At 50.8% G+C, this 70499-nt stretch overlaps 1 protein-coding gene across 2 annotated transcripts; it reads right to left on the reverse strand.

Moving 5' to 3' along the window:
• Window positions 1-2781: 2781 nt before the first annotated feature.
• On the reverse strand, window positions 2782-57162 carry Nfam1 (NFAT activating protein with ITAM motif 1). 2 transcript variants are annotated; one of them, XM_045153229.1, is made up of 6 exons: window positions 57042-57162; window positions 32669-32992; window positions 28567-28679; window positions 23963-24061; window positions 5756-5842; window positions 2782-3720 (listed from the first exon to the last, which is right to left on the reverse strand). In XM_045153229.1, the coding sequence occupies exons 1-6, from the start codon at window positions 57157-57159 to the stop codon at window positions 3664-3666; spliced, it is 798 nt and encodes a 265-aa protein (XP_045009164.1). In that variant the 5' UTR covers window positions 57160-57162; the 3' UTR covers window positions 2782-3663. The 2 variants fall into 2 exon arrangements, with proteins under 2 accessions (XP_045009164.1, XP_045009163.1); XM_045153228.1 differs by having other exon boundaries at window positions 2782-3723.
• Window positions 57163-70499: the final 13337 nt, after the last annotated feature.

Genomic DNA, 70499 nt, shown 5'->3' on the forward strand with positions numbered 1-70499 from the left:
AACAAAACAAAAAAAAGCCTCACGCTGACACCAATGATGTCTCCAATGGGGGGAGTCTAGATTCAGGGAAGGCTGGATTGACGACTCTTAGCTTGGCTGGGCTGAGGCAATGGCCCACCTCTCCTGGACGTGCTTCCTGCCAAGAGAACTATTGAACCACATAAAAATCCATCCCTGAAGTCCCAGAGGCATCCTTAGACTGGAGCACGGCCTTTAAATTAGATGCAGAGGAAGGAAAAAAGAAGGCAGATTTTTTTTCTTTGCCTGGAACTCGGTTTCAGGTTAGTGAGAACTGGTGGCCAAAGAGCCACTGCTGTGCCTGGCCTAGGTCACCTGCTAAAGTCCTGTGACATCAGCTGAGGGGTACCCCAGCCCCACGGAGGGCAGGATGGGTGATAACAGGCACATGTTCCCATGGCAACTCTGCTGCACAGAAGCCTCTGGAATTTTCTGCGGGAGTGGGAGGGTGTCGTGGCTCCTTACCCAGATTCTGAGTCTGGTCTCCAGGGTTGACTTTCCCATGCAAAGGCTGGGAGGAATCAGAGCCAAGGGAGGGGGAGGCAGGTGCCATCAACTTCTAGCCATTTACCACCTCTGGGAGAGGCTGGGGGCGCAGGGTGGGGGGAGCCTGAGAGTGTCAGAACGCTGAAATGTTTCATATCTGAAGAGGCTGGCACATGGCAAGACCTTGGAGGGAGGGCAGGCAAGGTGAACAGCTGGGAAATCCTCCCAGGCAGGAACAGAGCTGACAGAAGGACACATTGCTAAGACCCTGGGCCACCAGTCTGCCCTTCTGGGGCTCTGGGGTGGAACCTTGCAGGAGCTGCCCAAGGCTATAATTTGCCCTGAGGCCCCTACTGCTACCTCTACTCACCCCTGGGAATGCTCCCATCAGCCCTCCTTGAAGGTCCAAGGCACCCCCTATGCTTGCTTTATTCACCTCCCTAAGCACCCGTCCACCTCAGCCCTTTGGGGGGGTGCCCTCTTAGGCCCAGAGCCACCTCCTCTCCTGCTTGCTTGCCTCAGCACCTCCCCAGCTGGGGCAGCTGCTCCCTTCTTCCAAGGAGTCCTGCCCCCTCTTTTCCAGTGGACCCCTCCCACTGGCTCAGCAGCCAGCTCTTCTGAAGAATGAATCTCAAGGAAACATACCCGCTGGGGCTCAGCACGACCAGAGCAGTTCCCCATCTGTCTTCCCGGAGACACACTGCGAGGTCGGGATTGTTGCTGGAAACTGAGATTCACTTACGCGGGTGGGCAGTGACTTAACTCAGACCCTAGTTGCCACTGAGAGGTGAGGCTGGGATCTAAGGGCGGTCCGCGGCCACCCTGCCTGCCTCTCCTCTTCTTCAGGGCCTGCCTCCCTCCGAGGAGCTCACATTGAAGGGCTCGGTGCGCCTCCTTCCTCCTTCCTAGCTGCCACCTGTACCTTTCCATCAGCACACCTCTGTAGGCTCTCAGTCCTGGGCCAGGAACTGGATATGCAATCTTCTTTGCTGCCCATGGCTGGGAGACCCAAAACAGCTCTCCCCCATCCTGTCTCGTGTTGAAGCCCCTCTTAGGGCTTTACCCTTCCTTGACCTGCATCTGCCCCCTCCTCTGCTCCTTCCCTGCCTTGATCCTTGACCAAGGGATCATAGGAGCCCTTGGCACCCACTCCTCCCAGCCTTGCCCCATACAGGTTTGGCCAACCACTTTGGCAATGTCTGTGTCTCTCAGAGGGGTGACAGGTCAATTCCCATGGAGCTCCTAGGCCACAGGGAAGCCTGGGATTTTAGTCCCAATGAAGCGGGCTGGGGCCAGGGAGGGTTTTGCATGGAGGAGGAGGGACAAGAGAAAGTCGGTTACCAGGATCCCTAGGCGACTGCTCTGGGGGAGGAGGCAGTGGGACAGGGCACAGGGTGATATCTCTACCAGGCTCCTCTGAAAAGGACTGGAAGACCCCGAGCACCAGCCAGAGAGCCAGAGGCTGCAGACAGAGAGGCCCAAGCGATGGAGAAGCAGCAGCAGCAGCAGCCGGTGTCCTGGCCCTCACCTCAGGCCACTGGATCCGGAGGCCTGGAAAGCAACTCTATACCAGGCAACTTCCCTCCTTCAACAGGCCTGGGGCTCATTAAGCCAGCCTCCAGAAGCTCAGGCCCTCCACGTGACCTGTGAGCCTGCTAGAAGCCCCGGCCAGCTGGCTGTACAGAGGCTGGGTCCCAAAACCAAGCTGGGTGGCCACTGGGTGTCCCCTACTACTAGAGGGCCTGGGGACTTGTTGAGGTCAGTCTGTGCCGCCCCCCCCCCCCCCACCCCGCTTTTCCATTCTCTCGGAAGCAGAATGTGGTGTCTGGAGGCTGGTGGCCCAGTGCTGCTTGGGGCCAGGCTGGCTCAGTCTGCAGCGTGTCTCCTCCAGCTCCCCTGGGTGCTCTGGGGGTTGGGTATGACGATGTCTCGGGAACCTGTGAAGCAGCCCGGGGAGTGGAGAGGGAAGAGTGTCCTGTCCATTTCACAGATGCACGGGAGAGGCCGGCAAAGAAGAGCAGGAGCAGAGCCCCGGGGAGGGACGGCGCCCCTGAGCCCCCTTCTGTCCCGGAGATGGTTTTCCCGTTGCCCGGCTGCCGGGAGGGTGAGATGAGGGATCCCTCGAATGAGCACTCGGAGGAGCAGAAAGACTCAGGGCTGGACACTGGGGAGCTTCCGTCCATTCAACCCGAGCACAGAGACCCCTTCCACCCATGCCGGCATGGCCCCGAGCCACACAGCTGGACCGCTGTGAAAAGCGGGCAGCAGGATGGGCGCTGGGCGCAGTGGCCTCAACCCACTGAAGGGCCCAATGGGCCCAAAGCAGATAAAGACAGCTGGATAAAGTCGCCGATGGTGGGCCGGGGCTGGCCGGGCAGAGGGTCTGGAGGCCTACAGAGCGCAGGATGGCAAGCAGTTAGCACAGTGTGCTCCCACCCAGACTGATGGGACACCAGCTAGGGGCTTCTTGTTGGAGGAGGGGAGGGCTTCATTCCTCATGTGAGTCAGCTCTGCACCCCAAACAGGCTAGAGCCCCCTTTCCTACCTGGGTGTAAAGGACCCTCCCTGGTCTAGGTCCCCAGTCTGACCATCACCACTTGCCACATCCTTGGTCTCTATATTTGGCCCTGGGCCCAGCCACCCTCTGTGCCCTCGTTCTTGCCTCTCCCCTTCCCTCACCACTCTCCTGGCCCACCCGGCATGTGGACACCTTGTGCCTTCCTTTGGGCTGGTTAGGTAGGGAAGTAAGGTGGCTCAGTGCTTAGGCACGGCACTAAGGGCCCAGTCTGCTTGTGAACCAAGTACAGGCTGGAGCCAAGAGAGCTATAAACACGGTTCTGCGGGCTGAAGAGGGCCCCAGGAAAAGGGTGATGGTGTCCAGGCAAGCTCTGAAGGACCACACAGCAGTTTACCCACAGGCAAAGGGAAGAAGGGCCCGCCTGGCACAGGGAACAGCAGGCAAAGGCCCAGAGACGCGAAACATTCAGGTTGAGATGCTGTCCACCGGGAGCCAGCGAGGCCAAAGCAAAGAGGACCTTGAAGGTGAGGGTAAGGCCACGTCTTGGGGGCCTTACTCCTGGTCCAGATCAGGTCCTTCAGCAGGAAGGGTGGTCCCAGGCTTCTGATGCAGGGCAAGACTCTCGGTCTATAGAGTTCCTCCTAGAGATTTTCATAGACCATGTTAAATTCGTTGTCATCCTCAAACCTATGTGGTTTCTTCTGGGAGACACAGGAGTGAGGGAGGGGAAGAAAGAGAGAGGAGAAAGAAACATTAGGTAGGCAAAGAATGAATGTGAACCATTTCCTTTTTGTTTGTTTTGTTTTGTTTTTGAGACAGAGTCTCGCTCTGCAGCACTTGGTGGCCTTGAACTCACTATGTAAACCAGGTTAATTTAGAACTCTGGGCAACACTGCAGCCTCAGACTCCACCCAGAGTCCTGGAGTTATAGGCATGCGCCACCACACTTGGCTCTGAACTTACACTAACTTAGAGGTACTGGAGGCAGGCCGATTTCTGCGTAGCTTTGGCAGGAGGTCTGGCCTCTGTCCTAAGCCTACCTGGCCAGCCTTAATTGTGGCCATGCCACACCACTGCTGCTCTCCATGCTCCAGCTACAGCAGCCTCCCCTCGTCTGCTCGGGACTCCCTCTATTCTCTCCCCTTGGTCTGGAATGCTCCTCTCTCTACCTACACCCAGTTCTCTGAGTACCCCTGCTCACCTTGTTGGGCTCATCATAGCATCCCAGGGGGCCTTCCGGACTCCCAGCCCCAGTCTGGTCCCTCCCCAGGGGCCTGTTCCTCAAGATAGAACTGCAGGGCTGGAGAGATGGCTTAGCGGTTAAGCGCTTGCCTGTGAAGCCTAAGGACCCCGGTTCGAGGCTCAACTCCCCAGGACCCACGTTAGCCAGATACACAAGGTGGCGCACGCGTCTGGAATTTGTTTGCAGTGGCTGAAGGCCCTGGCACGCCCATTCTCTCTCCCTCTCTCTATCTGCCTCTTTCTCTGTCTGTCGCTCTCAAATAAATAAATAAAAATATTTTTAAAAAAAGATAGAACTGAAAATGTCTCTGCATATCCTTGAGGTTGTAACCTGTTTCTACACAGCAAGGCTCCCAGAGGGCAGGTATATGCTTAACTCTCTTCTTGTCTAGCATCCCAGGGCCTGGCACAAAGTGGGCACTGCCCAAGAAGGCCCTGACATCCTCAAGGTTCCAGAGTGGGAGAGTCTGCTTCCAGTCAGGGATTAGTTCATGGCTTTGAGACCAGGAGATTCGGCACAGTCCTGGCCTGGGCTGAGGGAGGCCAAGCAACCAGCCCCTGCACTCGCTGAGGCTCCCCACCCACCGTGTGGGGCTCCTGCACGTTACTGGCTTGACAGTCCTGCATTTTGTAGCACTCAAAGCTCGTATTCTTTTGAATTCTGGGGCAACTGGTGCTGCAGGAAATCATTGCTCGTCTACTTTACAGATGAGCAAGCTGAGGTCTAATAGAGAAAGTATGACTTATTTCTTTTCAATATTTTATTTCTTTATTTGAGAGAGAGAAAGAGAAAATGGGTACACCAGGGCCTCCAGCCACTGCAAATGAAGTCTAGACACATGTACCCTCTGTGCATGTGGCTTATGTGGGTCCTGGGAAATTGAACTGGGGTCCTTAGGGTTCGCAGGCAAATGCCTTAACCACTAAGCCATTTCCCCAGCCCAAAAGTATGATTTAATAATAAGCCCGAGGCCTTATCATGATAACAGTCTTGAGCGGGGCAGTCCAAGATGATACCAGCTCACCATCAGCTTTGCCTTTTAGCCAGCGCCTGCCTGGGATGACCTGGAAACCTCACCCCTCACCTGACTGGCCAGAGCTGATGGTGTGCGGTGCCCACTATTGGTAATTATACCGCCACACTGAGTGGGGGCCTGAGCACCCCTTTAAGTACAATAGTCTGTCCTCACAAGAAACCCAAGATGTGGGGACTCTTTTAGCTCCTCAGGTTGCAAACCAAGAAATCTGGGCACAGTGAGGTTAGGGACTTTGGGCCAAGGCTGCCCAGCTGCCGGGAGATCAAAGCCCAGAGTTCAGTCCTTTATCACCCCAAGGCCAGCTGCCCCCCCCCCCACTGCGGGTGGGAGAAGGGCTGCATCTAATAGCAGGTGGCTCATTTCTGTTGTGTATTAACATCCCGTGGTACAGATGATGAGACTGTCAGAAGAAAGAAGAGGAGCCAGGCTTGGTGACCCCAGGCCTGGGACATACCTTGGGGGGAAGGTCTTGGCTAGAGAGCTGGCTGCCAGCTGTGGTCTCGATCTGGTCATAGACTTCGGTCTCTCGGTGCTGCAGGGCCTTCAGGAGACAGGAGTCCAGAGTCAGAGACAAGACACGCAGAGGGGCAGAGAGCCCCCAGGCCCTCTGCCTGTTCCTAACCCTGCTGCACTGCGGGCGCCAAGAAGGAGGGCAAGCCCTGCCGGCCATCACCGTGTCCTGGATGGCCACGCTACCACACCTTTGTACCCACCAGTCAGTCCCTCTTTGAGTCACCTCATCATTATATAGGGTCTACTCCTTCCTGCCCCTTAACGCCTCCCTCAAGGCCCACCAACAGAGCGCTTACTTAGCCCTCTAGGTTCTGTCCAGATCCCATTTGGCTGCCAAAAGGAAGACCCTGGGCCACTCCCCCAATTGCTGCCTCTCTTAGACCCCTAAGACCCCCAAGCACCTGATAGCCCCCTACATGACACCCTCCTGCTGGCATCTGCCCCCACTCCCCGTTTCAAAGGCCCTGCCCCTGCAAGAATTGCCTACTACCCATTCTGGGGTCACAGGTAACCTAGGAACCCTGTAGGGTGTGTTCCTCATCATCAGGCCTGTGCCCTGCTGGGGGGTTCCGGAGTTCGGTCCCAGATCTCAGTGTCCCCCTTCCCTGACCTCAGCTTGTCCTTTTCTATTTCATGTCCTCAGCCACTCCTCCCTGGCCATCCAGGCTCCAGTTACTCCCCAACATACACCAGTGAAAATCCATGCTCCCACTGTCTGCCATGGCCTCAGACCCACAGAGCCCAGGCCTCCCCCAGGGCAACTCTTCAGTCCTGGCCTCCATGGCTCCCAGCCCCAGCTCACTTCCAAGGCACAGCCCTACCATCTCTAGTGGGCCTGGGTACTCTTGGGGGGCAGGGGCCATGCCTGGTGTGTCTCTGAGTTCCTGAAACTATATAGCTAGGCTTGGCATAATGAAAGTGACATCAAGTGGTTAGGGGACATCTCCCTCACATGGGTGTGCCCTGGGGCCACATTCACTATTGGGCTTAGATTCTAGATGGTACAAAGAATCTGGCTTTGAATCAAACAAGACAAGTTTCATTGGTTTTGTTGTTGTCGTCGTTGTTTGTTTGTTTTTGAGGTACAGTCTCACTCTAGTCCAGGCTGACCTGGAATTCACTATGTAGTCTCAGGGTGGCCTTGAACTCAGGGCAATCCTCCTAGCTCTGCCTCCCAAGTGCTGGGATTAAATGTGTGCGCCACCACGCCTGGCTTCGTTTCATCTCTTGGCTGTGACATCTGCAGCCATGGGCAACACTTAACCTCTATGTGCCTCAGTTTCCCCATCTCCAAACTGGGAATAGTCATAACTATCTTGCAGGCTCCATCCATGAATATATGCAATATTGTACGTCAAGGGCCTGGCACAGGGTTAGGAAAACAGTAGGTGCTCAATAAGCAGCTCTTCAATGATCAAGGAAGACAAAATGCTCCCCCCCCACCCCACCAGCAACGCCAACCAGAACCCAGCCTCGGAGTCTGCTGGGCTCTCAAGCAGAGCACACAACAGCTTAAGCAGGAGGCAGAAGCCTTCCCTTCCCCAGCGTACTTGTCATATGGATGCAGGCTTGTTGCCAAGGAGGCGGTTTCCCTGGCAACAGTCAAGCAGGGGTTGCTGAGGCAGGCTGGAGAGACAGGTGGTGCTCATAGGCAGGAGGAGGATGGGGAGGCGGCAGGGGAGGAGGGAGGGAGGTGCCCAAAGGCAGCCGCGCATGAAAACCCATGCCATGAACCATTTGGCACCTGGGAGACCCTAACTTCAAGGGCATCAGACACAGGGGTGGTGGCGCTGCCTCAGGGACTGTTCACAGTGTCCGTGAGTCAGAAAGCGGGTTGGGTTTTGAGAGAGGTCTTCCAAACTGCCTCCTTTCAAAGGGTCAGAAACTTTCAAGATCTGGGATAACCTATGCGGAGACATCTTTGGGTCTGCCCAGACCACTGGCCTCCTCCTACCGCACAGGATGGGAACTCCTTCTCCGCCGCCCTGTGGCCCACACACCCTCTCCACCCAGGCCTGGACCTTTGGCAATCTGACAGTTCAAATGGCCCCTTTGAGCTGGGTGACTCAGTTCACTGAAAACAGCAACAGTCTCCTTGCCTCAGCTGTCTCAGCTAGCTGAGAGGCAGATCTGGGGCCCACAGGTGGCTTCCGCTCCCTCATCTGGGCTTCCTAGTAAGTGTGAGCCCAGAGAGAGACCAAGGTTATTAGAGCCAGAGAGGGGCACCCTGAACCGATGGGAGGGTGTCGCTGGTGCTTCAGGCAGGGCGGGGACAGCCGCCACCTAGCAGCTGGGGAGGATGGCCTTTGACAAGTCCAGCCCCACTGGCTGCATTTGCACTCGGGGTGAGCCTGCAGCCCAGGCTGTGAAATGCTGGGTGAAGCTTCCTCAGCAGGGCACCTTTAAGTCCTGCCCTCCTGCCTTCTTGGGTGATGGGCATGAGGACTGCCTCCTTCAAGATGGCTCTGTGGGGCACACTGAGTTGGCTGCTCCGGGCTATGCTGGACAGTGGATTTTGCCTACTCTGGTCCTCTAGGGGAGCGGGCAGTGGTGCTGATTTGAATGGTCGCTAGCCTGGAGGTGCAGGTGTTAAGTCAGCGTCCAGGCCAGCCTCCAAGTAGGCATAGGGCAGTGCAGAACTGGCTGTCCCGGGCCTGGATCTGGTCTGACAGTACTGGGCACCGAAGTCATGGGGTAAATTTGAGGGCATAGTTAGGAAGGAGCAGTACTCAGTGGAGAAAGAACATCCCCGGAACTAGGCTGAGGACATGGCACGTCTAAAGTGACCGTAGAAGTGGGGAGGTGGCGCCGGGCAAGGACTTCCAGCATCGCATCTGAGTTCTGTCAGGAAGGTTGGTTCAGGGACAACCGCAGGGAGGGACTGGGGGCTGAGAGCAAGAACGGGGTTGCTGGGCAAGGCGGAGGCAGGGACCAAAGCTTGGGGAGCTGTGGGTGTTCCTGGTGAAACGGAATGCAGACCACAGGGCCGACGCCTCACGTTGCCACAGTGTCCCCTCAGCCCTGGACAGGGCCTGATGGAACCCTGGACTCCCTGGGAGGTGAGAGCACCCACTGTGTGCTGTGCATTGAGAGAGTGGGGTGAGGAATAGGTTGAGACAATAGTCACTTAAGCAAAAGGTGACTGTGATGGTTATGAAGAGAGAGAGGGGAAAAGGGAGGCTGTCATTTTAAAGATTTTTTAAAAATACGTTTTAGCCAGGCATGGTGGTGCATGCCTTTAATCCCAGCACTTGGGAGGCAGAGGTAGGAGAATCGTCATGAGTTTGAGGCCATCCTGGGATTACAGAGAGAATTCCAGGTCAACCTGGGCTAGAGTGAAACTCTACCTTGAAAAAAAAAAATATATATATATATATAAATACACACACACACATATATATTTGCAAGGGGAGAGAGGAAGAGAGAGAGAGAATGGACATGCCAGGGCCTCTAGCCACTGCAAACGAACTCAAGATATATATGCCACTTTGTGCATCTGGCTTTACATGGTGGGTACTGGGTTGTTAGGCTACACAGGCAAGTGCCTTAACTGCTGAGCCAAGTCTCCAGCCCCGAGGCTGTCATTGTAAGAGAGAGGTCTGGAAAGGTCTGCCTGACAGCAAGCTGAAGGGGAAGGAAGCAGCCAGGGGAAGGACCTGCAGGGAGGGGCTGCGGTGGCAGGGCGGGGTGGAGAGGTGGGAGAGACAGAGAGAGCTTAGAGGCTGTGAATTAGGCTCTGACTTTGACTTTGGGGTGGAAGCCTTCAAAGTGATGCTTTCATGAATTGCTTCCCCAAAACGGGAGGGGGGATGCACTACTGTAATCCCAGCACTCAGGAGGTGGAGGCAGGAGGATCAGAAATGTGAGGTCATCCTTGGCTGACTGTATAGCAAGTTCGAGGCTAACCTGGATGGAAAAGGACTAAAGATACCAGTCAATGGGCTATGTAACCTCATTTGCAGAGCCTCCCCATATGCCTTTGCTTTGGGCCCTCCCAATAATCTTGCTGTGAGGACAGCTTGCTGTGAGGGCAGCGGGAAGTGCCCTACACTTCCTTCAGTGAGGGAAGACCTGTGCCCAGTCTGAGGGCTCACCCAGGCATCCTTGGCTCCTTCCTCATCTTCTGTAACAGGGAATTCTCTAGTAAGATTTCTGCTTAGCTGATGCCCAGGTCACCAAAGCACTGAGCAGAGGGAGATCTGCTGAAGCTTTAATGGGATTGTTCTGTCTGCTGCCAGGTGAGAGACACACCGGGGGTGAGGATCGAACAGTCTTGCTGGAGGCAAGCCAAGTGCAGTGCTGGGGCCAGAGACAGGAGAGGCTGGAGTAGGAGAGACAGATTCTGGAGACACCTGAAACGAGGTCTGCTGACGGGTGGATGTGGGCGGTGACAGAATACCTTCAAAGTGTCCTGGGAGGACAGAGCCATCGCCTCCTGGGGTGCGGGTGTGGGAAGAAGCACGGAGACTGGAATCTAGGGAGCTGAGGAGATGTTCAGTTGGCCAAGTGCTTGCCGTGCAAGCATGAGGACCCGAGTTCATTTCTCAGAACCCACCTGAACGTGTTGGGCTGAGCATGCCAGTGTGCGCCTGTAATCCCAACACTGGGCACTCAGAGACAGGGGAGACCCTGGGGCTCACTGGACTGCCAGTGTAGCCTAGTTGGTGAGCTCCAGGTCAGTGAGAGACCCTGTCTCAAAAAAAGGTTGGCAGTAGCTGGACGTGGTGGTACACGCCCAGCACTCGGGAGGCAGAGGTAGGAGGATTGCCGTGAGTTCGAGGCCACCCTGAGACTCCATAGTGAATTCCAAGACAGCCTGAGCAAGAGTGAGACCCTACCTCCAAAAACCAAAAAAAAAAAAAAAAAAAAATGTTGGCAGTGGGCTAGAGAGATGGCTTAGCAGTTAAGGCACTTGCCTGCAAAGCCTAAGGACCCAGGTTCAACTCCCCAAGACCCACGTAAACCAGAGGCACAAGGTGACACACGGTGGTGCCTGCGTCTGGAGTTCTTTTGCAGTGGCTAGAGGCACCGGCATGCCCAATCTCTACCTAATAAATAAAAATAAAATAAAAGGTGAGCAGTGTTCATACCACATGTTCTCTCTCTAGCCTCTAATTTTCAAAACTAGCCGGGAGTGGTGGCACTTGGGAGGCAGGGGTAGGAGGATCACGGTGAGTTCAAGGCAATCCTAAAAAGAAGGGGGGACTGGAGAGATGGCTTAGCAGTTAAGGCACATGCCTGCAAAGCCTAAGGACTCAGGTTCAATTCTCCAGGTCCCACGTAAGCCAGATGCACAAGGTGGCACATGCATCTGAAGTTGGTTTGCAGTGGGTAGACTCTGTTGCGCCCATTCTATCTCTCTTTCTCTCTCTCTGTCTCAAATAAGTAAAAAATAAAATCTTAAAAAAATTATTTATTTAAGAGAAAGAGTGAGAGAGGCAGACAGACAGACAGACACACACACACACACACACACACACACACAGTATGGGCACACCAGGGCCTCCTACCACCGCACACAAGTTCCAGATTAATGTGCCACTTTGTGCATCTGGGATTACTTGAGTACTGGGGAACTGAGCCGAGGCCATCAGGCTTTGAAAGCAAGTGCCTTTAGTGGCTGAGCTATCTTTCCAGCTCCTCTAATTTTAATATCTGTTCATTCACGTGGGGATGAGTGTGTACAGAAAGGGGCCAGGAGAGGGGGAAAGGCTTTAAAGGTCAGGGGAGGTGGTAGAACAATGAGATATGAAAATGCAAAGGATTAAGCAGGGAGGGTGGGCGGGGTGAGTGGGGAGAGGATGAGGTGGCCGAGAGGGCCTGGTGTGGTGGCACATGTCTTTAATCCTAGCACTCTCTGCAGGGGATGCGGGGTTGGGAGGGTGGCTGAGAGTTTGAGGCCATCCCGAGGCTACATAATGAATTCCAGATGAGCCTAGCCTACAGTGAGACCCTGTCTCAAAAAAGCAAAATTAACGATATGTGAACAAGCATTAAGGAGGGGCTGGAGAGATAGCTCAGTGGTTAAGGCACTTGCCTGCAAATCTTACGACCCATGTTCAACTCCCCAGTACCCACATAAAGCCAGATGAACACAGCGGCTGGCTCGTGCATCTGAAGTTCATTTGTAGCAGCTGGAGGCCCTGATGCACCCATTCTTTCTCTCTCTCTCTCTGCTTGCAAATAAATAATTAAAATGTATTTTTAAACAGCATTAAGGCTGGGCGTAGTGGTGCACGCCTTGAATCCCAGCACTCAGGAGGCAGAGGTAGGAGGATTACCATGAGTTCGAGGCCACCCTGAGACTGCATAGTTAATTCCAGGTCAGCCTGGGCTAGAATGAGACCCTACCTCAAAAAGAAAAAAAAAGAAAGAAAAAAAAGCATTAGAGAAATCTGATGTATAGTAAGCTAATTAAAAAACTAAAATGTGGGATGGTGCACCCCTTTAATCCCAGTATTTGGGAGGCAGAGTTAGGAGGATCGCTGAGAGTTCGAGGCCACCCTGAGACTACATAGTGAATTCCAGGTCAGCCTGGGCTAGAATGAGATCCTACCTCAAAACAAAAAGCAAAAACCTAAAATGTGGGGCTGGAGAAATGGCTTAGCAGTTAAGGCAGTTGCCAGCAGTGCCAAAGGACCCAGGTTTGATTCCTCAGTACCCACAGAAAGCCAGATGCACAAAGTGATGCATGCATCTGGAATTCATTTGCAGTGGTTGGAAGCCCTGGTGTCCCATTCTCCCTCTCCCTCTCTCTCTCCCTCCCTCTATTTAGAAATAAATGAATAAAGTATTTTTTCTAAAAAAAAAAAAAAAAAAAAGCCGGGCATGGTGGCGCACGCCTTTAATCCCAGGCAGAGGTAGGAGGATTGCCATGAGTTCAAGGCCACCCTGAGATGACAGAGTTAATTCCAGGTCAGCCTGGACCAGAGTGAGACCCTACTTCGAAAAACAAACAAACAAACAAACAAAAAGAATTGAAGTTTGAGAGAGATACAGAACAGACATTCCAGGGGAGCTGGGTCTGGTGTTTAGAGATGTCTGGGTTGGAAACACAAGCTGGAGGCGGTCAGGGCACGGCTGGTGATCAGAACCTTTCCTGATGAGCTGGTTCAGGGAATGGTGATAAGGAGGAGGGGGTCCTGAGGCTGAGCCCCGTGTTTACTGTAGTGTTCAGAGGTTGAGGTTCCACAGTTCCTGAGGAGGAGCCAATGACTGAGGACTGAAGAGCTGTGGCAGTGAGACAAGGGAGGGTCGGGAGAGAGGGCACTCTTCCAGAACCGTGTAAAGAAAGTACCCTAGAAAGGGCCGGAGGCATGGCTTAGTGGTTAAGGCATTTGTCTGCAAAGCCAAAGGATCCCAGTTCGATTCCCCAGGACCCACGTAAGCCAGATGCACAAGAGGGCGCATGTGTCTGGGGTTCGTTTGCAGTGGCTGGAGGCCCTGGCGTGCCCATTCTCTCTCTCTCTCCCCCTTCCTCTCTCTCAAAATAAAATAAAAGTATTCTAGAGAGAAGGAATGCTCAGTAGTGGCTTGCTTATTAATGGCTTGCTGGATTTAATGAATGCTTTTTAAAAGTATATATATGAAATACAAATTCTTTTTTAAAACATTTTATGATTTATTTACATAGAAATAGAAAGAGAGGGCTGGAGAGATGGCTTAGCGGTTAAGCGCTTGCCTGTGAAGCCTAAGGACCCCGGTTCGAGGCTCGGTTCCCCAGGTCCCACGTTAGCCAGATGCACAAGGGGGCGCACGTATCTGGAGTTCTTTTGCAGAAGCTGGAAGCCCTGGCGCGCCCATTCTCTCTCTCTCCCTCTATCTGTCTTTCTCTCTGTGTCTGTCGCTCTCAAATAAATAAATAAAAATAAATTAAAAAAAAATAAAAAAAAACAAATAAATAAATAAAAAAAAAAGAAAGAAATAGAAAGAGAGAGAGGGAATGGGCACACCAGGGCCTTCAGCAGCTGCAAACTCCAGTCGCGTGTTTCCCCCTTGTACATCTGGTTTACATGGGTCCTGGGGAATAGAACCTGGGTCCTTTGGCTTTGTAGGCAAGTGCCTTAACACCTAGCCATTTCTCCAGCCCTAAAGTTTATATTTAATGTATTTTTTTTATTTACTTGTGAGAACTGTGCAGAGATCAGAGGATAACTTCTGTGTCTGTCCTCACTGTCCACCTCCCGTGAGGCCGTGTTTCTTTTTTTTTCTTTTTTTTTCCTGGAGATTCTTTTTTTTAAATTTTTATTATTATTTTTTAATTTTTATTAACATTTTCCATGATTATAAAATATATCCCATGGTAATTCCCTCCCTCCCCACCCCCACACTTTCCCATTTGAAATTCCATTCTCCATCATATTACCTCCCCCTTACAATTATTGTAATTACATATATACAATATCAACCTATTAAGTATCCTCCTCCCTTCCTTTCTCTACCCTTAAGGCCGTGTTTCTTGCTATGGATTCTTGCTCTGATGTTCTTTCCTGTGTCAACGTGATCCTCTGGGAAAGTCTCTTGCCTTCCTCCAGCCTGCTGGGATTACAGACGCCCTCCACGGTCACAATGACTGAACAGGACCGCTCGGGGGAAGCCATGGGGGACAGCTACCCAGGACAAGAGAGGGAGCTCTGTCCTGAGTCATGAAGAAAAGGAAGCCGGCTGGAGGGGACACGGTTCAAGGTAAGGGATTTAAGATAGAGGGAATCGTAGTACCCTGAATCTACCAAACTAGTGTAGGATCACTCACCCTGTTTTAGTCAGTATGGAATCAGGACACACAAGATTGAAGGAACAGAGCCAGAGGCTGGAGAGATGGCTTAGCGGTTAAGGCGTTTGCCTGCAAAGCCAAAGGATCCCGGTTCGATTTTCCAGGACCCATGTAAGCCAGATGCACAAGGTGGTGCATGTGTCTGGAGTTTGTCTGCAGTGGCGGGAGGCTCTGGTGCACCCGTTCTCTCTCTATCTGTCTCTTTCTCTCGAATATATAAAAATTTCTTTAAAAAAAAAAAAAAAGAAGAAGTAGAACCAGGCAGGGCGTGGTGGCGCACGCCTTTAATACCAGCACATGGGAGGCAGAGGTAGGAGGATAGCTGTGAATTTAAAGCCACTCTTAAACTATATAGTGAATTCCAGGTCAGCCTGGACTAGAGTGAAACCCTACCTCAAAAAAAAAAACCAAAAAACAAAAAAACAAATAAAAAGGTAAATAAATAAAGTAGAGCCACAGGCAAAAAGGAGGACGCTCTCCCAGTGTGGTGGCTCATGCCTGAAATTCCAGCTGAGGCAGGAGGCACAGCACGTTCCAGATCAGCCTAAGCTACACAGTGGAGACCCTGTCTAAAACAAAGCAGACAAAAGCAAAGCTTTGCTCCCCAGTCTGACCCATTCTAAAGATATCTTCTTGGTAGTCAAGTTCTTTTTATTTATTTATTTATTTCTGATTTGTCAAGGTAGGGTTTCACTCTAGTCCAGGCTGACCTGGAATGCACTATGTGGTCTCAGGGTGGTCTCGAACTCATAGAGATCCTCTTGTGTCTGCCTCCTGAGTGCTGACATTAAAGGCGTGCGCCACCATGCCCGGCAGATAGTCAAGTTCTTAAAAATACTGTAGTACTAGTATGACTTTGCTCAATGGCATATCACAAGCACATTTCACTTGAGAGAAAGCAAAAGTTAACACAATGAAAAGGAGAAATGCATAAACACACAGTCATACTGGCAGATAACTGGTAAAACAGATCAAAAACTCAATAAGGATCAAAAAGGAGTTGTTTTTTTTTTAACTGACAGTTTCTTTTTTTTTTAATTTATTTATTTATTTGAGAGTGACAGACACAGAGAGAAAGACAGATAGAGGGAGAGAGAGAGAATGGGCGTGCCAGGGCTTCCAGCCTCTGCAAACGAACTCCAGATGCATGCGCCCCCTTGTGCGTCTGGCTAACGTGGGACCTGGGGAATCGACCCCGAGGTCCCTTGGCTTTGCAGGCAAACACCTTAACTGATAAGCCATCTTCTCCAGCTGCAAAATGGAGTTTTTTGACATGATCAACATAGTTGGTCCAGTGGACATAGATAGAACTCTCATTCAAAGACGCCTGGGGCAAGTTCTCCCCAAGTGTGTGCAGGATATAAACTGAGTCAGACAGCAAGTCTCGAAAGATTTTCAAGTGTTAAAATAAGAGAATATATATATGTGATAGAACCCAGAACCATTACAAAATCACAAAAAGTCTTAAAAAGTTTTATACAACACTTAAAAAAAAAAGGGGGGGGGCTGGAGAGATGGCTTAGTGGCTAAGGTATTTGTCTGCAAAGCCAAAAAGGATCCTGGTTTGATTCTCCAGAACCTACATAAACCAGATGCACAAGGGGGCACATGCGTCTGGAGTTCATTTGCAGTGGCTACAGGCCCTGGCGCACACATTCTCTCTCTTGCTCTCTCTCTCGCTCTTTCTCTTTCTGCCTCTTTCTCTCTCTCAAATAAATAAATAAATTAAATATATTAAAAAAACAATGGGGCAAGGAAGAGTTTTCCATGGAAAATGTACACTGAAAGATAAAAAAAATACAACCTACTGAAATCTTAAGTGGAAGATGGGCATGGCGGCACAGGACTGGAATTCCAGCACTGGGATTACACAGGCTGAAGATCGTGTGTTCAAGACCAGCCTGGGCTACAGGGCAAGTCGCTAACTCTCAAGATTAAAAAAAAAAAAATCCAGCCGGGCGTGGTGGCACACACCTTTAATCCCAGCACTTGGGGGGCAAAGGTAGGAGGATCACTATGAGTTCCAGGCCACCCTGAGACTACATAGTGAATTCTAGGTCAGCCTGTGCTAGAGTGAGACGGTACCTTGAAAAACGAAAGCAAAGAAACAAAAACAAAACAAAACAAAAAATGTCTGCTGCTGCACGCCTTTAATCCCAGCACTTGGGAGTCAGAGGAAGGAGGATTGCTATGAGTTTGAAGCCAGCCAGGGCCAAGAGAGTGAATTGCAGATCAGCCTGGGCTAGAGTGAGGCCCTGACTTAAAAAAACCAAAAAAACAAATCTTATGGGGACTGAGGATTTGGCACACTGGTAGACTATTTGCCTAATATGTGCAAGGTTCTGGGATAGACGCCCAGCAAAGCGTGCGCACACGTGCCCACACACGCACATACAGAAGATCTACAGATGCAGCCAAGTTATACGTACAGGAGATTTATAGTCTCAAATTCTTAAGTTAGAAAAGAAGGATAGGAAATTATCTCAGGGGGCTGGAGAGATGGCTCAGTGGTTAAGGTGTTTGCCTGCAAAGCCTAAGGACCCAGGTTTGATTCCCCAGGACCCACACAAGCCAGATGCACATGGCTACATACACCTGGAATTTATTTGCAGTGGCTGGAGGCCCTGGCATGTCTTCTCTCTCTCTCTCTCTCTCTCTCTCTCTCTCGCTGTCTCTCTCTCTCTCTCTGTCAAATAAATAAATAAAAATAAAATATTTTAGAAAATTATCTCAGCATCTATTCAAAGAAAGTAAAAGGAAGAACATATTAAACACCTTCCCGGTTGATATTGTATATATGTAAGTACAATAATTGTGATGGGGAGGTAATATGATGGAGAATGGAATTTCAAAGGCAAAAGGGTGGGGGGGGAGGGAATTAACATGGGATATTTATTTATTTATTTATTTATTTATTTATTTATTTGAGAGTGACAGACACAGAGAGAAAGGCAGATAGAGGGAGAGAGAGAGAATGGGCACGCCAGGGCCTCCAGCCTGCAAACGAACTCCAGACGCGTGCGCCCCCTTGTGCATCTGGCTAACGTGGGACCTGGGGAACCGAGCCTCGAACCGGGGTCCTTAGGCTTCACAGGCAAGCACTTAACCGCTAAGCCATCTCTCCAGCCAGGGATATTTTTTTATAATCATGGAAAATGCTAATAAAAATTTTTTAAAAATGCCTCACTCAAAAAAAAAAAACAACAAAAACAAACAAACAAACAAAAAAACCTTCCCCAGGGCTAGAGAGAGAGTTCAATAGTTTAGACCACTCAAGTTTGGTCCTCAGGACCCACAGAAATAGCTAGGCATGGTCCCAGTCCCATAGGGAAGCAGAAACTCAAAAATCTCCCAAGCTTGAGAGAAAAATGGCAAACTCCAGACTTGGCAAGAGACCCTGGCTCAGATAAGAATGGACAGAAGCTAGGTGTGATGGCACACATCTTTGATCCCAGCACTCTGGAGGCAGAGGTAGGAGGATTTCTATGAGTTCAAGGCCAGCCTGGGACTACACAGTGAGCTATGGGTCAGTCTGGGCTATAGTGAAACCCCACCTTGAGAAAGAAAGAAAAAAAAAGAAGCAGTTCAAGAATGGGCAAAAGAGTGATGGTTCCACAGATGTTCTGCTCCAGCAGCCGCAGGCGAGTGCAGCCTACAGAAGGCAAATGCATTAGGCACTACGTGGACACACACACGTGCACACACACATTTGACACACCCACACACCACCACCACCGCCACTATCACCACCACCACATTATCCAACCAAAATCAAATAGAAAGGAAAAGAAATCTTGGTCTGGAGAGATGGCTTAGGGGTTAAGGCACTTGCCCGCAAAGCCAAAGGACCTTGGTTCAGTTCCCCAGGACCCACATGAGCCAGCTGCACAAGGTGGTGCATGATTTGGAGTTCATTTGCAGCGGCTGGAGGACCTGGTGCCCCATTCTCTCCATCTCCCTCCCCTGCCTCTTTCTCTCTCTCTCTCTCTCAAATAAATATAAATAAAATATTTCAAAAAAAAAAAAAAAGAAAAGAAAAGGCTGGAGAGATGGCTTAGTGGTTAAGTGCCTGCCTATGAAGCCTAAGGACCCTGGTTCAAGGCTCATTTCCCCAGTACCGATGTAAGCCAGATGCACAAGGTGGAACATGCATCCATTCACTCTCTCTCTCTCTCTCTCCCCTCTTTCTCTCTGTAGCTGTCAAATAAATAAATAAAAATAAACTTAAAAAAATGCAAGAGCCAAAGGAAGAGGAGTGTTTAAAAGAAAGAAAGAAAGAAAGAAAGGAAAGAAGGAAGGAGGAAGAAAAAAAGAAAGGAAAAAGAACTCTTCCCCAGAGGTTGGGAATAAGACAAGAACATCCACAATTACCATTCTGTTGTCATCACACTGGAGGCTTTAGACCATGCAGTAAATGGGGGCTACAGGGTGAGTTCCAAGTCAGCCTGGGATAGAGGGGGACCCTACCCCAAAAATCAAAAGATAAAATAACGATAGAAAGGAAGAAGTGAAACTTCCATTACTTGTAGATGGACATGATGCAACTTAAGGAAAGTTCAAAGCAGGCTAGAGAGATTGCTCAGTGGTTAAAAACGCTTGCTTGCAAAGCCTGATGGCCTGGGTTCTATTACCCAGTACCCATGTAAAGCCAGATGGTGGGCCCATACTCTGTCTCTCTCAAATAAATATATAAATAAAAACATTTAGAAAGAAACTCCTTTTGCTGGTTGAGTTCAAGGCCAACCTAAAGCTATGGAGTAAACTCCAGGTCAGCTTGAGCTAGAGTGAGACCCTGCCTCATAAAAATAAAAATAAAAGTTCAAAGGAATTTACAGAGAATCTATCAGAATTAATGAGAAAATTCAGCAAAGTTGCGCTATATAACACCAATTTAAAAAAATCATCTTGCCAGGCATGGTCGCACACATCTTTAATCCCAGCACTCAGGAGGCAGAGGTAGGAAGATTGCCATGAGTTCGAGGCCACCCTGAGACTACAGAGTGAATTCCAGGTCAGCCTGGACTAGAGTGAGACCCTATCTCGAAAAAATAAAAAATCATCTTGGCTCGATCACACCTTCCAAGGCTCAGGGTCCATTGCAGAAGAGGTAGTGGAAAGAATATAAGAGCCAAAGGAAGGGTAGGACTCCTTACAATGTGCTCCCTCCAGACACAAAATGGCCTGGATATCCATGACCTCACAGTGCCTGACACTACCTACACAAGACCATCATAATAGGAGGAAAAGATCATGACATCAAAATAAAAGAGAGACTGATTGAGAGGGGGAGGGGATATGATGGAGAATGGAGTTTCAAAGGGGAAAGTGGGGGGAGGGAGGGCATTACCATGGGATATTGTTTATAATCATGGAAGTTGTTAATAAAATAAATAAATAAATAAATAAGTTTTTTTAAAAAAATCTAAGAGATATAAATAAGTCATATGGAAACCTACTTTTTTAGACAATGGAACACTCAGAAGCCATAGATTGCTACTAGAAAATTTTCAGTGCCAGGGATGGGAAACCTTCCAGTGAGTTGTTGGCCAGGGAGGTCACTGATACCCCAAAAACATTACAGGCCATTGCCGAGGCCCTTGGTTTCCCACCAGGAAATAGATGGTAAGACCTTATTGCTGAAGACTCCATATACTTGGGCTGAAAAGTTACTGAGAAATCCTGCTGGAGCTGAGCTGATAACCTCCTCCATTTAGACCAGCTGACAGAGAGCTGGAAAAAGCCATTCTGTATGCAGTTCAGTGGGAGAGAGAGAAATCCCCAGTGAAGATACCCAAGAGTGGACACTGCAAGCCTTATATTTGGCCAGCCAGACCAAATGAGTCCACTGGTGCAGTAGTGGCATGTCTGTTATGGGGGAAAACAACTGCCCTCTAATTTGACTGGAGGTCCACTCCATGGAAAGGAATATATCCCTGATACTGAAAACCTACAACAGGGGTAGCCATGAGCCCTAGGAGTGTAACGTCAGCTGTTGTCTGGCTAAATGTATATACTATGCTCACCAAACTGCCCAGTAAGCACTTCTCTTAATATTTATACCCTTATATTAATGCTACTGTCACGTTTGGTAGAGAACCTTCTCTTTTCAGATGGCAGTGACCTTGGGATGAGTCAGAATAAATCATGGTTCTGAGAAGAAGTGACGGAAGTGCTTACCACTGCAATATTTCTATCACACCTTCCAAGGCTCAGGGTCTATTGCAGAAGAGGTGGTAGAAAGACTGTAAGAGCCAAAGGAAGGGTAGGACTCCTTATAATATAATAAATTTTTTTTAATATATTTTTTTTAATATTTAATTAACGTGCTCCTCCAGACACAAAATGGCCTGGATATCCATGACCTCACAGTGCCTGACACTACCTACACAAGACCATCATAATAGGAGGAAAAGATCATGACATCAAAATAAAAGAGAGACTGATTGAGAGGGGGAGGGAATATGATGGAGAGTGGAGATTCAAAGGGGAAAGTGGGGGTGGGGGGAAAGGAGGGCATTACCATGGGATATTGTTTACAATCATGGAAGTTGTTAATAAAAAATTAATTAACTTTAAAAAAAGAAAGTGAGTCTCTTCCATGAAGAATAATCTCTTAGGACTGAGGAGATAGCTCAACGGGTAAAGGTGCTTTTGCTTGCAAAGCCTATCAGCCAGGGTTCAGTTTCCCAGTACCCAAGTGAAGCCAGATGCACAAAGTGGTAAGTGGGTACTGCTCAGTGGAACAGCACTTCCTTCTTCACTTTTTCCTATGTGTGTGTGTTTGGTGTGAGCCGTATGCATGTTTGTACATGGGCATGAAGGTGCACCTGTGTGTAGTGTGTGCACATGCATGTAGAGGCCAGAAATCAAGGTGGAGTGTCTTCCTCAGTCACTCACCACATTAGCATTTTTCTTTTATTTATTTGAGAGCGACAGACAGAGAGGGAAATAGGCAGAGAGAGAGAGAGAGAGAGAGAGAGAATGGGTGTGTCAGGGCCTCTAGCCACTGCAAACAAACTCCAGATGCGTGTGCCCCCTTGTGCATCTGGCTAATGTGGGTCCTGGGGAATTGAGCCTTGAACCGGGGTCCTTAGGCTTCACAGGCAAGTGCTTAACTGCTAAGCCATTTCTCCAGCCCCACATTATCATTTTTAAACGTATTCTTTTTAATATTTTATTTTTATTTATTTATTTGAGAAAGAGAGAGGGGCAAATAGAAGAGAGAATGGGTGTGCCAGGGCCTCAAGCTACTGAAAATGAACTTCAGACATATGCACCACCATGTGCATCTGGCTTATGTGGGTCCTGGAGAAATTAACCTGGGTTCCTAGGCATTGCAGGCAAGTGCTTTAACCACTAAGCCATTTCTCCAGCCCTCACCACATTATTTTTTTTTAATATTTAATTAATTTATTTATCTGACAGAGAAAGAAGGAGAGAGAGAGAGAGAGAGAGAATGGGCACACAAGGGCCTCCAGCCACTGCAAATTAGCTCCAGACACATGCACCCCCTTGTGCATCTGGCTTACATGGGTCCTGGGGAATCAAACCAGGGTCCTTTGGCTTTGCAAGCAAATGCTTTAACCGCTAAGCTATTTCTCCAGCCTTCACCACATTATTTATTGAGACAAGGTCTCTCCCCGAGTCCACAGTTCACTGATTCAGCTCGTCTAGATAGTCAGCTGGCCCGAGGGACCCACCTGCCTCCACTTCCTGAGCTCTAGGATTACAGGTGTGCAGCGCCACGCCTGCCATTTACAGAGATGCTGGGATCTGCATTCAGCTCCTCACACTTGCGTGGAAAGCACTTTACTAAGTAGCCACTTCTAAACCAAGCATTTGCCACTTGCCTAGCATATATAAGCATTGGCCATCACACAGGCACACAAGGCGCATGCCCATAAAGCCTAACGACCAGAGTTCGACGACCCAGTACCCACATAAAGCCAGATGCACAAAGTGGCACATATGTCTGGAGTTCAATTGCAGCGGTTAGAGGCCTTGGCGCTTGGCTTGGCTGAGGTAGGAGGATCGCCATGAGTTCAAGGCCAGCCTGAGACTACATAGAGAATTCCAGGTCAGCCTAGGCTAGAGCGAGACCCTACCTTGAAAAAATAAAAACAAAAAGAGAAAAAAAAAAAAAGAAAGAAAAAGCTGATACCACAATCCCTCCTAGGGAAAGAGGTATGAGCTGCTGGGAGGGAAGGTTGAATTGTGAATTTGGGGAAGTCTGGGGTTGCGTAAACTGTGACAGCTGGTGGAAAGTCCCTTGGGAAAGAGAAGCTGAAGGTCCTTTGGGAACTGTTGTGTTCTCTTTGGAGCTGTGGATGCTGCCCCCATGGGGACATTCCCGTGGCCTCACTGCCACCTGCGTCATAAACACAGCCAGATTCTGAACACGCGAGGTGTGGGGCTGTGACACTGGGGAAAGCAAGTTTCCTGTGCTTGTCAAGGCGGTGGGGATGGGAGGAGTGGCAGCTAATTCTACGCACCTGGGAACCCCAGCAGGAGCCTGGCTGGGCTTTGCAAACCCTCCCAGATGTGAGCAGGGATGGCTTTGGATCTCAGGGGACTGAGATCCCAGCTGATACTAGATGGCATGCCTCTCATTTCCTTGCTTTTTTGTTTTTGGGGGCAGGGTCTCGCTCTAGCCCAGGCTCATCTGAAATTCACTATGTCGTCTCAGGCTGGCCTTGAACTCACAATTATCTTCTTACCTCTGTCTCCCAAGTGCTGAGATCAAAGACGTGTGCTACCCTGCCTGACCCTTTCACTTCCTCTACATTGAACACACGTTCCTTGTGGGGCTGGAAGCAATGTGCTGAAGACCGGTATCCCTTGTCCAGGCAGAGGACGTTCAAGCTGGACCAGGGGGACGCAGCCTCCCCAGCCATCGCATGCACAGGGTTTGCATGTGCCGGGGCAAGGAGTGGGAGGGCAGTTGAGAATCACTGGAGTGTCAGGGGCCTGAGATGGTGCCTGACCTTTTCCTCTTTTTGAGATTTGTGTTGCGGTTGCTATGATGTTTATGCAATAAAAACAGGAAGAAGCTGATTAGATGTCATTTGGTCAGATGAAGAAAGTTTCTGCATTTCTCACCAACTTTTGCCTTCATTGCCCCTTGTTCCAGAAGTAAAAGGGTGTGCCAAGGAGGGTGCAAGGTGGCACCTCATATATGCATGCTTACCAGGGCCTTATTGCACATAGTCTCTCCTTTCACCTTCACAGACATTTCACAAGGTGGAAATTGTGCCCATTTTATAGATGAGCAACTTGAGGCTCAGACATCTCCCTCAGCTGGAACAGACTGAGCCAAGGAATCAGACCTGTAAGGGAGGCCTAAGAGCGATGGGGAAGCCTTGCTGTGGTACTCACTGTGTAGACAGGTTCTGATGGAGGCTTCGTGGGTCCGCTGGCAGACTTGGGATCTGGGCCCATCCTGGTGCGGTGCTTACCTGGAACCAACATCTGTTTCTGTAGGATGAAAAGAGCCTTGGCTGTCAGGGCTGAGGACAAGCGGCTCCCCGATCTCCCTCCCCTTGCCAGCCCCACTAAGGAGAAAGGATGGCGGATTGTCACGAGGCCACACAGAAGTTAATCACTCAACACCTCCCACCCACCCTCTCCAGGGAAATGTGCCTGAAGCTCGAGGAAAGGAAACAACCCACACAAGACATTGTCACGGGCGGGCGGAGTGCCTAGCTCTGGGGAAACAGGAGCTGGGCTGCAGAGCCATGGGTGGTGCCCAAGCAGATGCCAGCTAGTCTCCCTGTCCAGTCCATTTGCCTTCAGTGGCTCTGAGCTGGAATAAGCCATTTCTCCTCTGGCTCCGGTGTCGTTAGCAGTGACATTCCTTAGCGAGGCTGTTGCAGGGCTTCAGGGACAAGGAAGACACTTGGCAGTGTTTAAGAAGCCCTCAGTGACCTACCCCGCATTGGCCAAGCACCTCTGTTAGCCAGGTGGCATGAAGAAGTGGACACTATCTCTGCCCTCCTGGACTTGAGGTCCAGTGGAGAGGTGGACGCTGAACTAGTGCATTAGTTTTAGCAAAATGTAGTGTGTGCGTGTTGACCACGGGAGCTGAGCTTCCTGCCTGCATGAAGAGGCCAGTGCTTCTAGAAGGGGTGTAGGGAGGTCACATAGATCAGTGGTTAAGACAGCTTGCTTTGTAAGCATGCGGGCCTGAATTTAATCTCCAGCATCCACATAAAAAGCCAGTATGGGGCTGGAGAGATGACTTAGCAGTCAAGGCACTTGCCTGCAAAACCTAAGGACCCAGGTTCAGTTCCCCAGTACCCATGTAAGCCAGATGCATCTGGAGTTTGCTTGCAGTGGCTAAAGGCCCTGGCACACCCATTCTCTCTCTGTCTGCTTCTTCCTCTCTCTCTCTCTCTCAAATAAATAATTTTTTTTTTTTTTTAAAGCCACTGTGGCCATCCATTCCTGTAACCTCACTGTTGAGCAGGGGAGAGAGACGAGAATCACTGCTCCCTGGTCAGCCAGTGTGATTGAAAAATGACAGCTCTGGGTTCAGTGAGAGATTTTCTCAAGGAATTAAGACTGAAAAGCAGGCTGGAGAGCTGGCTTACTGGTTAAGGCGCTTGCCTGCGAAGCCTAAGGACCCAGGTTCAATTCCCCGGCATCCACAGTATACACATAAGCCAAATGCATCCATTCTATCTGCCTCTCTCTCTCTCTCTCTCCCTCAAAATAAGTAAATAAAGCCAAGGGCCTTTAATCATTCATACCTTTAAAGCTCTGACCTTTAATCCCAGCACTCAGGAGGCAGAGGTAGGGGGATTGCCAAGAGTTCAAGGCCACCCTGAGACTACATAGTGAATCCCAGGTCAGCCTGAGCTAGAGTGAGACCCTACCTTAAAAAAAAAGTAAATAAATAAATGAAATATTTTTTTTTAAAAAAAGACTTAAAAGCAATTGGGAAAGCAAGTTATCCTCTTGCCTGTGGATCAAGTATGTGGGGTATACACGCCTGCACATCCACACATCCACTACCCACGCACACACGCACACACGCGCACACGCGCGCACACACACACACACACACACACACACACACACACACACACACACACACCAAGGAAGGACGTGGGGCTGAAGCCTCAGAACGAGCTAGCATTGCGCAGGAAGGAGAAGAGGGGGTTCCAGGCATGAGGCCTGCAGGCCTCAAGGACTTTGAGGGTGGCCAGGGCTGCGTTAGATGAGCCACCCTGGCGGGCCGGATGCCAGCCGATGCCCGTGGAGCTGCGTGAACAGCGCTGACAGCAGGAATGGGGGTGCGGGGGCTGCAGGTGGGGCGCCTGCATCGCAGCACGGGCCTCTGGAGAAAGGAGAGCTCTGGAGCGAGTGGAAGCGGGAGAGGCCGGGCCCGGCCTGCTGGGAAGGTGCAGGGCTGGGGCGACAGTCAGAGGCGCGGAGGGGGCGGCGGGGACGCCCCTCATCACAGGCACCACACTGCCGCTGGTGGAGCAACAACAGCCTCGTCGGGGGCAGGAGCTAATTAAAAACCCTGGCCGCCTGCCAATCCCCAGCCCATTTGCTCTGGGATTAGCGCTCGCTCGAGAGCTACTTAACTCTCGGGCAGAAGCCGGCGCCACCCCCACTCTCAGCAGCCGGGAGGGGCGCGCCTTCCCCGGCGCCTGTGCCCCTCAACAGACGAGCCCCTCCGGCCACCTCTGTTCTGCACGCGCAGACATAAAGGCTCAGAGAGGACAGCGGATCGCCGACGCCACACAGCCAGGAAGTGGCAGCCCCAGGATTTGAACCTAAGTCTGCATTCATCAAGATGCTAACCAGGGGGGCTGGAGAGATGGCTTCGTGGTTAAGGCGCCTGCCCGCCAGGCCACGGAACCCAGGGTCGATTCCTCGGGATCCATGTAAAGGCAGATGCACAAGGGGGGCGCATGTGTCTGGAGTTTATTTTCAGTGACTGGAGGCCCTGGCGCACCCATTCTCTAGATCTCTTTCTCCCTCTCTCAAATAAATAACTATATTTAAAAAAAAAATTTTTTTTTAAGATATTGACCAGACAGTACCTGGAGTTTCACACCTCCACTTTGTTGAGAACATGTCTGCCTCCCAGATACAAATGTATGCTGGCATCTATGTGACCTTTAGTCTTCCTTTTTTCTTTTGTTAAATATCTTATTTATTTGCAAGGATAGAGAGAATGGGCGCACTAAGGCCTCTAGCCACTGAAAGCAAACTCCAGATGTACGTGCCACTTTGTGCATCTAGCTTTATGTGAGTTCTGGGGAATCAAACCTGGGCCATTAGTCTTTGTAAGCAAGTGCCTTTAACTGCTGAGCCACCCCTCCAATTCCCCACTTTATTCTTCACAAAGACCCCTGGGGCTTGTCCTTGTTGCCATTTAATTCTCTCATCAGCTTGAGAGAGTGGACAGAGGGAGAAACTGAGGCTTGTCTGGCTAGTAAGTGGCTGGCCTTGCAGGAAACACAGGTGTTTAGTTCTCACACCTGGCACCACCTCCCCTGCACCGTCTGCTCCCAAGGGGCTGGTACAGCCAGAGACCAGAGCCACTTAGGGCACCTCAGTCAAGACAGCTCAGTCCTGGCACCTGCCCTTCTGAGTCTGCTGGTCTGGATGTCACAAGGGCGTGAACTCCTAGACAATGGCTGCTCTGGGGGCCAATTGGGGTCAGCTCCTTGGCTTCATCAAGGCTGGTAAAGTGAGCCCTGGTATCAGACACTAGTGGGCAACTGTCCCAGGCCTCCTACATCCTGCACCTGGCTGGGCACTGAGGACCCTGTGGCATGATGTGGTTACTACTGATGCCTCGGAGCTGTGACACTGGATCTCGGGGAAGAGCTCAAGTCGACAGGGGACTGCGGATGTGTTAGGATCATGAAGGATGGACTGTCTTCTGGGAAGGGGAGGGAGGGGAAGAGGGGAAGGGCAGCAACCTGTCCCCTCTGCCTCCCTCCACGTGACCATGTCACGTGCTTGCTGTGCGGCCATGGGCAAGTCTCAGCGTCTCTGAGCATCCCTTTCTGGAGGCGTGAGATGGTAAGAAACAATGTCACAGAGCTGTGGGAGGCAGCAAAGAGGGTATGTGGGAGGGGGCCAGGCCCACGGGATCATTTAGGCTCCTCTTTCCTTATAGGCTACTGAAAATCTGGGCAGGGACTCTACCTAGGGAGCTGAAAATAGTGAGCATTAAGTCCCACGTCCTCATGCTTAGCCCCCATGTCCGTCTCTATTCAATTTGACACGATTTGGAATCCCCATGGAAGCAAGCCTCCTAGAATAGGTTAGTTGAGGTGGGAGGACCCATCCTAATCCCCAGGCTGGGTTTCTGGACTGAATTGAAAGGAGAGAGCTGGATGAGCAGTCACTCTCTGCATCCTGAATGTGATCAGCTCTGCTTCAAACTTCTGCTGCCTTCGTTTGCGGTGGCTAGCGGACCTGGTGCACCTATATTCTCTCTCTCTCTCATAAATAAATAAATATGAATAAAGTTTTTTTTTTAAAGGGGGGTGCTGGAGAAATGGCTGAGTGGTTAAGGCAAACTCCTGCCACTGTGCTTCCCCCCACGATGGACTTTAAACCCCAACTGAAAACTGAAATAAACCTTCCCTCCCTTAAGCTGATCTTTGTCACATATTTTGTCCCAGCAATAAGAAAGTGACTAAGACAACTCTAGGTTCTCAGAGGGACACATGACCTGGGAAAGTCTGAAGAGCTCTAGTTTCTTGCAATAGGATCAAGAGGGACCTGGGAAACATGCCCAGCCAGAGGTAGGCATAGGATAGGAGGGCTGGGTTAGGGGTGTACTCTCAGCCCTGGCACAAGAGTCCATGAGAGATGCCTATTTTAGAGCGCCTTCACCAGAGCCATGATGCCCTGTGGGGCAGCGGCAGCCCCTCTGCTCCAGGAGGCCTCCGCAGACCTATCGTGGGTGTGGAGGTGGATGAGTCTCTGAAGGTATGTCCAGCCCGTACCTTCTTCCAGAGTAGCAGAGCCGTGACCAGTACACTCAGGACGCTGAGCAGACCAGTGAAGCCAAAGTACAAGGCCTTCTGGGAGCTGGGTGGGGGTTGCTGGTACCCTGTGTCTATGGGAAAGGCAAGCAACAGAGGATTAGTTCCCTGGGAGAAGTGAGGCCCCCCCCCCCCGGCCCATCAACACCCAGACTCCAAAGCCCCATGACAATCTTTACCGATTTCCAACCCTCCCTGGCAGAACCCTCACCCTGCCCCCGCTCCCCCCGTCTGCACGCTCCCTCACTTTGCCAAGCCTCATGTGTGTGTTGATGACTTTGATACTCTTTAAGGACAAGGACCACATCACTTGCTGCTCCTCTAGTGGCCCTGATTCAGTGGAGCTGGCACAACTGAGGGTGGCCTGGGGGACACTGGAGAAGTCACATCACTTTGGGGGGCCCTTTCTTAGCTGTATTTGAAATGGTGGACATCGGGAAGGGCACAGCCCTCCTTTACTCCTGAACCCTTCCTCCAACTGTGTCCCTCTGGCCAGCAGAAACTGCCGTGCGGCCCCACACCCAGCTGCCTGAGGTGTCCTTGATTCCTACCTAAGTCTCCAGTAGGCCTCTGGTCGGGTGTTTGCCTCAGCAACAAGGAGGTAGCTGCGACACCAGGCATCCTCACTCAAGTTTTTGACTGCTAGAGTGTGTCATGAAGGCCAGGCCCAAGGGGTTACCTCCAGGCAAGTAGCAAGACAGGGATTCAAACCCACAGTCCCTGGTCACTTCCAGTGAGAATCACAAAGACAGGTAGAGGCTCTGGCTTTGACAATGGGCTTCAACTTAATTTGGAGGGGAGCGGGGTGACAGGGTGGTCATCTAATGCCTTTGAGAATGGGATAGCTAGGAATCTGCTTTCACAGAGATGTTCATGATGGCTGGGGAGATCGCTCCGCCATTAAAGGCACTTGCTGGCAAAGCCTGATGGCCTGGGTTTGATTCCCCAGTACCCACTGTAAAGCCAAATGCACAAAGTGGAATATGCATCTGGAGTTTGTTTGCAATGGCAAGAGGCTCTGGCATGCCCATTTCCTCTCTTATCTCCTTGCAAATAAGTAAATAAAAATATTTTATAAAAAGATGTATATGGTAGGCTTTTTCCAAGAGATGCAGGGATGGTTCAATATACACAAATCTATAAATGTAATACATTATATAAATGAGTTGAAGGACAAAAATCACATAAACATCTCATTAGACGCAGAGAAAGCATTCGACAAAATCCAACATCCCTTCATGATAAAAGTCCTACAGAGACTGGGAATAGAAGGAACATATCTCAATATAATAAAAACTATTTATGACAAGCCTACAGCCAACATATTACTAAATGGGGAAAAACTGGATGCTTTTTCATTAAAATCAGGAACAAGACAAGGGTGTCCACTTTTATTTAATATAGTTTTGGAAGTCTTAGCCATAGCAATAAGGCAAGAGACACACATAAAAGGAATACAAATTGGAAAGGAAGCGATCAAGTTATCATTATTTGCAGATGACATGATTCTATACATAAAGGACCCTAAAGACTGTACTAGCAAACAGTTAGAGCTGATCAAAACCTACATCCATGTAGCAGGATACAAAATAAATACACAGAAATCAGTAGCCTTCATATATGCTAACAACAAACACACAGAGGATGAAGTCAGAGAATCACTCCCATTCACAATTGCATCAAAAAATAAATAAATAAATAAAGTACCTTGGAATAAACCTAACCAAGGAGTAAAGAATCTCTACAATGAGAACTTTAAAACACTCATGCGAGAAATTGCAGAAGACACTAGAAAGTAGAGAAACATCCCTTGTTCCTGGATTGGAAGAATCAATATTGTGAAAATGGCACTCTTACCAAAAGCAATCTACACAGTTAATGCAATCCGTATCAAAATTCCTAAGGCATTCTTCATGAAAATAGAAAAAACAATCCAAAAATTCATTTGGAATCACAAAAAACCTCGAATATCTAAAATAATACTGAGCAACAAAAATAAGGCTGGTGATATCACCATACCAGATTTTAACCTATACTACAGAGCCATAGTAACAAAAACAGCATGGTACTGGCACAAAAACAGACATGTAGATCAGTGGAACAGAATAGAGGACCCAGATGTAAGTCCAGGTAGCTATAGCCACCTGATATTCGATGAAAATGCCAAAAATACTCATTAGAGAAAAGATAGCCTATTCAGCAAATGGTGTTGGGAAACTGGATATATATCTGTAGAAGGATGAAAATAGATTCTTCTCTTTCTCCATGCACAAGAATTAAGTCCAAATGGATTAAAGACCTTAACATCAGACCGGAAACTCTGAAACTGCTAGAGGAAAAATTAGGGGAAACCCTTCAACATGTTGGTCTTGGTAAAGACTTTCTGAATACAACCCCAATTGCTCAGGCAATAACACCACAGATTAATCACTGGGACCTCATGAAATTACAAAGATTTTGCACTGCAAAGGACACAGTGAAAAAAGCAAAGAGGTAACCTACAGAATGGGAAAAAATCTTCGCCAGCTATATATCTGATAGAGGATTAATATCTAGGATATACAAAGAACTCAAAAAGTTAAATAATAAGGAATCAAACAAGCCAATCAAAAAATGGGCTATGGAGCTAAATAGAACATTCTCAAAGGAAGAAATATGAATGGCATATAAGCATCTAAAAAAATGTTCTACGTCACTAGTCATCAGGGAAATGCAGATTAAAACTACATTGAGATTCCATCTCACTCCTGCCAGATTGGCCACCATCATGAAAACAAATGATCATAAATGTTGGCAGGGATGTGGAAAAAGAGGAACCCTCTACACTGCTGGTGGGAATGCAATCTGGTCCAGCCATTGTGGAAATCATTGTGGAGGTTCCTAAAACAGCTAAAGATTGATCTACCATATGACCCAGCTATAGCACTCCTAGGCATATATCCTAAGGACTCATCTCATTTCCTTAGAAGTACGTGCTCAACTATGTTTACTGCTGCTCAATTTATAATAGCTGGGAAATGGAACCAGCCTAGATGTCCCTCAACTGATGAGTGGATAATGAAGATGTGGCACATTTATACAATGGAGTTCTACTCAGTGGTAAAGAAAAATTAAGTTATGAAATTTGCAGAAAAATGGATGGATCTGGAAAAGATTATACTAAATGAGGTAACCCAGGCCCAGAAAGCCAAGTGCCACATGTTCTCCCTCACATGTGATTCCTAGCTACAGATGATTGGGCTTCTGTGTGAGAAGGAAAATACTTAGAAGCAGAGGCCAGTAAGTTAAAAAGGAGACATAAAGGGAAGAGAAAGGAAGGGAGGAGGGTACTTAATAGGTTGGCATTGTATATATGCAACTACAATGATTGAGATGGGGAGGTAATTTCAAAGGGGAAAGTGCGGGGGGTGGAGGGAGGTTATTACCATGGGATATTTTTTATAATCATGGAAAATGTTAACAAAAGAAAAGAAAAAAAAACAAATTTAAAAATAAAAAAGATGTATATGAGGCTGGAGAAATGGCTTAGTGGTTAAGGCACTTGCCTGTGAAGCCTAGGGACCCAGGCTTGACTCTCCAGGTCCCACATGAGCCAGATGCACAAGGCGGTGCATGTATCTGGAGTTTGTTTGCAGTGGTTAGAGGCCCTGGTGTGCCCATTCTGTCTCTATTCTCTCAAATAAATAAATTAATTTTAAAAAAAAAAAAAGATGTACATGAACAAAACACTCACCCAGGCAAGACGCCGTGAGTTCACAAGTTTACATGAATGCACACCTGGTTCTGCAGAGCTCAGCCCCCTTCCATTGTCCTGTTAGAATGCTGAGACCCCAGAGCTGTGTGGTCTCACTCAAGTCTCCTGCCATGCTGGCTAGAAACAGATCTACATCCCAGACCCCTTCTCCTTCCACACCAAGGTAGCCGCCTGGCACCCCTGCCTAGCCAGGGCTCTCGGCAGGTTCTGTTCTGCTCTGAAAACTTGAAGACAAAGGCTGTCCACCAAAAACTGCAGGATGACCTCTGCGATTCATTCCCCAGGAGAAGAGCAGAGAAGTGGTCTCACCTCTGACCAGGATAAAGGTGCCATGGCCCTGAATGGTGCTGCTCTGCCATTGGATGCAGCAGTAGTAGGTGCCCGTGGCCGATGCGTCTGGGAGCCAGAGTTTGACCGTACAATCCACAGTCTGATTCGGCGCACCAGGGCTGTGTTGACAGCTGATTGGCTTCTCTGAGCTTTTCTGACCCTGTAGATCCACATGATAGTAGCTGGCAGTGAAGAACTTGAATTCTGGGATATTCTGGTAGTTGATTCTACAGCTGAAGGAGATGGCCCTGTTTGCCAGGGAAGCCATAATGGGGAGGCCAGTGTGGGTCACTGACTGTCCTCCTATGAAAGAAGCAAGTGGTAGGGGTGACAGGTCACTGGAAGGTTCCTTATCCTTCTGTACCTCCTGTGTGCCAAAAATTTTTGAGGACATTTAAAAAATACTTGTTTTTATTTATCTGCAAGTGGAAAGAGAGAAAGAATGAGAGAGAAAGAGGGATGGGTGTGACAGGGACTCTTGCCTCTGCAAACCAACTCCAGATGCATGCACTAGTTTGTGTATCTGGGTTTTTTTTTTAATAATTTTTTTCTTTAAATGTTTTATTTATTTACTTAAAGAGAGAGAAAGAGAGAGAGAATGGGCACATCAGGGCCTGCAGCTACTGTAAATGAACACCAGACACATGTGCCACCTTGTGCATCTGGCTTACGTGGGTCCTAGGGAATCAAACCTGGGTCCTTTGGCTACGCAGGCAAGCACCTTAACTGCTAAGTCATCTCTCCTGCCCTGCATCTGGTTTTGTGGATACAAGAGAATTGAACCCAGGCAGTCAGGCTTTACAAGCAAGCACCTTTAACCGCTGAGCCATCTCTCTACTCCAAGTGACAAACATTTTGCATACATGACTCTCCATCTTTCCTGATACACCCTAAGGTAAAGCAAGATCCCAGTTTACACAAGAAGATTATAGGCAGTGCAGCAGAGACCCCACCCAGGGCTTGGGGGAGGGTCCTCAGAGCCTGTGCTAAACCCCTCTCCCTCCCACAGACTGTGGGAGCCCAGCCGGTTAACCCCACAGTGGTAGGAACTTAGACACCCCCCACCTCCTCCGCCACTGGCTAAAAACGCAGATCTGACCAAAAGCTGGTGAAGACTGGGAAGGAAAGCATTCTAAGAAACCCGAGCACTTCCTGGCAGGGGGCAGAGGGAGCAGGTCTCCCCACAGCTCTGCCCCTGCCAAAGGGGAGGCTGGCCAGCAGCAGGCAGGGAGACAGACCATTCCGGGAAGCAGCGCAGGGAGAGGACTTGTCACGTTTCCCTGTGGTGTAACAAGCAAGTCCCCTGAAAGCAGCTCTCCAGAAGTGAGGTGCTCACGTGTGGGCACTTCAGTTCAATGCCCACTGCACGGCCAGTTCAGCAGTAGCCTCCCTCGCTCATCAGAAGCACCTCAGAAAACATTCTAAACACCTTCAAAGCAGCAGCTTAGCCCGCTGTGGCTTGGGGCCTCCTGCAGGCTTCAGGATTTGGGCCCGGGTCCACAGCCGCTGCTCCAGACTGGCGACCCGGGCCCCTTGGCTCCAATCTTCCCTGCCTCCCAGGCCCTTGCTCCCCAGCGGCTGCAGAGCAGACAGTTCTAAATTGAGGTCGGCAGCAAGCAGCCAAGAACACGCAGGCCTGCTTGTTAATCGGGAGAAGATCGCGCTTTTGGGACACTGGGAAAGACTCAAGATTTATTTTGTTGTGGAAAGTGAGACGTGGGCCTCTTGCCTGTAGTGTGGACTGGCATGAGGCCAGGCTGGGATCTTCTGGCCTCTCCAGTTTCTTCCTGGGAAAGTGGACCCCAGGGAAGGCAGTCTCTAGGGCAGGAATGGAGTTAGCCCTCCACATGGTGAATCCTCACAGCTCTGGAAGAGTTTATTTTTATTTATTTATTTGAGAGCAACAGACAGAAAGAGGCAGATATAGAGAGAATGGGCGCGCCAGGGCTTCCAGCTACTGCAAGCGAACTCCAGACACATGCGCCCCCTTGTGCGTCTGGCTAATGTGAGTGCTGGGGAATCGAGCCTTGAACCGGGGTCCTTAGGCTTCACAGGCAAGCGCTTAACCGCTAAGCCATCTCTCCAGCCCAAGAGCTGATGTTTTAATCTTGTTACTGGACCACTAAAGAGACACGTTGTCCCCAAAGTCTGACAGTGTCCTGTCCACTCTCACAGCTCTGATCATGTCGGAAATAGTCACTGAGCTGAAACCTGGGTCCCTCTCTGGCAATGAGTCCCCATCCCAGGTTCCCCTCTGGTGAATGGGCCTACTTTGTGCAGATTTCTTAATCTTTTGGCCTCAGTTGCAGAAAGAGTATAGTTTCTACATATGCTAGTATATATCAGTATTCTAATTTTGTCATAGAACAAGGAGCCTTGGGGCTGGAGAGATGGCTTAGTGGTTAGCTCTTGTCTGCAAAGCCAAAGGACCCATGTTTGATTCCCCCAAGACCCATGTAAAGTCAGATGCACAGGGTGGCGCATGCATCTGGAGTTTGTTTGCAGCTGCTGGAGGCCCTGGTGCCTCCATTCTCTCTCTCTCTTTCAAATAGATAAATAAAAATAAAAATATTTTAAAAGCATATAAGGGATGAAGAGATGGTTTGGCAGTTAAGACACTTGCTTCAAAAGCCTAAAGGATCCAGGTTTGATTCCCCAATACCCACATAAACCAGATGCACAAGGGTGCACATGTGGCTGGAGTTTGTTTGCAGTGGCTAAAGGCCCTGGCATGCCTATTTTCTCTCTCTCTCCATATACATACATACATACATACACACACACATATATATATATACATACACATATCCCTCTGCCTCTCTCAAATAAATATGTCAGGGTAGGGCAGCCTGAGATGCCATGGAGTTGGCAAGGGGGTTAGGGAGGAGGGCGCTGTTGCCTGGTCCCCCAGGGTCCCAGATGGGTTACAAAGACAAGCGGCCAGAGGACAAGATGAACTACAAATAACGGAACTCAGCCTACTCTGCCCAGGCAGCTCCAGGACACGCAGCCCCTTCCGCTCCTTGCCTCTGGCAGCAGCCCGTTCCACCTGCAGCCCTCTGCCTGTGCCCCCCACCTGGACCCCTGCCTGTGGTCTCTGTCTCCCCCCACAGCCAACTCCCAAGTCCCCAGGCTGGCTCCTGCAGCTGCTCCCAGCTTCTTGCGAGCCTCCCAGCTGGCTCACCACGACCCTGTGAGGCTGCCAGGGTCAGTGGAGCCTGTCTGGCTTGTCCAGGGCTTCCAAGTGACTAGGAGGAGTTTGGAACCTGACCAGACAGACCGAGAGAGTGGTCGCTCCTCCTCCTCCCAGGCTCCTTGCTTCTCCTCCAATGTTAAGAGGCCACTTAGGGACCCGGAGAAGGTACATACTGTCAGCAAGACGAAGCCACCTTCCTGTTTGTCCTGGCAGGAGATATCCTTCCAATTGTCTTGAAAAATTCTCCCCATTTGAGGCATATGATGGAATCTGCTGGTGCAATTAAGCCAATCTTTACAATTCTGAGGAAATCTATAAAAATAGATGTCTATTGTTCTACGGCCTTGTGGGAATCGTTGTTTTAAAATCGGAGCATTAGCATCCTGAAAATGCAGGGCCTGCCTCGGGCTGGTCAGGGCACGCAGAGGCTTTGGAGCAAGAGCCTGATGGGGCCGCTGTGAGGAGGCCGCTCCTGCCAGGCCACCTCAGTCACTACTGTCAGCCTGGAGGTGAGCCAAGATCCAGGAGCTGTGGGGGTTGGGTAGCGAGGAGCAGCCAAGGCATCTGGCCTGATGATGGAGCCTACAGCTTCCTCTGCCTCCCCGCCGTGCTGGGGTGTCAGCACCCCATAACCTGAGCCACACAGCTGTCTGGCTTCCTCTCTCTTCCCAGGACCTGTGATTCCAAAAGTACAGGGGCCCTCTGCCTTGCCCCAGTTGGATACTGACAAGAAGTAGCCACATTTAAGATCTAGCACTGCAGATCAGCTCATGGGAATTCCAAGTCCACGAAATCTTTTCTCTGTCACTTGTGCTTGTGGCATGTCCGCCTGCCCCGCTCCGCTTCCAGAAAGAAAAAAGCACAGCAGAGGTACCGTGTAGGTCATAAGCCCTGCCTGGCTTGTCAGCGTCCCCGGGGTGACGGGAGGGGCTGATGTGGAGCCAAAGCGTGGGGGGAACACTAAGTCTGCCTGGGCAGGTGGCGAAGGGGTATGTAGGTGACTAGGGAACTGAAGATAACTGTGACATAGGGGTGGACAGACATGAACAGAGGGGAAGAACCTGTACAAAGAAAAACCAAAAACAAAAAACCCTACCCTGACCAGGCATGACAGAGGCCATATGTCAATCAAACACCGTGTGGTACCAATTGCAATTCCATTCTGCAAACAGAAGACCAGAGGGTCTCAGAAGCCCAGCACCACAGGATTCACAAACAGTAAAGTCGCATTTTGAACCAGAGTGCATCTGTCCGCTGAGGTGGAACAGCCGCTATCCAGGCAGGGAGTGACAGTCAGAAATGGAGCCAAGAGCTACGGATGTAGGACAGGCGCGGGGGGTGGTGTGTGTGTGAGTGTGTGGTGACATCAGGCACCACAGCCATCAGATGCTGAGGACAGGTTCGTCGGACCCTGGTTGAAGTCCTACATTTACAAAGGCCAGTCACTGACAAGTTGCGCATGGCTCCGAGACCATGTCCTTTGGCTCGTGCCTCATGGATCTTTTTGTCCCTTGGCAGGGTGTTCCTCACAGGACGATGTGGCCAGGGGCAGGAAGCCAACAAAACCTTCTCCACACAATTCCACTCATGCAGCTGCCTGAAGGGCCAAATACCCCAGGAGCAGGACTACAGTGCACCCCAGATTCCTGGGAACTTAGGAGGGAGGGAGGGCCACGGAGGAATAGGCGGCCCATCCCAGGGGCATCGGAGCGGTTCGTGAAGTTCTCGGCGGAACCCATTGCACAGGCTCTGGACTCCCAGACCCTGTGCCCAGCCACTAGTAATGTTTGTGTCCCTACCTGGCTCCTCCCTCCCTGCCACCACCCAGGGTGACGATAAGGAAGTATGAGGAGGAGGAGGAGCGGGAGCCCCAACCTCACAGAGGCACCCAGGGGCGTGGGGAGCAAGCTTAGCTCAGTGGTTATTGAGGTCGGCGCTTTGGCTGTTAGGGGGTTGGAGATTTGAAGAGGTAGGATTCGTTGGTGACTTCAAGTGACCACAAACTGTGACTTGCTTGGAGTAACCAGAGCCACTGAACACGCAAGGAGCTCATTTTTCAGGCTCAGTGGGTCATCAGGCCAAGCTAGACTTGGAGACCTGTCAAGGGGTGACATTTCTAGAAGCCAGTGAGTCCTCTGCAGAGGGACTGGACCCCGTGCCTCCAGTTTGGAGCGGTCAAGAGGACTGGGGCGCAGGTCCTGGAAGGGCTCGTGGAGGGCAGAGTGAGTGGCGGGGGAGGAGGGGAACCGGTGACGAGCAAGCGTCTCCTTGACCTCATCTGGCTGACCCTGGGAGCCCATCCTCCCAGTCCAGGTAGGAAGGGTAGGGGAGGAAGAATTAAAGGCCAGATCCGGGCTAGAGAGATGGCTTAGAGGTTAAGGCACTTGCCTGCAAGGCCAACGGATCCAGGCTTAACTCCCCAGGACCCATGTAAGCCAGATGCACAAGGTGGCGCATGCATCTGGAGTTGGGTTTGCAGTGGCTAGAGGCCCTGGCCCACCCATTCTCTCTCAAATAGTAAAACAAAATAAAATACATAAAGGTCAGATCCAGTGGAGACAGCTCTAGATGGGAGCCTGAGAACCTATGTGAAGGTGGACGGGTTGATGCTGGGTAGAGAGGAGAGAGGCCTTGGGGAGCGGGGACAGAGGTAGGCAGGGGAGCAGAATCAACTGGTAGTCAGGCTGCGGCCTGGCCTGGAGACCTCTAGCCGGCACCTGATGTGCGCGAGGCTGGGCCGGAGGGACACTCTGCCTCACAGCCTCCTTCCCCGCCCTGCCTGTGTCAGGAAGACTTGTCATCCAGGTGGCTGACTCCTTTTTCTGGTGCTGCTTATGACTCTGTGGTCACCTGAACTGACCATACAGGCGATGGTGGCACCAGGGAGCCCGTGTTGAGCAGTTCACAGTCAGAGAGGCTGATCTCAGCATGGGCGCTCACCCTGGTAGCTTTCCACTGGGTCACCAGCACAATTCTCCCCCGCCCCCCGCCTCCTTAGGGCTCCCACCCAGCCCCCTGTCTCCCATTCTGCCTCACTCCCCAAACTCATCCTGCGGCTGTCCAGCCTGACTCAGCAGGAGCTCCCCTCTGAAGAAGGCTCAGGAGGGAGTCTGAAATCAATTTACAGGGTCAAGACAAGCAACAAAAGTACACGGTGCATGTCACACGTCATACGGCGCAAGGGCACCGATGTGACCTCAGTTTTAGTTTGGTGTCGGTTATTCTCATCAAGTGGATTCAAGTAGGGTCACACCAAACCATGCAGGTCTTGGCTTTGGGCCACTGTTAGAAAACATTCAAAGTCCTTGGCTGAAAGAGTTTGCTCTCTGCCTCCCAGACCCTACCCAGCCAGGCTCAGCTGCCCTCTGGCCCTCCCCCACTCACGCTATACCCACCACGCTCCTCTCCCCGGGTTTGGGGTCACCTGTGTCTAGGCTCATTTACCACCTTCCTGCATACCACTTCTGGGTGCCAGTCCCCCAACACAGCCCAGACCCTTAGGCATCATTATTATGTCAAATGATGAAGATTATCCTCCGGACATAGACCCCTTTCCTAGATCAAGAAACTGAGGCTCAGGGCTGGAGAGATGGCTTAGCGGTTAAGCTCTTGCCTGTGAAGCCTAAGGACCTCAGTTTGAGGCTCGATTCCCCAGGACCCACGTGAGCCAGATGCACAAGGGGGCGCATGTGTCTGGAGTTCGTTTGCAGTGGCTGGAGGTCCTGATGCACCCATTCTCTCCCTCTCTCTCTCTCTCTCTCTGCCTCTTTCTCTCTCTGTTTGTCACTCTCAAATAAATAAATAAATAATAAACAAAAAAGAAAGAAACTGAGGCTCAGAGACAGGGCAAGGTTTGTTTAGACAGCACAGATAGTAAGTGGAGAGGAGAGTTTCGTGCAAGGCACTTCTGAGTCCTAAACCGCATGTACCTGTTCACTGCTCTGTGCTGGTTCTAGAAAATTTCTTTCCAGCCGGGTGTGGTGGCACACGCCTTTAATCCCAGCACTGGGGAGGCAGAGGTAGGAGGATTACTGTGAGTTCAAGGCCACCCTGAGAATACAGAGTGAATTCCAGGTCAGCCTGGGCTACAGCAAAACCCTACCTCAAGAAACAAAAAACAAAAAGAAAAGACAATTTCTCCACCCCCCCAACTGCCTTTTTTTTTTTTTTTTTTTTTGCTTTTCAAGCTAGGGTCTCGCTCTAGCCCAGGCTGACCTGGAATTAATCTTCTCAGGCTGGCCTCAAACTCATAGCGGTCCTCTTACCTAAGCATCCCAAGTGCTGGGATGAAAGGCATGTGTTACCATGTCTGGTCCCTTCGTATTTTGCAATGCTGGGGATTGAACCCATGGCATTATGCATGCATGCTAGGCCAGTACTCTACCACTGAGCCCCAGATCTGGGTCTGTATTAGTTTTAAAAATGTCCAAGCAAGTAAAAGAAAAACTCAAGTGAAATGTCCTTTTAAAGGAAGTCAAAAGTTCAGAGGCATTTCCTTAAATGTGGGTTATCAAACAGACAGACATGGCTGGCGACACTCGGGTCTGGGGACGGCGGTGCTCAGAACTGACCCTGAAGCATTAGGGGGCTCTTGCCTCAGCTCAAGGAGACTCTGTGGCTCTCAGAACAGAAGTAAGTGGCCCCGTGAAACTTCTACAGGTTGGTCATGTGACAAGGCCAGCCAAGTGCCCAATGGAGGCCTCTCTCAGCAGGAGAATGCACACAGGGATAACCTTGGGATCGCTGTTCAAGATGCTGACGCATGCTTAGAGCTCCCCTCAGCCCTGGTCTCCCTCTGCCCAACACACTGCTCCAGCTTCCGGACCCTCGCTCCCCCATCCGCCAACCCCTCCTGGAAGCGTGGCCAGCTCTCCCTCCTACGGCACACGGAGCTAGGAGCAAGGGCTCTGGAGTGCTGATCAAAGGTATCCCTCCGAACTCGGGTCGATTTTTAAAGGAAAACACTTTGATTCCTGGCTCTAGAAGAAAGCCTTTCCCACGGTCTTTATTCGAGGCCTGGAGCTTACCTTCCAGTTCCATCCTGGCATCTCTCAGAGCTACGACTCTCTAAAGACCCTTCTAAAGGGTCCCCAGAAAGACACAGTCCAGGGAGCTGCTGGTTTATTGCTGAGCCCCGGCTATGTGCTTGAGTATGAGTCCCTGTAAGTCACAGAAAAACGGCAGGTCACCCATTGGGGACATGGGCATCCACTGCAGGGGTAAGCGGCTGATGAGGAACGCACTGGAAGGCCACCCCTCAGTGGCACACATCTTGGGGAGATTTTGGTGCTAACATCCTCCTGTGGCATCGTCAGCCTGGCTGTCGCGTCCCTCAACACCTCTGAGTCACGGATGCACGCAGACGCGGCTTGGCTCAGGGGCCTCTGCACAGCCCGCTGCTCTCCTGTTCTCACATCCCTAGACCCCAGACCCAAGGGTGCGTGTGGGGCAGCCGCACGAGGACGCAGGGCCTGCACTGAGTCCATCACCTTCACAGGTGTGGAGGGGGGCTCTCCAGCAGCCGCCTCCCTCTGAGTCCTCCAAGAGGCAAGTTGCTCTAATTATGAGCTCTTGGAGGAGGATGGGGGGACGCTGAAGGAGGGGACTCCGTGCCTCTCTTTCCACGCACCCATACCCTTGAAAGGATGTCAGGATGAATGGATGGAGATGAGAGAGAAGAAAGAAAGGACGGGACTGGGACTCTGCTTCTTTTCTGCGAATGGAGGTGAATGAAAGGAAGTAAGGATCCTCGCCTCTGGTGCCGGCTCAAAGTCTCCTCCTTGGGAAGGGTGCCTCCTTGACCCTGCTGGAAAATGGGAGGCCAAGGGGGAGTCACTGAGTCACAGGGAAGGGGCTACCAGACAGCCTAGGGGCGGGCAGGGACTTCCTGACTTCTTAGGGAAGGAATCCTTGCACTGGATCATGGGGTTTTGAGTTACAGTTCCTCAGGACCCTCCCTCCCTCCTCCCCCTATAGAAGTGAATCCGGCTCACTGCAGAGATTCTGGAAACCGCAGGGAAGGATCAAGAAGAAAGGCGGACTTGTCTGCAGTTCACCACCCTGACAGAGCAGCTGCGAACATTTTGATGTCTTCTTCCCCGGCTCTTTACCAGGCTGAACTCGGGAAGAAGAAAAGAGGAGGAGGCAGCCTGGTGGGGGAGTGGCGGGCAGGGCTGCTCGAAGCATAAGAAAGCTCTTGGTTGAAGCTTCTAGAAGTTCTGACCCAGGGCACTGAGCAGGGCCACTCAGGAGAAGGTGGAGGCGAGAGAAAGGGTTTGTGGCTGGGGGTGAGCAGAGCAACAGGGGTCCAAAGAGGTGGGGGAGTGGGAAAGTGGCTAGGGACCAGGCACAGGTCCTGGGAGCCTTTAAATTGAGAAATTGCATGATAGCATTCCTACTTTGGAAAGAGGACTAGAGGAATACCACAGAGCTCTGATCAGTAGTCCCCAAGTACCTGAAACCTTTGCCAGCATTAGCGGTTCATGTAGTTTCTCCCCTCTTTCATTCAGCCTCCTTCTAGAACACACATGCAGAGCTGGGGACACGGGTCAGTTGGTAAAATACTTGCCTAGGATTCAAGAGGCCCCGGGTGGGATCCCTGGCACTACATAACCAGGTGTGGTGTGCACATCTGTAATCCCAGCGCTCAGGAAGCAGAGGCAAGAGGCTCAGAAGTTCAGAGGAAGCCAGGTGTGGTGGCTCACGCCTTTAACCCCAGCACCTGGGAGGCAGAGGTAGGAGGAGCGCTGTGAGTTTGAGGCCACCCTGAGGCTATAGTGAATTTCGGGTCAGCCTGGGCTAGAGTGAGACCTTGACCTGAAAAGGAAGGAAGGAAGGAAGAAAGGAAAGAAGGAAGGAAGGAAGGAAGGAAGGAAGGAAGGAAGGAAGGAAGGAAGGAAGGAAGGAAGGAAGGAAGGGAAGGAAAGAAGCTCAGCGTCCTCCTGGGCTGCATGGTGAGTTTGAGGGCAGCTTGAGTGACGCCTCTAGTATAGGGGACAGGTGCAGCAAGATCACTCCCATCCTGTCTCCTGACTCCTAAATCTCATCTTCTCCTCAAATCCTTCACCACCAGTAAGCTCCAACTCTCTCTCTCCTCCCCCCCTCCCCCGAGGCAGGGTCTTGCTGTAGCCCAGGCTGACCTGGAATTCACTCTGCAGTTTTGGGGTGGCCCATCATGATGGCTCATGATGATCCTCCTACCTCTGCCTCCCTTCCCTCAGTCTCCAGCCTGTGCCTACCACTCCACACCCGGGATGCTGTTAGCTGGCCAGCTCTGCTGCCACCAGGGAGGTTGATAAGGACCTTGTTGGCTGAACTGTGGCTCCTGCTGCTCTGGCCTTAGCCCTGATGGTGCAGACCCTCCCTCCTTGACCTTTCTTCCTCTTGGTCTTCCTCAGCTGCACTGCTCACTTTCCTACCTCTGGGTTTTCTTGTATTTCCCATCTTGTGAGATCCTCTGCTCCACCCAGATCCTCACCTGCTCAGGCAGGCCCAGTCATAGCCCACACCCCTCTGAGCTACAGGGTTGGGGAGCACCGAGCCAGCTATGGACGGGGAGGGGGGCTGGGAGAGGGGTCATGAGGGCTCCACGGAGAAGGCAGCCTATGCGTTTGACTTTAACTGGCAGCTCGGAGAGCACCAGATGAAAGCGCATCTTCAGGCCAGGGCAGGAACAGAGCCAGACGCAGGGGCAAGATGGCCGGCTGCTCCAGCAAGGAAAGTCACCCAGAGCTCCAACAGGGATGTAGAGCCAGGTGTGGTGGCACAGCCCCTTTAATCTCAGCACTTGACAGTCTGAGGTAGGAGGATCACCATAGGTTCACAGCCATGCTGGTCTATGGAGTAAGTTCTAGGTCAGCTTGAACTAGAATGAAACTATGCCTCAAAAAAAAAAAAAAAAAAAGAAAGAGGGCTGGAGAGATGGCTTAGCGGTTAAGCGCTTGCCTGTGAAGCCTAAGGACCCCGGTTCGAGGCTCGGTTCCCCAGGTCCCACATTAGCCAGATGCACAAGGGGGCGCATGCGTCTGGAGTTCGTTTGCAGTGGCTGGAAGCCCTGGCGCACCCATCCTCTCTCTCTCCCTCTATCTGTCTTTCTCCCTGTGTCTGTCACTCTCAAATAAATAAATAAAAAATAAACAAAAAAAATATTAAAAAAGAAAGAAAGAAAGAAAGAGAAAAGAAAAAAAAGCAGGGCGTGGTGGCATACACCTTTAATCCTAGCACTTGGGAGGCAGAGGTAGGAGGATCACCATGAGTTCGAGGCCACCCTGAGACTACATAGTGAATTCCAGTCAGCCTGGTTTAGAGTGAGACCCTACCTCAAAAAAAAAAAAAAAGAGGTGGGGCTGTGGCCAGAGGAGCTGAAGCCCAGATGGAACGGTCCCTGGTGGAGGAAGGTCCTCACTGAACATGCACGTCCAGGGGACAACAGACGTGTGGGCTATGCTATACAGACCCACTGTCTCCTGGTCCACTGGCTTCTCGGGACAATAGCTGAGAAGGACACTTGCTGAGTCAGAGTCTGCAGTTTAAATCTGGTGCATTGCCAAGTAGCTTTCTGAATGATGCCTCTTCTGCCATTGCCAGCTCCATGGACCCATGCTCACCCGATTGTGTGAGGGTCAGTCCATGTGGCAGAAACCACCCAGCTTTGGTTCAGTGCCCTGCTGTCCCTGGCCCAGCAGCAGTGGGCAGGATCTGGCTTTGCCCTCCCTTTTCCCACGAGAGTGTACGTGGTCCTCAGTAAAGAAGAAAGTAGATGTCCAGCCACGCCCACCACCTCAGCTTTTCCAGTTCTCCCGGTACCTGAGTGACCCCAGCACTTAGAATGAAGCCCCCAGGTGCAGCCGCCCATCAGGGAGACCCTCCAAAACCAGCCAAGACCCCCCCAGCGGCCAGGGCAGAGCATCGCCTGAGCCTGCTCCTGCGCTGACCCCAGCCTGGAGAGAGGGCTTACCCCGGCTAGGCCTCCCAGGGGCTGTGCGTGGCTGTGTCCAGGGACAGTGACTCACTGCCACCTGCGAGAAGCCTGAGGAGGCCACAGGGAGACCCCACGCTGAGGGGATCTCCAGCCACGGGAGGAAGTACAGGGGAAGCTGCTATGCCCGGGGGAGCCTCGCAAGGAGGGGCACACGAGAAAGTGAGTGAGTCACGTCACGTCATGCACCGCGTCCTTCAAGCCCAGGTCCATGGTGGAGGTCTCACAGACCCTCACCGAGGAGTAGAAGGTGCCAGTCCCTCTAGGTGCCAGTGGTGCTTGCTGGGCACGACTTCCTGCGGTTGCCGGCAAGAGGTCTGCATGCGCTGTGACGGGTTCTCCACCTGCCAACCTCAAGTTCCCTCCACGTCCGCGGAGCCACCTGGAATCACCTCTCTCCCCGTCCTCTCCCCTCAGGACCTGATGTCCATATCCTACTCCTGAGGTCTGTCTAGATCCACCAGGACCAGGGGAAGGCTAGATCCTATGTCCGTATCCATGTCTACCCAGCACCCCATGCCCACTCGCATGCAATACCCAAGGGGCTCTGGGCTCTGCCCATGGCAGAGAAGAGCCTGGGGTCTGAGAGGGTAGGAGCCCATCGAGGTCCAGGGGGACATCTAGACTCCCTGTCTCTTCCTCCCGGCTGTCCCCTCCTGGTGCTCAGAACTCCGTGGGGGGCTGACAAGCTGAGTGTCCACTGGGTGTCACAACACCATGTGGGGAGCCACAGATGTGAAACCAGGCGAGTCTCCGTGGTTCCTGAGCAATCTCCATCCCTACACACCAGGGGGAGAAAAGAAGCCGCAGTGGAAACACGTCCCCACCCCCTGTGACACCCAACACACACCCAACACACACATACACCCCTAAAGATCACATGCCTGCTCACAGCCCCGAGCAGGAAGGCCCTACAAGGCCCCACATCACTAAGGAAATTGCACGGTGTTTACTCAACAAGGTACTTCGCAGCAGAAGTGCACAGGGGTCTGTATGAGCCAGGCGGTAAATACTGCGGGCTTTCTGGGCAGCATCAGCTGTGCCCTGGCTCCTCAAAGCTACCCTCGCGGCGTGGCAGTGCTCATAGATGGTCTAAAATAAAGCGTGGCTGTGTTCCAGTCAAACTTACTTACGGACATGGGAATTGGAACTTTGTATCATTTTAATGTCACAAAAATATTTTTCTTTAGACTTTTTTTCAACCACTTAAAAGTATAAAAACCATTCATAATTCACAGGCCATATCTACAGAGACAGAGGGCTGGATTTGGTCCATGGAGCAAAAGGGTTCCTTTTTTTCCACATCCCCGCCAACATTTATGATCATTTGTTTTCATGATGGTGGCCAATCTGACAGGAGTGAGATGGAATCTCAATGTAGTTTTAATCTGCATTTCCCTGATGACTAGTGACGTAGAACATTTTTTTAGGTGCTTATATGCCATTCGTATTTCTTCCTTTGAGAACTCTCTATTTAGCTCCTTAGCCCATTTTTTGATTGGCCTGTTTGATTCCTTATTAGATATCTTTTTGAGTTCTTTGTATATCCTAGATATTAATCCTTTATCAGATATATAGCTGGCGAAGATTTTTTCCCATTCTGTAGGTTGCCTCTTTGCTTTTTTCACTGTGTCCTTTGCGGTGCAAAATCTTTGTAATTTCATTAGGTCCCAGTGGTTAATCTGTGGTTTTATTGCCTGAGCAATTGGGGTTGTATTTAGAAAGTCTTTGCCAAGACCAATATGTTGGAGGGTTTCCCCAACTTTTTCCTCTAGCAGTTTCAAAGTTTCCGGTCTGATGTTAAGGTCTTTAATCCATTTGGACTTAATTCTTGTGCATGGCGAGAGAGAAGAATCTATTTTCATCCTTCTGCAGATATTTATCCAGTTTTCAAAACACCATTTGCTGAAGAGGCTGTCTCTTCTCCAATGAGTATTTTTGGCATTTTTATCGAATATCAGGTGGCTATAGCTACTTGGGCTTACATCTGGGTCCTCTATTCTGTTCCACTGATCTACATGTCTGTTTTTGTGCCAGTACCATGCTGTTTTTGTTACTATGGCTCTGTAGTATAGGTTAAAATCAGGTATGGTGATACCACCAGCCTCTTTTTTGTTGCTCAGTATTATTTTAGATATTCGAGGTTTTTTATGATTCCAAATGAATTTTTGGATTGTTTTTTCTATTTCCATGAAGAAAGCCTTTGGAATTTTGATAGGGATTGCATTAAATGTGTAGATTGCTTTAGGTAAGATTGCCATTTTCACTATATTGATTCTTCCAAGCCAGGAACAAGGGATGTTTCTCCACTTTCTAGTGTCTTCTGCAATTTCTCGCTTGAGTGTCTTAAAGTTCTCATTGTATAGATTCTTTACTTCCTTAGTTAGGTTTATTCCAAGGTATTTTATTTTTTTTGATGCAATTGTGAATGGGAGTGATTCTCTGATTTCATCCTCTGTGTGTTTGTTGTTAGCATATATGAAGGCTACTGATTTCTGTGTATTTATTTTGTATCCTGCTACATTGCTGTAGGTTTTGATTAGCTCTAACAGCTTGCTAGTAGAGTCTTTAGGGTCCTTTATGTATAGAATCATGTCATCTGCAAATAATGATAGCTTGATTTCTTCCTTTCCAATTTGTATCCCTTTTATGTGTGTCTCTTGCCTTATTGCTATGGCTAAGACTTCCAAAACTATATTAAATAGAAGTGGAGACAGTGGACACCCTTGTCTTGTTCCTGATTTTAGTGGAAAAGCTTCCAGTTTTTCCCCATTTAGTAATATGTTGGCTGTTGGCTTGTCATAAATAGCCTTTATTATATTGAGATATGTTCCTTCTATTCCCAGTCTCTGTAGGACTTTTATCATGAAGGGATGTTGGATTTTGTCAAATGCTTTCTCTGCATCTAATGAGATGATCATGTGATTTTTGTCCTTCAACCCATTTATGTAATGTATTACATTTATAGATTTGCGTATGTTGAACCATCCCTGCATCTCTGGGATAAAGCCTACTTGGTCAGGGTGAATGATCTTTTTGATATACTCTTGTATTCTGTTTGCCAATATTTTGTTGAGAATTTTTGCATCTATGTTCATGAGGGAGATTGGTCTGTAATTTTCTTTTTTTGTTCTATCTTTGCCTGGTTTTGGTATCAGGGTGATGCTGGCCTCATAGAAGGAGTTTGGTAGGATTCCTTCTTTTTCTATTTCCTGGAAAAGCTTAAGAAGCAATGGTGTTAGCTCTTCCTTAAAAGTCTGGTAAAATTCAGCAGTGAATCCATCTGGGCCTGGGCTTTTTTTAGTTGGGAGATTATTGATAACTGCTCGGATCTCCATGTTTGTTATAGGTCTATTTAAGTGATTAATCTCATTTTGATTTAATTTAGGTAGGTCATATAGATCAAGGAAATCATCCATTTCTTTCAGATTTTCATACTTGGTGGAGTATATGCTTTTATAGTATGTCCCTATAATTTTTTGAATTTCTCTGGAATCTGTTGTGATGTTACCTTGTTCATCTCTGATTTTATTAATTTGTGTCTCTTCTCTCTTTCTTTTGGTCAGATTTGCTAAGGGTTTATCAATCTTGTTTATCCTTTCAAAGAACCAACTCTTTGTTTCATTAATTCTTTGGATTGTTCTTTTTGTTTCTATTTCATTAATTTCTGCCCTAATCTTTATTATTTCTTCCCGTCTACTACTTTTTGGTTTGCCTTGTTCTTCTTTTTCCAAGGCTTTAAGACGAAGCATTAGGTCGTTTACTTGCGACCTTTCTAATTTCTTAATATAGGCACTTAAGGCTATAAATTTACCTCTTAGAACTGCCTTCATTGTGTCCCAGAGATTTTGGTATGTTGTGTTCTCATTATCATTTGACTCTATAAATTTTTTGATTTCCTTTTTGATTTCTTCATTGACCCACTCATCATTTAGTAGTGTATTGTTTAGCTTCCATGATTTTGTGTATGCTCTATAGCCTTTCTTGCTACTGATTTGTAGTTTAATTCCATTGTGGTCAGATAGAATGCAAGGAATTATTTCAATTTTCCTGAATTTGTTAAGATTTGCTTTGTGTCCTAATATATGGTCTATTTTAGAGAATGTTCCATGTGCTGCTGAAAAGAATGTATATTCTGCAGCCTTTGGATGAAATGTCCTGTATATATCTGTTAGGTCCATATCTTCTATGACCTCATTTAGTCCAGATGCCTCTCTGTTTATTCTTTCCCTGGATGACCTGTCAATTGATGAGAGTGGGGTGTTAAAGTCACCCACCACCACCGTGTTTGGTGTTATCTGTGACCTTAGTTCTAATAGTGTTTGTTTGACGAATTTGGGAGCCCCCATGTTAGGTGCATATATGTTTAGGATTGTAATGTCCTCCTGTTGGAGTGTGCCCTTAATCAATATAAAGTGACCTTCCTTATCTTTTTTGACCAACTTTGGACTAAAGTCCACCCTGTCTGATATTAGGATAGCAACCCCTGCTTGTTTTCTAGGCCCATTTGCTTGAAACACCGTCTTCCAACCTTTCACCCTAAGATAATGTCTATCCTTTGTAGAAAGGTGAGTTTCTTGAAGACAACAAATTGTAGGATCCTGCTTTTTAACCCAGTCTGCAAATCTATGTCTTTTCGTTGGGGCATTGAGACCGTTGATATTAAGAGATATTATTGAAATGTGTGTATTTATGTTTGCCATTTTTGTGTGTGTGTGTGTGTGTTACTGGTTCTACCTGTGCTCTCTTCTGTTAACTGGTATTTGAGTATGGCTGGTTTTTTCTAGGTTCCTTATATGTGTGCTTTTCCTTTTGTTCAGCATGGAGGATTCTATCAAGTATTTTCTGTAGAGCTGGTTTTGTCTTCAGATATTCCTTTAACCTGCTTTTGTCATGGAATGTCTTTATTTCTCCATCTATTTGGATGGATAACTTTGCAGGATAAAGTAACCTTGGTTGACAGTTGTTATCTTTCAGAACTTGGAATATATCCCTCCAGGCCCTTCTGGCTTTAAAAGTTTGTGTTGAATAATCTGCTGTAATCCTGATGGGCTTGCTTTTGTAGGTAACTTGATTTTTCTCTCTAACTGCTTTCAATATTTTTTCTTTGGTTTGTGTGTTTGGAAGTTTGAGTATAATGTGGCGAGGAGAGTTTCTTTCTGGGTTTTGTCTGGCTGGGGTTCTAAAGGCTTCCTGTATCTGTATTGGCACCTCTTTCCCAATTTGGGGAAAATTTTCCTCTATGATTTTGTTGAAGATGCCTACTATGCCTCTGGAGTGGAATTCTTCTCCTTCTACTATGCCCTGAATTCTTATATTGGATCTTTTCATAGTGTCCCGAATATCTTGAAATTCCCACTCATACTTTTCTATAAGTTTGTTTTTCTCTTTGTTGGACTGCATTAGGTCTGCCACCTGATCTTCTAGCTTAGATATTCTGTCCTCTCCCTCATCCATCCTACTGGTGAGATTTTCTACAGAGTTTTTTATTTCATTAACTGTGTTCTTCATTGCTAGTAATTCTGACTGGTTTTTCTTTATTATTTCTATTTCTCTATTTATGTCTTGTATTGCCTTCTTTATTTCATTAAATTGGTGTCCTGCCTCTTCTTTGATTCCTTTGATTTCCTCTTTGATTTCCTCTTTGATTTCTTCTTTGATTGTTTTCATGTGTTCTTTGACCTCTTTGAACATATTTATAATTATTCTTTTGAACTCTTTCTCAGGCATTTCCTCTAACTCTTTCTCACTGGAGGACATTTCTGATGCATTAATACTTTTAGGTAGATTTATATCGTCTTGCTTTTTAGTGTTTCTTGTGTTATAATGTATATATTTTTGCATCTTGGATTAAGTTAATGCTTGGATTTTCTAGCTAGCTGTGTATTCTTAGCTGTATCAATTGATTTGGTGTAAAATATTTTCAGGGTAGGACCTTAAGGTATTAGGTGTGGCTCTTAAGACTCTCAGAGTATCTACAAAGATGTTCTTAGGGGTTGAGTTTCCCTGCTATAGGAGTATTCAAGCAGGCTGAGTGGAATAATATACTGGTAGATTCTAAAATTTAGCTAAACACTGTACCCATTCCATCAAAAACAGCCCCGAGTATGTATGCAAGAGTAGTTATTATAATGACCAGATCCTCTATCAACAAAGAGGTTTAGATTTCTGGTCTGTTGAGGTATCCAAGTCAGCTTGTGACCAGGTGAGACCCTTCCCTGGTGCAATCCCAGTTACCTTGGGTGATTGTGGTCTCAGTCAAGTTGCTGCCTGGGTCGTCGGGTTGCTGTTCTGATTTCTGGAGCTGGGCACTTGCTTTTCCTACGGGGCAAACTGAGTCGCTGCCGCCGCCTCTGCAGCTGTTGTAGATGTCACCGCCGGAGCCCCCACCACTGCTGAAGCTGCCGTTGTCGTGTCCACCGCTGCTGCTCACCCCGAAGCCGCTGCTCTCCTGGGTCCGCTGCTGCTGGGGCCACTGGTACCGGTGCTGGAGCCGCTGAAGTTGCTGCCAAATTCTGCTCCTGCTTGGGTCCCGCCGTCAGCCCAAGTTGGCGTGGCCGGGTCCCGGGCCGCTGCTGTGTTCGCTGGAGCTGGGTTCAGGCGGCAGGGGAGGGGAGGGAGCCGCGGCTGTTCTGGTTGTATCGTGTGCTTTTACCTCGCGGTCTGCTCCTCCCTCCGTTGCTCACTGCCACTCTCCCCTCACGTTTCCCGAGTTGCGGAGAGCGCGGTGTGAGGGGAAATTCCCGCACCTGGCTTGTCCTGCGGCTCGAGCCAAGAGTCCGGCGGTTTTCTGCCGCTCCGCGGTTGCGGCGGGTAGCTGAGCCGCCCCGGGCCGCTGTTCCCGCCTGTGCAGGCTCCGGATGCTCTATAACTCTTCCACTTCTCCGCTGCCGCCTCAACTTCCTATACACCTCACTTTTTAGTAAAAGTGTGTATTTTGCTGAGTTTTTTTTGGTCTTCCCCCCCCAGGCTATTTTGGCGTGGTACCTACGCCGCCATCTTAACCGGAAGTCAAAAATATATATTTTTAAAAAGAAACCATGCTGGGCATGGTTGTGTATGCCTTTAATCCTAGCACTCAGTGGGTGGAGGTAGGAAGATTACCCACTGTGAGTTGAAGGTCAGCCTGAGACTCCATAGGGAATTGCAGGCCGGCCTGGGCTAAAAGGAGACTCTACCTTGGGGAGAGGGGGAAGAATACGCACAGGGGCCTGGGGAGATGGCTGTGGATAAAGTGCTTGCTTACAAACGAGAGGACCAGAATTCCGATCCCAGCCCCATCTCAGTGCTGAGTGAGCAGGGCGGCCTCCTGCAATCCAGTGAGCTGGAGATGGAGGCCGGGAACCCAGGGCGGGCTCACGAGGCTAGGTGTTGGTGAGCTCTGGGCTCAAGTGAGAGGCCCTGCCTCAGTAAAGCAGAGAGTGAGGGCTGGAGAGATGGCTCAGCGGTTAAGGCGCTTGTCTGAGCAGCCCAGGGACCCATGTTCGACTCTCCAGATCCCACGTCAGCCAGATGCTCAGGGTGACGCAGGCACACAAGGCTGCCCAGGCTCACACGGCTGGGGCTCAATGGCAGTGGATGGAGGCCCTCGTGTGCCAGTTCTCTCTCTCCTTCTCTTACTCTGTCTCTCATAAAAATTAAAAATAAAAATAAATTTTAAAAAGCAGCAATGGAGAGGGCTGGAGAGATGGCTTAGCGGTTAAGCGCTTGCCTGTGAAGCCTAAGGACCCCGGTTCGAGGCTCAGTTCCCCAGGTCCCACGTTAGCCAGATGCACAAGGGGGCGCACGCGTCTGGAGTTCGTTTGCAGAGGCTGGAAGCCCTGGCGCGCCCATTCTCTCTCTCTCCCTCTATCTGTCTTTCTCCCTGTGTCTGTCGCTCTCAAATAAATAAATAAAAATTAAAAAAAAAAAAAAGCAGCAATGGAGAAACACCCAATGTCCACGTCTGGCCGACACATGCACACTCATGTGCATCCATACACACATGTGTCCACATGCATTTAGACATGCACACGCACACACAAAGGAATATACACAGTAGCATTCCGATTCTGCCAAGCTCAGATGAGGGCAAAGTAGGCTCGGAGTGTAGCTCAGTGGTACAGTACTGAATGACAAAACTATACGGAGACAGGCCCAGGTTTACCCAGCACCCTCAAGCCAAGTCTCATAGTGACAACCTCTGAAAGGAAAGGGGCTGTCTTTGGAAGAAGGTTCTGGATTGTTCTCTTTCTTGACCCGTATATTAGCCACGCAGGCCTCTGTTTTGTAGCATTTGTTATTCAGCTCTGTACTTTTCAGCGTGTGTTTTACATCCCACGGTTACAATGAAAGAGAGCAGCGAGGATAGGACCTGTCGGGATGGCTGCTGAACCTCCACCTGACGGGCATTTATCATCTGCTGCAAATGGTCTCATATCCCACTGCTTTTGGAGACACTCGCCTCTCCAATCAAACAGAACCTCTCACTGTTCCTTCCCCCACCTCTGCCTCCCGGCCTCCCGGCCTTCATTCAGGCCGTGCCCGTCCCCCGGCTCACCCCCGTCCTCCGCCGGCTCAGCCCCGGCCCCTCCCAGCAGGCCGCCTTTGCAGCAGTCTCCCCGGCCCACTTCCAGCCCCGCACGGCCTCCTCTGCAGGCCTCGGCCTCCCAAGCGCTTTATGGGGATTAAACAAAGATGAAAGGCACAGGCCAGTGGTGACTGAGGCTGGAAGGGCAGGAACGGAGGCAGAAAGCCTTGGCCTGCAAAAGGCAGAGCATCTCTTCATGTTTTGGATAACAAAGGGAGTGGTGGCTTCTGAGGCCTGAGCGGACAGTGTCAGAAGCACAGATGAATGCTACCTGGGTCCTGATCCCTGGGCCAAGTGGTTTCCACAGGGCCCACAGTGGGGCCTGGGGCTTGTTGCCTCTGGTGCCTAGAGACCCTTGGCTTGGGAGTATCTAACAGTCCCCTTCCTCTTCAATGGGTATTTGAGGAATAAATAAATACAGCCCAGAGTTCTAGAAAGGCCAAAAGAGAAAAGAGCCTGACATTTGTCCAAGTAAATTACCCGAGGTCATGTAGACATCAAGAGAAGGCAGTGAGGGCTGGGGAGATGGCTTAGCAGTTAAGCGCTTGCCTATGAAGCCTAAGGACCCTGGTTCGAGGCTCGGTTCCCCAGGTCCCACGTTAGCCAGATGCACAAGGGGGCGCACGCGTCTGGAGTTCGTTTGCAGAGGCTGCAAGCCCTGGTGCGCCCATTCTCTCTCTCTCCCTCTATCTGTCTTTCTCTCTGTGTCTGTCACTCTCAAACAAACAAATTAATTAATTAATTAATTAAAAAAGAGAGAAGGCAGTGAGCTCAGCACTTGATAGGCTGAGGCAGGAGGATTGAGAGTTGGAGGTCAGCTTAGACTACAGAGAGCATTCAAGGCTGGCCTGGGCTACACAATAGGTTCTAGGCCAGCCCGGGCTTTGTAACAAATTCAAGTGCTGTCTGGGCTTTCTAGTGAGACCTTGTCTCAGGGAGAGCAGGGCAGGCATGGATAGTACGCATCCATAACCCTAACACTCAGGAGGCTGAGGCAGGAGGATTGCCATCAATCTGAAGCCAAAACCGAAAACAAAAAGAAAACCTGAAACAGGAACGGGGAAGAGGCAGAAACTGCAAATAGATAAGGGAGCTGCATGGGCAGGACGGGGGGGGGGGTGAGCGTGCTGGGGGAAGGGGGGCTTTCCCCTCTTGTGAAAGAGCAAGAAGAGTTTCTCTTTGGCACAGCACTTGTTGCAATACAGGACAGGGAAAAAAAAAGAAAAAAAAACAACAACTCTGTTTTGGTTTGTAAGTGGACCTCTTACAGAATAGGTTTTCTCAGTACCTCAGCTGACTCTTCTAACAGTACTGGGTGTGCTGGAGTCTCTCCGGAAGAGGAGCCATGCAGAAGTGATGAAAACTGGGGGGAAATTAAGTTTAAAGGACTAAGTGGGACTCATTCAGGGGCCAGATTCTTGTAGCCCAGGCTGGTCTAGAACTCACAGCAAACTTCTTGCCACCTAGGATTACAGTCATAAACCACAGTGCCTGGCTTACGTAGGAGTTCAAACACATTGTTGGCAACATGCCATGTCGCACTGTTCTGCCATCTTGACACCAGCCCAGGGTGGGCAGTGTGGGGTACACAGAATTAAAGGAGACATATCACAGGACCTGTACCCCAGCCTGCTAGATATGCCGCACAGGTCAGCTCTGGCCTCCCCAGGGTAGATTTTCCTGTGTGGGGGCGAGTTCTTTGCGAAGAATGGTAATGGGAGCCCCAGCATCTACTAGACAGGGTTTTCGTGGTAGGTGAGGCTGGCGTGGCCCTGAACCTGGCCTCTCCTTTCTCCTGACAGGTTCACGGGTCTCCCTGAGCCTCTGTCTCCCTGTCAGAAGGATGGACAGTGGATGTTCATGTGAGGGCTCAGTAAATGCTAATTCACGACCATCAGAATAATTGCTGTTTCCGGACATCAGGGAAAGTATGTCGGTGACAGAATGGGGTGGGAGAAGCTCCTGACAGTCTCGTCAAAGTCAAAGTGAGCCAGGCGTGGTGGCGCACGCCTTTAATCCCAGCGCTCAGGAGGCAGAGGTAGGAGGACTGCCGTGAGTTCGAGGCCACCCTGAGGCTACATAGTGAATTCCAGCCCGGGCTAGAGTGAGACCCTACCTTGAAAAACCAGGAAAAAAAAAAGTCAATGGAAGAGAAGGAAAAGCACAAAGCCTCAAGAGGGGTGGAGGCTGGTCAGCAATGAGCCAACTGCTGTCCTGGCTGAGAAGCCACAGAGAGAAACAGGCCCAATGCACCCAGCAGTGCCAGGGGGCAGCGTGGAGGGCTGTGGCGCTGGCTGTCCCGAGGGGACACTCCTGCAGGTACACTGGCCTGGGCAAACTCTCCCCCACCCCGCAGCCTCCCAGCTTCTGAGGCAGCCTACAGCCAGTAAGGACACTGGAACTGGCCCCGAGGAGACACCGCTGGTGGCAAGACACGTGTCATGCTCATCCTGGCGCTTTCTTTCCACAGGTATGGGTGGCCGTCTCGAGTCAGTGAAAGTTTCGTGCCCTAGCGAGCCCTGGGTAACTGGCCACCGACCTCTCTTTCTCTCCCTGACTAACCAACACCAGCAACAGGAGCCAAGGCACCCCTGCCACTTGGCAGGCATAACATGGTATCTCTGCACAGCAACCATTTAAGATGCCCCGGAAGGAGACTGAGAGATGGCTTAATGGGTAAGAGTACTTGCCACGCAAGCCCGAGGGCGTGACTGGCCCTGAGTTCACTTCCTGGCACCCACATAAAAAGCTGAGTGTGGGCATGCACCTCTGTAGCCCCAGTCCTGTGGTGAACGAAGGTCAGAGAGATGCTGGGCCTCACTGGCCAGTTGCTCTGACCAAATGTGGCAGCTGCAGGTTCAGGGAGAGACTTCGTTTCAAGGAAGCACACTGATGAGCAATGGAGGACACCCAGTGTTCTCTGGCCTCTGCATGTGTGCACGTGGGGTGCACGCAACACACTGCACATACTCTGTGAACACACGTGCACACACATGCGCATAAATATAAATGGAGAGAGAGAGATTGGGATTCCTTGGGGCTGAAGAGATGGCTTAGCAGTTAAGGCACTTGCCTGTGAGGCTGAAGGACCCAGGTTTGATTCCCCAGAGCCCATGTAAGCCAGATGTACAAGGTGGCACATACATCTGGAGCTCATTTGCAATGGCTAGAGGCCCTGCAATGCCCATTCTCTCCCCCTCCCTCTCTCTCTCTCTCTCTCTCTCTCTCTCTGTCTCTCTCACACACTCAAATAAGCAAATAAAGATTCCTTGGACACACAGCTCTTCCTTCCATAGACCCTGCCCCTGACCTTACCCTACAATGCCCACTCTCTCTGTTTAAAGACCAGCCGGCCAGGCTCTGCTGTGTGCTGAGTGGGGGAGGTGTTGTAAACACTGCAGCAAGGGAACAGTAATGCCCCCCACTCCTTCAAAAGCCACCTTGGCAAAACATTAGCTAAGCATCTTCTCGCTCCATCAAGGTGTCTCCTGTGAAGTCTACAGTGTTCAAACAGCAGCCAGCCAATCCCCAGAGACAGGTCCAGGGCATCAGCTGCTCCAGCTGGATGAAAGCCTCTGCTGTGAGCGAGCCCAGCGGGCGGGGGACGTACCTGCCGGTGGCACGACCCAGGACACTGACAGCAAACCCAGGAGCCGCAAGGCCAGGAACAGGCTGGAGGGACACCGGGGGACCGCCGGGGCCCAGCGCCGCAGAAGGCAGCTCTCCATGCAGGCAGCCTCTTGTCCAGGGTGCTCAAAGGGCCTCCTTCCTCTTCAGTTCCTGCAGGGGGATGGCCTGCACTGGTGGTCACAGTTCCCTTTTCTGTCCCCACAAGTTCCTCCTCGGTAGCTCTTCTGTTTCCTCAAGGCCACCATTGGAACCCCCGGTCCCCACCCGGACTTCCCTCTGAAACAGCGAGAACGGCCCAAGGGAGGCCTCCAGATGAGCCTCCTGGGACGCCGCTGTGTCCAGGCCACAGGATGGGAATGGGGACCCAGGCCTCGTCGGGTCCAAGGCATGTGGATTTCAGCCCTCCCTAGCACCTTCCAGAGCTGGCCCTATCCAGGAGATAATAGTGGCCCTGCTTCTCTGATTAGCATTTCACTTCTGCAACACTGAAAATGACCACAGCCCCATGCACTCGAATGTCCCCTGTGTGCTACAAGGAGTGGGCTTTTCTGACGGGACCAAAGGCAAGGGCCAGAGGCGGGGAGAGGAGGGGCGGGCCGCGGGGCCAGAGGGCAAAGCCCAGCTATGAGTCCCAGCCTCAGAGGGGGCCCCCGTGCCTCTTGGAGCTAAAAGGCAACATTGTCCATGTGAGGCCCTGCAGAGGCCCAGGGAACACTTGGTCCGCCTCAAGTGCTCCTGAGGGTTTCGCGAATCTGAGCTTGCCCCCTCCTCTCACGGTGAGACACAGGAACTGCTCCCCAGTCACAACCCCTGTCATCCTTCCAGAGGTGCCGGCACAGTCGCGGGGTCCTGACCCCCGCCTGACTGACTGCACGGGAAATAGCCCGGTGTCTGCTGGCATCCAAAGTGGCCGGGACGGCGTGGGCGGGTGAGGACCAGGCACGCGGGGAAGCGGCAGGAGAGAGGCTCTGTCCCAAACATTCTGAGCTTCCTTCTTTTTTTTTTTTTTTTAAATTTTTTTTGTTTATTTTATTTATTTGAGAGTGACAGACAGAGAGAGAAAGAGGCAGATAGAGAGAGAATGGGCGCGCCAGGGCCTCCAGCCGCTGAAAATGAACTCCAGACGCATGCGCCCCCTTGTGCATCTGGCTAATGTGGGTCCTAGGGAATCGAGCCTCGAACCAGGGTCGTTAGGCTTCACAGGCAAGCGCTTAACCGCTAAGCCATCTCTCCAGCCCCTGAGCTTCCTTCTTAATCGTGTCACTAACCTACCAAGCGACCTGCTTAGTCCAATGGGACAAAGGAGAAACGTCAGCCTGCGGAGGTAAAGTAACCAGACCAGGGCGGGGCGGGTCTGTGGGGACCCCCCCCCCCCCCCGCGAATCCAGAGGCCAGGCTGTGCGGCGCTTGCACTCTTGCTTCCTCCACTGACATGCCTACAGCTCCCGGAGGTGTCACCGAGTCACCCACTTCACTCTTACCCAAATACTTTCCCCTCGATCACTTTGCACACGAACAATGAAAGCCTGAAGGGGTTTTCCTCCACCAGCCAGAGCCAGAACAGGAATGCCGAAGTAGGGCGGCTGGAGCCAAGGAAACAGCCACGGGGCCACCCACCGGGCGAGGAAGACGTATGAACTGGGGGGAAGATGCAGTGCGCAGGGGCGGGCCGGGACCCCAGTGGTATTGACTGTTGATCCATCAAGGTGATGCATGATCGCGCATGGCACGGGGAGACGCGGGTAATCTGCTTCACGCTGCTCCCCAGCTCCCGAGGGCGGGTGGGGGGTGCAGGTTGTATAAGCACCTTGGTGCCATGGTGACAGGCATCATGTTAATACCTCGGTGCGCGGAGGGAACATTTTAAAGGCCTTGGTCTGCTGTGTCTCTGTGAGTCTCCTTGTGACTTGGCATCGGGAGGTGGCTGAGCGCCAGGCTGGATGGAACGCAACAGCCTGCGCCCCTGACACAACGCCTACCTGCTTGTCCAGGGGCCACCTGGCCATCCCCCCGCCCACTCAAGCGGCCATCGCTGTGCCTCCCCAGTGGACAAGCCTCAGCCTGTCTCAGAGCCCACCACGCTCAGCCGGCACGGTCAACGGCGGGAGCTGCCACCTCGCCAGGAGCTCACTCTCACCTCTGCCTTCACCTCTGCTGGCTCCGCGGCCGGCGCTGGCGCTTGCACGGATGGACGGATGGTTGCGCGGGAGATGAGGCCAAGTGTCTTTCCCTCCAGCTCGCCTCGAAGCGGGCTGTCTCCCACCGTGCCAGCCCACCAGAGGCTCCGGGCTGGACTCGGCAGGCTGTGTGGACTGCAGGTGGGCCAGATGAGGCTGTGCCTCGGGGCCCGGAGCTACGGCCGCAAAAGGGGAGGCTGGGGGTCCTGGGTCAATGTCAGGTTCCGGAGCCACCAAGTAGCCCCATAGCCTCCTGGAGAGAGGCAGGGACAGGCCCGAGCAGCAGTTTCAGGACCTCGGGTCTGGCCCCGATCTGCCTCCGGAGCCAGCATGACAGGAACAAGTCCACGGCACGTTCGGGGACCTTGCCGTCACCACCACGTTCCGCCTCCTGTCACCCAGGGGCCACAGCAGGCGCCAGTGGGCTCGCTGCCTCAGCTGTCCCTGCCCTGTGTCCTGGGCAGGAGCTGTGAACAAGCACATTGAAGGCCTCTCAGGTAGAAGAAGGAGCGGAGGAAAGAAATGAAACCAGGCCCCATGGCCAAGGGCAGCTCCACAACCCTGCCGGCGCCTGGGAGGGGAGATCAGGGGACAGCGCCTCTTAGCCACTGGCTTGCGTCCAGCCAGCCATCCTTCCACTCTTCTCGCCATCCACCCTTTGGCGTGAGTTGCCCTGGGCACTGGCCTTCTAGAAGGATGCAGAAGAGCAAGAGTTCAGCTCTGAAGAGCCATGTCGAGAGGGGGCAGCAGCCACCCCAGCGCCGTTCAGTAGTGACTGGGTGGCTCAGGGCAGCTGTCAGGGCTGAACACGCCTCGGGCTCTTTTCACCTCCAGCGCAGAGCCCACTGACAGCTTGTGAGGGAGGTGCTCAGACTGTGTCCAGTTTACAGATGGAGACACTGAGGCACGGGGAGGATAAAGTAACTTCCAACGAGCACCGCAGCCTAGACCAGCGACAGGAGTGCGCAGAGCGAGGGGATGGAGGCAGGGAGTGAATTGGCCAGGGCGGAGGAAGGAAGGGCTTCAGGGACAGTCATGAAGGAGGAAGTGAAGTGTCCCCCTGAGGTCCCAGGGCCTTCCTGGGCACTAAGAGTACCTTTCTAATTAGGACCACAGTCACTGGCCTCTGTTCTTAGTTTAGTTCTGTGGACATTTATTTATTTTGGTTTTCTTCAAGGTAGGATCCCACTCTAGCCCAGGCTGACCTGGAATTCATTACTTACAGTCTCAGGGTGGCCTTGAACTCACTGCGATACTCCTGCCTCTGTCTCCTGAGTACTGGGGATTAAAGACATGCACCACCATGCCTGGCTTTTTTTATTTTTTAATTTCATTTTATTTTATTTGGGTTTTTTTTTTTTTTTTTGAGATAGGGTCTCACTGTAGCCCAGGCTGACCTGAAATTCACTAGGTAGTCTCAGGGTGGCCTCGAACTCACCATGATCCTCCTATATCTGCCTCCTGAGTGCTGGGATTAAAAGTGTGCACCACCATGCCCAGCCTGTGAACATTTAAAGATTTATTTAAGACAGAGAGAGGGCGAGAGAGAATGGGTGTGCCAGAGCCTCTAGCCACTGCAAACGAACTCCACATGCATGTGCCACCATGTGCATCTGGCTTACGTGGGACCTGGAGAATTGAACCTGTGTCCTTAGGTTTCGCGGGCATGGGCCTTAACTGCTAAGCAATCTCTCCAGGAGCATGAAGGGAAAAGCGGTGATTTCCTCCTTCCCCCCAAAGACTCCAGAGGAGCCAGCCAGCAGGAGAGAGCCTAAGGGTGGCATGCTGCACTGCCCCATGACTGAGAAAGGCCATCATACTCCTTGAGCCCCTGGATTCTCAGGGGTACCCTCTTGCTTCCTTCCATCTCCTCAAATGCCCTACAGTGGATTAGGCAGTTTCCCTGCCCTAGGAGCACCTGGTTTACAGTTGAGAGGAACCTTCTGCCCTGCCTGGTGTAGCTACCCAGCTATTGGGTGACATAGGCCCCCTGTGTTAAGCTGACCACCAGCCCAGGGTCTTGGTCCGATCTTGCCAGCACAAGACAAGGTGGAGTCGCCTGCCGTGACTCAATGAAAGGACCCTGAATTAATCACAAGTTGAGCTGACCCTCAGTGGTCCACATCTTTTCCCTGGAGGGGGTAGCTCTCTGTCACTGGAAAGAGGCAAGCCCATCTGGAGCCCATCACCCGGCATGCTGATGGGAGGTTCCTGCCCTGGGCAGGAAGCCCAGCCTGGCCCGCCTCCAGATCCCTTCTCAGTTCAGGCTGCCCTATATTTTTGGCTGTTTCTTTCACATCAGACATAGTTTTAAAGGCTTTTCTTGTATTGACTACTTCTGTCCTCACAGAAACCTTGTGTGGGAGGGGTTGTCATTGCCCCTAATTTACAGATTAGAAAACCCAATCTCAGAAAGCACTGTCCCCCTGCCCGAGACCTCACAGCAAGGAAGCAGTGGCCAGCCAGGGCTTGGGTGCTGGGGACCCCTCTTGGCAGTTATGAACGCTGACGGTCCAACTGATTCGAGAGCCAGAGCTGTTACCCTGGCCCTCAATTTACAGATTTATTGGGGGGAAAAAATAGAGTGAATGACCCACTTGGGGTCACCAAGGGGATTTAGAGAGCCTGATACCCCCATCCAACCTTTCATTTTTGGACATAAACTTTCCCTGCTCGCCTCTCTGTTAGAGGGAGAAGCAAGGAGCCCAAAGCCACTCTAAGGACAGCCCTGAAGGTCTGGGGGGGGGGGGGAAGGTAACACGGTTTTCAACATTTATCCCAAGTCCACCATGCGCCTAGCCCGGCCCTAGCTGTGGAGAAACAAGTGCTGGCCAGGAAGCTAATCACTGAAGGTGCCAAGAAGAAGGCATCAAGGCTGTCAAGTCCCGCGCTGGGGCCACCCACTTCCTTTCCCGGCCCCTCCGGACAGCCCTGGGACGGTCCTGTGTCAATGGCGCCACCTGGCGGCACACATGGGAACGCTCTCATTAAACAACATTTTCCTTTGCCAAACTCTCACAGGTTCCCCGGCTGGCTGGAAGCTTAACCTCGCCAAGGTAGGCCCAGGGTTTGAATGGTGGCCGGGCAGGGTTGGGGGTGCGGCAGGACCAGAAAGTGCTGGGAGGTCAGCGGGAGCCAAGAAAAAGATGTGGCAGCTGCGGGACCCTAATGTGTCTGTCTAAGGCTCTTAACACCTCTCCTGGGCGTTGGAAACCAATTCACTTCCATGCAGTAGTTTCTAGCTTCTTTCCCAGCCATTCACTGACCACCAAGCAAGCCCATCCGGCGCTCCGCAGGCCCAACTGGGAACTTCTAAGACACAGGGGGCTCTCCAGGGCCAGCTCAGCCAATTATGGAAACAATTAACCTCCCTTGAGAGGAATTCATGCTTTGTCACCCACGGTTCTACGGTTTTTGGTTGGACCTGTGTGTGTGTGTGTGTGTGAGAGAGAGAGAGAGAAAGAGAGAGAGATTGAGGGAGAGGGAGGGGGGGCGGGCTCTTCAGAAGGGTTTGGCAAGGGAAGAGTTGAAGAGACGGAGGTGACAATTGCCAGGATGTGGTGTGGGTTTAATCTGCAGTCAGCCCCTATGCAGACCCCTTGATGGGTAGGAGGAGGTTGGAAGATCATCTAGATCGAAGGTCCAGAAGAGAGGAGGAACACAGCCCTGAGGCGTCTGTAGATTGGGATGAGAAATCTGTGGAGGGTGATGGGTCTGGGGGGACGGCAGGGACATGCGTGGGAATGGTGTGACGGGAGGCCTGGGGAAGGGGTCTCTCCAGGTACTGCCCTCCCCTCTTCTCTCTGCCTCTCATTCTCTCTTCCAGTGCGCGATGGATAGGCCAGCACCCCATGGGCTGGGTAGAGCAATGGTTCCGCTGTGTACATCTGGGTCATCTTCCCATTCAACGCAGAGAGCTTGGGCCTGCACTCCTGCTTCTTACAGAAGTCCCTTTTAATCACCCTCAAGGAAGTTTGGCTTGGCTCTCGGCTGGACACTGACCTGGGTGTCCACCATGGAGGACCCAATCTCACACTCATTCACCTCAGTCCCAACCCAGTATGAGGCCAGCTGGAAGGGGAAACAGCTCAAACAAGCCCCCAGGTGGCCAAAGCCAATGCCTCCAGATGCTCCTAGATTGCCAGGTATGTGATGCACATCTGTAATCACAGCACAGGAGGCAGAGCCAGAAGAGGAGTTCAAGGCCTGTCTGGGCTACGTAGACAGACTGTCTCAAAAACAAAGCAAGGGGGCTGGAGAGATGGCTCAGCAGTTAAGGCATTTGCATGCAAAGCCTAACAGCCAGGGTTTAGTTCCCCAGTGCCCATGTAAAGCCAGATGTACAAAGTGGCAACTGCATTTGGAGATTGTTTGCAGTGGCCAGAGGCCCTGATGCGCCCATTGTCTCTACCTTTTTTCTTTCTCTTTCTCTCTCCTTGAAAATAAATAAATAAAAAGTATTTTTTAAAATATTAGAGGCAAAAAATAAAATAAAATAAAATATTAGAGGCAGCCGGGCATGGTGGTGCACACCTTTAATCCCAGCACTCAGGAGGCAGAGGTAGCAGGATCAACAGGAGTTCAAGGCCAGCCTAAGACTACATAGTGAATTCCAGGTCAGCCTGGACTAGAGTGAGACCCTACTTTGAAAAACAAAAACAAAAACAAAAAAAGAAGCTGATGTGAAGGTCATCAGATGCCAGGGGAGGAAAGGAGAAGGGAGCCAGGGGAGCAGGGACTCAGACTCTGCTTAGGAACCCTTGAACCCAAGTCTAATTAAAAAAAAAAAAATGACTGGGGGCTAGAGAGATGGCTTAGTGGTTAACACACTTACCTCCAAAGCCTAAGGACCCAGGTTTGATTCCCCAGGACCCATGTAAGCCAGATGCACAAGGTGGTGCATACATCTGGAGTTCGTTTGTACTAGACTAGAGCAAGACCCTACTTTGAAAAAAATAAAACAAACAAAAAATTATTAGAGTCAATTGTAACGAGTCTCCACGTCTACAGATCAGTGCTACTAAATGCAACAACTCCGTGACTCTGGGCCATCCGGTGTCCTCCATGACATGGTTTCCAAGTAAAAAGGTTTCCTCCAGAAGACAGCTCACTTGGAAGTTGGGAACCTCATGCATGCAGTGGATGCAGGATCCTGTTCTGTACAGAAGGCTCTACAGCCCTGAGGAGATGTTGTGTGCTCTCGAGGAGCAAAGTCTCCCGGAAAGGCACCCATCCCCACAGGAGCCGCAGTCTTTAGGGGGAGCAAGAGAGAAGTGTTCAAATCAGCTATACCCAGCCCCTGGCTGCCAGGATGTTTCCAACAGGTCATAGCCTGCCAGAGCCTTGACTTCCAGAAGCCTTGTTCCCAGAAAACCCACCAGAGCCTTCCAGAAACCTTGTTCCCAGGAAAACCTTACCCACCAAGAGCAAAAGGGCAAAAATGATCATGCATTTTAAAAAAATATATATTTTATTTATTTATTTGAGAGAGAAAATGGGCAGGCCAGGGCCTCTGAGCCAGTACAAACGAACTCCAGATGTATGCACCACCTTGTGCATCTGGCTTACATGGGTCCTAGGGCATCAAACCTGGGTCCTTAGGCTTTGGAGGTAAGTGTGTTAACCACTAAGCCATCTCTCTAGCCCCCAGTCATTTTTTTTTTTTTAAATTAGACTTGGGTTCAAGGGTTCCTAAGCAGAGTCTGAGTCGCTGCTCCCCTGGCTCCCTTCTCCTTTCCTCCCCTGGCATTTGATGACCTTCACATCAGCTTCTTTTTTTGTTTTTGTTTTTGTTTTTCAAAGTAGGGTCTCACTCTAGTCCAGGCTGACCTGGAATTCACTATGTAGTCTCAGGGTGGCCTCAAACTCACAGCAATCCTCCTCCCTCTGCCTCCCGAGTGCTGGGATTAAAAGCGTGCGCCACCACGCCTGGCTCAGAAGTCAAGGGAAGCTGGATCTAGGGTGGAGTTGAGTTCTGTGCTGCTGCCTTTAAGATGCAGCTCTTTGATGCCCTTCAGGGGATCTCTCCCCGTGACGAATGTGAGCTTCTCCTCTATTCCACCTCACCTGGTGATAGCACCGACAGCTTTGCAGGTGCTCAAACACCTGTAACCCTGAGTGACAGAATGAATGAATAAGTCAATGAATGTAGGAACGAGTCCCTGTGTACATCCCTCTCCCCAGCACAGAGCAGGAAAGGCTGCCTCCGGGAATTTTTTTTTCTTTTTTTTTTTTTAAATTTATTTGAGAGCGACAGACAGAGAGAAAGACAGATAGAGGGAGAGAGAGAGAATGGGCGCGCCAGGGCTTCCAGCCTCTGCAAACGAACTCCAGACGCGTGCGCCCCCTTGTGCATCTGGCTCACGTGGGACCTGGGGAACCGAGCCTCGAACCGGGGTCCTTAGGCTTCACAGGCAAGCGCTTAACCGCTAAGCCATCTCTCCAGCCCCGCCTCCGGGAATGTAAGACAATTCTCAGCAGACGACTAGGCCTTTGGTCACAAGCTGGTAGAGAGCGGATGTCAGAATTCCCGAGCCTGGAATTCCGCCCTGCCCAGGACAGAACTGACGCTGAGGGCAGCAGGGACTCAGGCTCAGATTTCCCTGCTCCCCTGGACTCTAGCCCGCAGGTGTTCGGAGGAGTCTCACGGCTGGCCCTGGGCCGAGGGAAGGGGACCTCAGCAAACAGACCCCCACCTCCGACCCTCCTCTCACCCTCCCTTCAATGATGGCAGATGAGAGGTGCGGAGGGGCAGCTGGGGGGGGGCAGCTGAGCCATGAGGCCAGACCAAAGGGTAGGGGGTCCGCTGGGGCTACAGGCTGGGGGGGCGGGAGGAGGCTCAGCGGAAGGGGAGGCTTCCTGCGCCCCACCCTCCCTGTCCACTTCTCGCCTACCAGTGACCAGAAGACCTCTGCCTCCCCTGGCCCTTGACACAGTGCGCAGGTCTTTTCTGCGGGTCCTTGACCGCCAGGTCCCCGTTTTACAGGGAAAACCTGGAGGCTGAGAGAAGCAACCTGCCCAGGAGCCCAGCGTGATGAGGCGGCTCTGGCCCCAGCGCCCGCTCTTCTCCACAACTGCTCATTTCCAACAGAAGAAATTAGTCACTGGAGATGACCAAGGCTCGTGGGGTGTTACAGATTAGATTTTTAAATTTGCATATATTTATTTGTATTTAATTTAAGTAATTTGTTTACTTATTTGTTTAGAGAGGGAATGGGCACACCAGAGCCTCTTGCCACTATAAACAAACTCCAAAAGCACATGCCACTTTGTGCATCTGGCTTTACGTGGGTACTGGGGAGCTGAATCCTGGCCATTAGGCTGTGCAAGTAAGGGCTGAGCCATCTCTCTAACATATTATTATTATTAATTATTATTATTATTACTATTTGGACATATGGTCTCATGTTTCCCAGGCTGGCCTTGAGCTTCTTATGTATCTGGGAATAACCTTGAACTTCTGATCTCCTAAGTACTGGGGTTAAAGGCACGCACCACCATGCCCGCCTGAGCCTGTGCTGGGGACTGAACCTAAAGCTTGGCACATGCTATGCAAGAGCTCTACCAGGTGAGCCATGTCTCCAGCCACTTGTAACACTGCCTGTAATGCTCTGTTGAGAGAATTTAAACTTTTTTTTTTTAAATCCCGTTTCTTTTGTATAGAAACATCGGCATTCAGGGCCTGGGATTGTGTGGTTTTCTCACGTGGGGACTGATCATTACCCTCCTTAGACGGACTCTTACTGCCCGACGTGGCTCTGGAGCGCTCAGTACAGGAGCCCATTATGAGTTTAATGTTATCTTTGTTGTTGTCAGTGTCTCCTGCCACATCAGCAAGAAATTTAAACCCTTTCCATCCTGTTCATTGAATTCATTCTTCATGCATCAGTAGGAGTGTTTCTGGAAGCCACGCGTGCCTTCGCACAGCCAGCAATAACTGAACTACATGGGGATGTAACTTCAAGCCACATGATATGTCCCATAATCCCAAATCAATTTCCCCAAAATATGCATGGCCAGGCCAATGCTGTCCAACCAGACCGGAAGTAGACAGGAGGGGGGAATCAAAACAGAAAAACACAATGGACAGAGGCTAAAAAGTGTCACATTTGCACACTTTGCAGGAACATATGAACACATGGACACAATGCAATTACACACTTCAATTCAGAAAACAAGAAATCATTTATTTCTACTGTTTGTCACTGACACTACAGGCACACGGAAGCAGGGATCTCAGAGAAAGTGTCAGCCCCAAAGAATTTTGTACACGTACTCCTGGTAGGTTCTGGTTCCTGTCTAGACGGAGTTAGTCATTTCTTCCCTCCCTGGCCCAGGTTGGCCAGGCTGGCTTCAAAGTCATGATTCTCCTGCCTCAGCCTCTAGAGCGCTGGGACTGCCGGCAAGGTGGCACATGCCCAGCTCCTCTCTTATTGCCCCATCAGGAGGACCAGCCTCCAAACAGCCCTCCCAGGTAAAGGTGGCTCTCTGCCCTTAGAAACCCAAGTCTCAACCTGAAGGCAGAAGATCTAGGTTCAAAGCCCCACCTTGTCACTTCCCGTGGGACGCTGGGCAAGTTGTCCAGATGGTCTGACATCACTTTCCTCACTGGTGAGGTGAGACTAGCTCATACTCCCTGTGCAAAGTGCCTGGGACCTGCAAAAGGCCATGAGGCGGAGGGGTCTCTGTACCAGACGGCCAGCTTCTGCCTGTATAGAGGGAGCTCTCTTGGCGTTCCGCTGGGGTGGCACAGAGCTTACCTACCTCTCCAGGCATGGAGAAAGGATGGAATTTCTGAATCAGGAATCTGAGCCCAACTCTAAACTTGGCTTTAGCCTAGCTGGAAAGTGGGCCTCAGGATCCATGTGTGCCCCCACCGGCCAGAACCCGACCCCCCTCCTTCCCCTCCCCCCCCACAACTGGGGCACTCTGCCTGGCTGGCCACAGCTGTCTTAGAAGCTGGACTCCAGAAGAAGAAACTGACAGGCCTTCAGTTCCCCACTGGGGCCTGAAGGATGGCGCACTCCTCCTCCCGTCGTGGAGAACTCCAGCCCACACTTTGCCTCCAGCTCAGTCCGCCTCCTCTCCATCTTGGCATCAAACAACTGTTTGATCAGCTTTTCATCCATTTTCTGAAGATGTGACAATTGAGGGATGTTCTGAATCTTGAAGAAATTATATGTGCCGCACCCTGACCGTACATCAATATGGCCAAGAACCTGACATTGGGCGGACACCCAACCCCCAGAGTGTCCCTTTTATCACTCCCACCTCTGAGGACCCCTCCCATGGCCCCTGACCCGCCCTGCTCTGCCGAGAATCACCTGGGGTCCTGGGTCAATAAATGCTCTGCAGAGGGCCAGGAGCCTTAGTGTCCTCGCCCCCAGGAGAGCACCCCAGGAGAGGTGAGGGGGGGGGCTCAGATCTGTGAGATGAGAAAAGGGGTGTGCAGCTCCCCCGCCCACCTCCACTTGCCGACAGTAAGAGAGATTGATGGAGCTCTGGCCGCGCGTTCTGCACGGCGTCTTTAGTAATAAGCTTTCTCATTTGGTAGCAAATCCCAGGTTTACAGAACAGCTTTTCAACCATTTTCTCCCTTGAGCTTCCCAAGAACCCCTTGGGACAGAAGGGAGTCGGGGCTGAGATGCTGTTTTGGGCTGGGTCAGAAAACTGGAAGACCTAGAGGTCCCCTGGAAACCTGTCAAGGTTGCCCTTGCTGCAGAGCTGGGGGCGGGGGGGGGGGGCAACCTGAGGCCCCGGGGCTAGGAAGGAGAGTATAGGCCAGGGATGTGGTGAGGGGCACTGGGGGTCAGAGTTCAGAAAGTACTACAGTCCAGAAATCTCTGAAGAAAAAGCTGGCCATAGAGGGGCATGCCTGTAATCCCAGCACCAGGGAGACAGAGGCAATGAAATGGCCACAAGTTCCAGGCTAGCCTGGTCTACATATAGCAAGTTCCAGACCAGGGGTTACATCGTGAGAAAATAAAACCAAAATAAATAAGAAAAAGAGAATTGCTCCCAGCTCCCATCCTGCCGTAGGGTCCTTTTAGCCTCTGACCCTGGACACAGCCTGGGGCTTTGGGTGGGGGGATGGGGCTGGCCGTAATTGCTCTTAGGGGAAGCCTGCAGTCCTGAATCCCCACCCCAGCACCTAGACCTTTCTATCTGAAGGTTCCCTGTCATCTCGATGGACCAGGATGCTGAAGTGGCCAGCAGTGGGCTTTGGGTCAGTGGGCAGGTGGCCCAGCTCAGGCCAGTGTGGGGCAGCTACAGCTGGATCCTGGCAGGCTGGCTACCTCAGGAGACAGGTTGATTCTACCGTGGGCAGAAGTGGCTGGCCCTGGGCAAAAGGCAGAGGGACAGGGAACAGGGTGGGGGCAATCTGCCCAACCAGGCTAGGGGCACAGGCAAAGTAAGAGGCTGTTGCTAGGGAGGAGGGTTTGCCTGACAACCAGCCAATCACGAAAGGGGTTCTCCAAGCCCTCAATCGCCTCCCTCCCACTTTTCCTGGCTGGTTTACTCACCACAGATACTGTGGGGAAATTGCTGGGAGAAGAAAGGCGGGAAAGCCGCAGGCTTTATTGGGAATGGCAGGTATGCGATTCTCTTCCCTAAGTGGCAGCTCCGGATCGAGGCACAGCCTTGCGGGAGGAGGTCTAGGGGTGACAGCAGGGGTGGCCAGCCGCTGCACAGTCCTCAGCCAGAAGCTAGGCTCCATGCTGGGCACATGCCTTTAGTCCCTGCACTGGGGCGGCAGAGGGAGGAGGATCACTAGTTCAAGGCCAGTTTGAGACTCCAGAGTGAATTCCAGGTCAGCCAAGAAAAGAAGCAAGGCTCCTGTCTGCCTCCCCCCCCCCCCACATACCCACACGTGTTCCAGCGCCCAGCACTCCTCCTCCAAGGTCATCAGACCTTTTATTCTCAACATGAAATCACCCCAGAGTGAGGGTAGCCCTATGTCCAGTGACTGGTATCCTTACAAGCAGAAGAGAGGCAGGCTGAGGAGATGGCTCAGTGGGTAAAGACGCTCACTCACTTGCAAAGCCTGCCAGGCTGGGTTTTATTCCCCAGTACCCACGTAAAGCCAGATGCACAAAGTGGTGAGCTCATTCGTCTGGTGTTTGTTTACAGTGGCAGGAAACCCTGGCACCCTTGCTCTCTCTTTATCTATCTCTTCCTCTCAAATAAATAAAAAGTAAGGACCTAGGAGATTACTTATTGGTTAAAGGTGCTTGCTTGCAAAGCCTAACTGCCTGAGTTTG

The sequence above is a fragment of the Jaculus jaculus genome, chromosome 6, assembly GCF_020740685.1.
Source record: "Jaculus jaculus isolate mJacJac1 chromosome 6, mJacJac1.mat.Y.cur, whole genome shotgun sequence".
NCBI lineage: Eukaryota > Metazoa > Chordata > Mammalia > Rodentia > Dipodidae > Jaculus > Jaculus jaculus.

Coding starts and splice junctions, on each gene's coding strand:
- Nfam1 (XM_045153228.1), bottom strand. CDS start 57,159: ATGGAGAGCTGCCTTCTGCGGCGCTGGGCCCCGGCGGTCCCCCGGTGT. Junction 24,062..28,566: donor CTCTGCTACTCTGGAAGAAG/GTACGGGCTGGA, acceptor TTCATCCTACAG/AAACAGATGTTGGTTCCAGG. Junction 5,843..23,962: donor CATCAGAACCTGTCTACACA/GTGAGTACCACA, acceptor TGTCTCCTGAAG/GCCCTGCAGCACCGAGAGAC.